Here is a 72,089-nt window from a genome sequence, read left to right as displayed (position 1 = left end):
GTAATTTAAAATGGGATTTTTGCAAACATTTGGCGTTCCAAATTAAGAATTTTAAAAGAATAAATTAAAGCTTTGTATGGCAATAGGATAAATTATTTTATGAATGAATGTTTGGAGTCAGAGCTTTATAGCACTCAGAAGGGATGTAGCTAACTAAGATAGAAGGTTTGGATGTTAGGGCGTGAAATGACCTTAGCCGTAAAAACGCCCTTAAAAATTAATAATAATAATGTGTGGTGATTAGTGACCGTTAATCGATATTTATTTAGAAATCTTTTTTTGCTGAAATGCAGACAACACAAGGCCCTGAAGATGATCTCAATAAAGATCGAAACGTTGGCACGATAAAGAAAATGTTTTTCTGAAACCAACATCACACCAGACCGCATCTCACGATTTCTNTGGTGGAACAAAGCTCAACAAAAAGTAGCTACCCAAACATTAGGCAGCTTACAATAATTAGCAAACATATATATCACAGGGGCGATGAGAAGAACCCCTACAAACGCATTAGAAACCTTGGTAAACCTACCTCCACTAGAAATATTCATACAAGGAGAGGCTAGGAAAAGCTCATTTAGGCTCCAAAAACAATTAAATTGGAAAGGAACCAAACAATTCGGTCATACAACCATAATCAATAAAATCAGACACCCATTATTAGAAATGGGGACTGACTACATGATCCCGGAAACAATCTTCACAACTTCCTATAAAGTCTCAACAGACTATAAAGGAGAGGAAGAATACAGGAGAGTATCAGATACAATGATATGGTATACGTATATCCAAAACAAACGAAGGAACCGGATCAGGCGTTTTCTGTACAAGCCCAAAACATGAGCAATCAAACTCATTAGGGAAGTATACTTCGGTCTTTCAAGCAGAAATGCATGCCATCAACGCTTGTGTCCTGGAAAATCTTAAAAGAGTTTACACTGACAAAAAAATCCTCATAAGATCAGACAGCCAAGCAGCTATTAAAGCGTTGGCATGTAAAAGAATTACATCAAAACTAGTTAGTGGATGTATCCAAAATCTCCAAAACCTGGGAAAACACAACAACCTGATGATATCTTGGGTGCCAGGGCACAGGGGAATTCTGGGTAACGAAGAAGCAGACAAACTGGCCAGAGGTGAATCTGCAAGACCATACATAGGCCCCGAACCTATCCTTGGGATAACAAAAACAAACATAGAATCCTCCATCGCAGAAAGGATCCAAACAAAACAAAGAGAGAAGTGAATAAATTCTAGCGGTGCTAGACATAGTAAACTTATGCTGAAAAAACCCTCACCAAAATTGGCAAAAACACTGCTGCAATTGGAGAGGGCAAAACTCAGAGGAGTGGTGGGACTACTAACCGGTCACTAGTATTTGAGAAAACATCTACACAACATGGGTATATACAATGATGACCCCATTTGCAGATTATGTAATGAGGAGGAGGAAACAGCCACTCATATCATCTTCGAATGCGAAGCAACAGCTCAATGGAGGATTAACCTAGCGTACGAAAAAGACACAGGGAACCAAATTGCAGCAATAACAGTCAATGACTTGATGCTTCTGAGAAGAAGGATTGAGTCTATTGACTAAACTAGGGAACTGGGAAGGTACAATAAGCCAGAAGGCTGCAGTGCCCGGGGCGCTTCCTAGTATCCTTTTCTACCATACCATACCATACCCTTGCTGTCGTACACGGTGTTCCATGTGTGATTGTAAGACCTCGTCGACTGACGAGTCTGGTGTCGTTGATTATTAGTGATGTTTGAGACCTCGTCGACTGACGAGTCTGATGTTGATTATTAGTGATGTTTGAGACCTCGTCGGGCTGACGAGTCTGATGTCGTTGATTATTAGTGATTGGTGAGAACCCATCACTAATCGTGAGGAAAAGAGTTGTACAGGCTTCTCATTCTCTTGACACGGAAGCCATAGCGCTGCGTGCGATGAATCGTTGAGGCGATCGGGGGCGTTTATATTTCAACAGGGTGGACATTTCGAAGTTGAAAAGTTTGAAGTTTGAGTTTTAAGAAATTGAAATTTGAGTTTTTAGTAAATTTTTTACCCAGATAAAACTTGTCCCAGCAAGAGTCTTGAAACGAAAAATAAACATCGTTAGTTCCTACATTCCTTTGATTTGCTATTTAACCTTTTTATTCCCGGATAGCAAACGAGTCTTGGGTAAGATCAGGTATTTGTAGGGGATTAAAAACGATACAAAATACTAAATTTATGGGATTTGGCAGGGAATTTAGTAAGCATTCAGACTTTTCTCTCTACTTTGGCTGATTTTACACTCCTCTTCAAAATATTTGCAGTAGAAGGCAAAATAAAGTTGTTTCGACCTAACGCACTAGAACAGCATTCTGGCTATTTTCAAAAAATCATATCTCCGGTTCTATTGGACCGAACTCAGTGCTCGTTTTCCAACCAAAAAATCTAGTTTCAAAGAAAAATGAGGGTTCTCATTCAAAATTAAGAATTTTAATTCGACTTATGTCGAATCGAGGTCGAAAAGAAACGCACACTGCGTTCAAGTCAAGACAGCGTCCCGACGTCCTAGTACACCGAATTGCCCATGTTCTATTATCTCACCCCGATTTTCTGTACACGTTTAGTTTGTCATCAAGCACAAGGAAAAAATAGATAAGTTTAAAAAAAATAATAAATAAAAAAGTTAGTCCTACATTAAATAAATACAGAGAACAAAAGTAAATTTTAAAAATAAATAAATGAAATTAAAAAGATGAAAATTTTAAAGCATGGGGTACCACGGCTCTTCTTGGTCCTATCTTTTCCTCAGGCATGTAAATTGTTTGGTTTACTCTAAACTGATGTTATTCCAATTTGCACAAGCTTCACCATGCAAAAGAAAAACACCTTAACTACATTCTCTCACAAGGGTTTGAGGAACACCATGGAACGGTTTAGAAGGAATTCTACGCAGGGTTGTTCTATTGTACATGAGTTTTGTGTCCTTAGCGTGTGTTGAGAACGAATGTATTTATCAGTGTGAATATGAAGGGTAAGAGTATAAGGATGCTAAGTATATGGACCCCCTGTACCCATTTTTCAAGGAAATGAGGTTGTTACATAATAAAAAAATAAATTATACATAATAATAGATAAATACATATTCTGAAAGTTTTGTGTCCCTAGTGTGTTGAAAGTGAATGTATTTATTAGCATGAATTAGTAATGTAAGAAGGCTGGTGATGTAATCACCTCATCCACCCTCAATTGGGTTGGTTATATAATAGAGGAAAATGAATTTAGCACATTATCAAACAATGTTCCTTTTCAACAAATTTTCCCGCAGCTCAGATAAATTGTAAAATATTTGGCAGAGTAATTATTTTTATACAGTGCAGCATGGTCAAATAAGTATCGTCTTAATCATGTTACAAATCTATGGAAATAGGTAGTTGTATTGTAAGTTCCCAATCTTCCTAAGTTAACTGTAAGTCTTCTTTTCAAAGGAAGATTTTTTCAGGAGATTCTTCTTCTTTTAGGAATTCTTTCTATGTTCATTTTTTCTAATTATACAGGTTGAAAAGTTGCCTTGATGATCAACATTACTTGCTATAAAAGCATCATAAAATGTCACAACGTTTCTGTTTATTATGTTTGTTATTAATTAAAATTACGTCATATAGAGACATGGGCTAAACGGAATCATAAACAACAAAAAAATATCTTATTTAAATATTTATAACCTGTATCTTACTTTTATGAGGGCATATTGAAATAAGAAAAATGCACATCAAATGTTTATTTTTTTCTATTACAAACTTTACAAAATAAATAAATATCTTAAACATTTGAAATTTCCAAATTTTGGAAAAGGGACAAATCCAGAAATAAAGAATGCATGTTAGTTATGACAGAGTAAAACTAGAGTTTACATAAAAATCTTTGGGTATAAAATGGTATTTAAATTATAACTATACATTTATCACAATAATTGTAATTAGTGTAATCAGGGTTTTATTATTCAAGGCACAATTCTCACCTTGTTGGAAACACACTTTAATAGAAAAGCAAACACACAATCAATGCCAGGCATTGAATACAATTATTGAAAATTGGCATTCTTAAGTTAATTTAAATTCACTTCTCACAACTAGACACATTCAATATTGCAGCTAAAATTTCCAACAATGTGATCAACAAACAGCCTTTAATACCTTGTTATAAAAAAAAAGGTTTTCAAAAGCCATATATTTCATTAATAATGTTATTTGAGATGATTTTACAGTCTTACATGTTTTATGAATCTGTTTTCTTATTTACCTCCAAACGTCCTTTATAAGCTTCGACTCTTTCTCAAGACTGCTGACAATTTGTGTGGCTTCTTCTAATGAAATATCTAGGGGGGAAAAAAGATATGTCATTTTTTTAATATGCAAATCTTATGATTATTACATACTTTTAACATCACTAATCGATTTGATGACCATTTCTTGTACATTCTTAGCCATGTTTAATGCATCGCCACATATGAACATACATGTTTTGTCTCGAAGGAGCAAATCCACAAACTCTTCTTTGTCATTATATATTACATCCTACAGAAAAAATAAATTGTTCCATACATTAAAGAACATATTTAATTTTAATTTGCACTATTATTATTAGTCTGTCAAATTTATGATGACACCTGAAACTATAAATCTCAAAAAGAGCATAAACTAAACTTTATCAAAGTATTGAGTAATAAAAATCTGAAGGTCAGGATTAAAATGACACCAAAAGGCATTATGACTCAGACAGTGCTAAACAAAAAATAATGACAATGGACAGAAAATTAAAATTATGAAGAAATAATTTAAAGTAATCTTCAATCTAATCAATTATAAATAATATAAACCTGTTATTATTACCTGGACATATCGTGGGGAACCGTCCTCATGGCTTTCCCTTGAAAAACATGCCGTGAACTTATTAAGTGTACCATTGTGTACGAAATGTTGAAGATTTCTTCTGGAAAGAGAAATTTCAATTTTAATTATTATTGATCATTCACCTTGTTACATTGGGGCTTGATCATTTCAGCAACAATCATTAGCATGACTGATTCTTTAATAAATATAGTTACTAGAAAAATGATAATGATCAAATAGCAAGAATGTTGAATTATAAAAGACATAAAAGAATAATAAATAACAATAAATCATAAAAAATAAAAATTTTGCAATTTTTATTTCTAAATGCAATACGAAATTTTATTTTCAAATAGTTACTCTCAACTGGTAATTATTTTATTTTATTTTCATTACCTGTAAATGTGGTCTTTGGTTTTGTATCGGCAGCCAAAATAAAGAGAAGTGATGCCTTCTGGCCGTGGTGAGATCTTTTTTTGCCTCTGTCTATGTTCAAGAAAGCCTAGAATTTAAATTTTATTAGCATGTATCAAAGCAGATGACAAAATTGTAAATATTTGACTTGCCGACAAAAGGTGCCAAACCAGTTCCTGGGCCTATCATGATAAGTGATGTGCTTGGATCCTCAGGTATTCTAAAACTGGAACTTTTCCTCAGATAAATTGGTACCTACAGACATTTGCAAAAAGAATTTTATTTTTTTCCCCCCTACAAATAATCTACTTGCAATTTTTACTCACTACAATGTGTTTAGAATGTTCAAATAGGCTAAGATCTTCCAACTGGCCTGTAATATCCAAAAAAGGATGACTTATTTTTTGTAACCAGCTCGAGCATATGCCTTTCCTTCCTCTTAAATCATTCACAACATTGAACACAATACGAATTCTGTTTTTATGCTCCAGTGGTGAAGACGCTATAGAGTATACTCTAGGCTTTAAATACAATATTATCAATTTATTGTCAATTCAAGATATGAAATAAACAAAAATATGTATACCATAAGTCTCGGTAAATGTTCTAAAATTAATGCTAATGGAGGTTTGCAGGAGGGAAACGACATAAGTAAATCAACTAAGCAGATAGAATTGTTTAAAATGTGATCGTTGTACTCCTTGGAGCCTTCTTTGCAGCAAAACTCTTCCAGTCTTCTCTTCTCTTCAGCTACATCCGTGTATTCTAACAAGGCCCTAATAAACAACTTCAAAATAGCAATTAAACACCATTTGTGAAAACATTCGCAATAAACATTTACTTTTTTTGGAATCGATCTCAAATCCAAGCAAGACTCGAACAGGTCGAACAGCGATAGTTCACGAGGTAGATGGGGAGGTAGCTTCTTACGGTTCTGCCCCTCAGCTATCGTAATCTCAACGATGGTCTCGGCCTGATCGGTTAATCCTAAGCAGTCAAGCACCTCAATGACTTCGCTCTTTGGGTTTTTGGGCATAACACCAATTGAGTCACCGGGCAGATATTGGAAATTACCACCCTAAATCAAAAAGGAAAATGCATAAATATAATTTCATTATAGACATAAATTATGTAATGATTATATAACAATTATAAAGTTTAGTTTATTAATTCATTTAATTATTAATTTATAATATATTTTAATATATATTTAATTTTAAATATATTTTATTAATATAAATTAATTGATAATTTACAGTAATTGTAAATTAATATTAATAATTTATTTGAATTAATATTAATGTATTAATTATAATAAATTTAATATTAATTTATTTACTTAATTTTTATTTAAACTTATATAATGTATAACTTATATATTGTTTTTATTTTCAATGTTTTTTTTTGTTTTCAGAAAACCACAAATTATAACAAATAAATATTAGAAAGACTATGTTTTTTTAAAAATCTATTTTATGTAATAAACATTATAAATACATAAATATAATTTTCTCATAATTTCTGATTTCATGAGCATATTTTCTGCTATAATTCTCAATTAAGTGCATGGCTTGCACCAAAGTTATTTCTTTTTGTAATCCACAGCCTAACCCAAACCCTTTTTTTAATTAATTTTCTTCCTTTTTTATAAAATGTATAGTAATTAACACAGCTTTGGTTTTCTGTCGTGATGCCATTCTGACTACTCTTGGTAGTAGACTGAATCGACAATGGACACAGTCTTGAGAATTATCGCGAGAAAATTTATGGAGAGTATCTCATGAGAAACTCTTGAGAGTAGAGGCAGCGAAATTTGACTCCCAAAGGGACATAAGTCTGAGAGTTGCTATCAAGAGTTCTCATGCAATTTACTCTTGGCACCTTTGGAAAATGCATTGTTTTACGCTTTTACAGCTACTAAAATAGAACCGTGTGATGTTATGCTTCGCTCAATTCAAAGTGCGATCTATGAAGTTAATTCATGAATCGATATATGTACTTAGTAGTCAATACGGACTGTATTAATTATTTAAATTAATTATACTCTTTATCATAAGGTCTTGGTTGAGTTGAAAAAGCTAATGTCACGAGTGGGATTCGAACCCACGACCACCAACCGAAGGTCTGTCAAATCTTGGGTATTTATTTCAGCTGGCAGATCGTTCAGACAAGATTACAAAAATGGGAACAGATAAACTAAGCTTGTATGAGGCCTTTTGAACATTGTAAGCAAAAGTAATGCACACTTTCTACCTTTATAACTGTTGGGGGTTGGGGACAAGGGGTCAAACCACTCACCATTAGTCGCCCGAAAAACCTGGCCAAGGCAGTGCCCTACTATACTTCAATGTATAATGTTCGGATTGGAAATTTTATTCGCTTTAAACGATAAGCTCATTTATCAGTTGTTGATAAATGTTTATCATTTGAAATCAAAAGATTTACCTTTATATTCAGAAAAAGCTCAATGGTAGTTTTGACATCAGCACCTTCTGCAAGGTACTTCGCAGAATCGATGGGTGCACCAAAAAGCTCTGATGAAGAGAATGGTAGCGGAATTTCCTTTAGAAAGTTGACTATCTGTAAAATAGATCAAATAAAGAAAAAAAATGTTAGATTGTTGTTGTTTTTCGATTGTGGCTGTATTGAAATACCTGTTGATTCTCCAACCCTTGGACCTCGGTTTTGAAACGGCACCTGATGAGTGTCTGTCCGAGGGGCGGGAGGCTGAGTTTATCCGTTGTCGCGAACTTGAGTCGCTTCAGGTCCATTTTCGGCCTCTGCGCCAGGCCGGGCCGGGGATCCGAAGCGTCAGGTTAGATGATGAGGTTACAGAATGGCGATGAGGGCCGAGGGAAGGTTGCGCGACTTACTTCCAGCTTCTACTACACTAAATTTTACATTGCAGCCTTGGATTTTTTGTGCTTGTTTTTTGTGTAAGTGTGCCATTTTTGCGTCACGCAAGAACACGACACGCAAGAATGGAACACTTAGGCAGAAACGAAAACTGAGTGAGTAGAAATACTTTGATTGAATATAAAAGACACATTTTTGCATTGTATAAATTCACTTTTTTTCCAAATCCTACATGTATTTGTTAAATTTAAACAATGTTTGTAAATCCCAGGTGCTGAAGATGATCTCAACAAAGATCGAAACGTTGGCAAGGTTAAGAAAATGTTTTTCTAAAACCTACATCACACCAGACCGCATCTCACGATTTCTGAATAAAAATGGAGAATGTTGGACAGATTTTGCTTTGGAAGGCAAGGGATTTACGATTTATTTATTTATTTATTTTTTTTTTTGCGATTAGCGGGAACACTATTGGTTTTGTGAGTTTAATTCTTGCGTCAACCGACTCAGCAGAGTCTCTTCCATTGAAAACAAGTGCAAATACGTTGAAAACAAATTTCAATTTTTTCCTTCATTTTGAAAACTATATGATTTTTGAGTTTAATTCTTGCGCCAATCGACTCAGCAGGGTAGTTTCCATTGAAAACTAGTGCAAATACGTTGAAAAACAAATTTCAATTTTTTCCTTCATTTTGAAAACTATATGATTTTTGAGTTTAATTCTTGCGCCAATCGACTCAGCAGGGTCGTTTCCATTGAAAACAAGTGCAAATACGTTGAAAAACCAATTTAAACAAACTCCACTCATCCCAATTCACTAGCACAGCTCATTTCCAACATAATCCATCCCAATAATCCCGTCAGACCACGGGACAACAATGGTTACTCACTCCCCTCATGACGTATTGACAATTACAAAATGTATTGTTTTATACAGATGACAATAAATATTTTATTTGAAAAAATGTTCTTTATAGGTTTTAGGTCGGATTATTTACTTGTCGTTGTTGGGCTATTTGCTTTAAGAGGGATGTCAAGTTTAGCGGTTCTGAGTCCATATTTATGTACTTTTATATTTCCATCAGGTTAAAAATCAGCCGTTGTTTATTGTCTTTTTTATTGTGGTTTTGATATTTATGTTTGAAAATCAAATTGCTAAACGTATAATTCTTTTTCGTGGTTGATTATTAGTACAAAGGGCGATAAATATAATAACAATTAAATCAGTTGCATAGGCTGAATTAGAAAGATCAAAGGACAATCAAACTGCGAACAAATATTTTGTTTTAGCCAAGCAGTACAAGTTAAGCGTAACATTAATGAATTTAAACTCATAGCATAATAAATGACTCTCCCTTGTGAATATAATTTAAATAAAAGTAATAATATAATTTAACTAAGGAGTTTTTGTATGCTAAAGGAGACACAACGGACCACGATTTTATAATGATAAATATTATATATACCTATATAGCTGATATTTTTAATCGGTCCGCCAAGTCTTGCTTTTTTTCTCCCTTTGCAGCTTTGTCGAATAAATGCTTGATTTCTCAGCCAATGAATAATGAAGGCATTTGACAGTTTTTTGTCCAATAAGTTGTCTCTAATTTCAAAAAACTTTCACCAAATCAAATTTGAAAGTTGTCAAATTTACAGTAATTTGTAATTGTAAAAGAATATAAATACTAGGTCTGCCTTTTGGAGACCGGGGAGTGAGGTTTCTTCTTGAGAGGATCCATTTCTTTCCGGGTTTTTATAATACGAGTGATCGTCGTCAATAAAAGCAAAAATTACGGTGCTGCTGTTTTATGCTTGTTTTAAGATGAACTGTGTTTTACTATTAGTTTTCTTCCCTTCAATTTTAATAAAAAATTTACCCCCACTTACTCGTCGACCAACCGTCGGGAATGCAGTTTTAAAAATTTGTAATCCTTGTTCCGTTTCCACGGTGTAAACTTTTAAAATAAAGTACATTTTCCGACGTTGTTGTTATTGTTGTTATTGTTGTTAGCTGTTTTCAGCATTTTTAGAATACATAATATTCTGTTTATGTAGAAAGCTACACTACTATAAAATGCAATTTGCCTTCTTTGCCAAAAAGGATACCACAAATTATATGTAGCCTTCTAATTTAATATCGACATTGAATAAACGCTATTTTCCTCGGTTGGTTCGAGAAAAACCGGAATTCATGATTTGAGCCTGACCAGGATTTCCCCCAATTCCTCGCTTAAAAACGAAGGACGCATTCAGCCAAACTGAGCAACCTTACTCTTTTTAGGTCTTGAAATCCTTCGGTATGTGCATAGACACTCTAAATATGGAAAAGATCATGCTGAGGAGGACTCTGGGCTGTGACGATCGGCGCCAACATGGAAGGACTTCGTTTCAAGCTGGAACCTCTTCCCTCAAGGTGGCTCCAGAAAGCGGGATTCGCTAATGGGGATGGGTGCTCGGTTATTCGCCGAGCAACAATAATAGGTGCTCGCCGCTAATTGTCGGTTTCCTCGTCCGTTCCAAAGGGCACGAATATTCGTGAAGTAGCCGAACTCAAAGTATCCACACATTCGCGAATCAACTGTACTGTAGCTATATCAACTATAATTATCAATCAACACTGCTATTTATTACAATTAATTAAGGTTTTTAGTTGAGATAAAAAAGTCAATGGCACGAGCGGGATTCGAACCCACGATCTTCGGCTAGATACGCCGAAAAATGGCAAAAAGGGGGAAAACTCAAAAGGTGGGGTTGAGATGGGAAGTTGATGTCCGAGTGGATCGAGGTCACGATAGATCAAGTGGTAGAGCAGCGGCGTTGTTTCTGTCGGTTAGGGATGGATTGGCCCAACTTAACAGTCTTGGAGTGTACCAAGTTGACTTAATAATTTGAAACGCTTCTCTTCCGAATCACAAAAATCGGAACGATGTTTACAACTCATGGAAAAGGATTGCAGCACAAAACAGTAACCGCAGCTGCAGCAATGACAGTTTCACTGTTGTCCATCACGATTGGTAGTTAAGTTGAGGACGCGAATGCAAATAAGTATTCGATGTTTCCACACAAACCGGTTGGTTGTACGAACCTCTAAAGTGTGCAAACATAGTCACTTAGTCTGCCAAGACGAGCATCTCGAGACTTGGCAAATGTTCGGCAGCAATCGGCATTCGGCGAATACCTAATGTCTGGAGCCACGTTCAGATGAACAAGGTGATAAACTTGCTTTCCCTGGTTCCGTTCAACAGAAACACCGACGAAAAGGCTCAATAATAGCTAACTATATAACTAGGTAAAACAAAATGATATTCCATAGGAATCAAAATTCTCAATAAACGTACATATTAATTCGTCCACATTTATGTATTTCTAATTTATTTACCGATATATTTGCCCGAGTGCCTATCGTCTCTGGGTTAGGCAGGCCAAGATGATCGTTCACGATCAAATTAGGGTGTGTGAGTGTGAGCGCGTCTTTAGACTTAAAAACCGGAATTGTAAATTTAATGTAATATAAATAATTACAAAAAAAATAAATAAGAAATACAAAGAAAATTAATGATGCTTGCAAAAAATATAATCTTCAAAATTATTGGTAATTCCTGCAATCAATCGGAAAACGTTTTTGTTGAGATGCAGGCAAAACAAGATATTTCCTACTCGCATGAAAAACAACTTTAATTTCACAAATGCCACATTAACACAAACAAACATCAACATTAACGACTTATATAATACAATTCAAAAAATAATCAGTAAATAACGGTCACTAAATATTACACACTTCAAAATTATTATAGTTGATTTGTTCGGTAATCTATTAAATTAATTTATTTCTCAAGATTAATGCAAAAAATCAATACTGGTGCAATACAATTTAATAGCAATAATAGAAAAGGTATTTCGACGAGGTTGGCATAAACGGCCAAAGTTGGCCGACTACCAAACAACCCGGCCAAACTTTACAAAAAGCTCGCGTTCACGCAGTTTTCCGTGCAAATAATGCTCTTGAGGGTAGTGCGGAATTAAAGAATATTCTTCTTTTTTTCTTTTCTGCCAATTGCCATTGGCGGTTTGCCAAATACAAGCCTGAGCAATTTTCAGCTTTGAAATTCTTATTTTTTCCAAGTAAAAATATGTATAGGTATTTTTGTTAACTTTCCTTCATCTATAGATATAGCATAGACATTTATAAATGTATGGGCTTATAGATAATCATAAGTTTAGTCATGCTTAGCGTCTATTTTTACAGTAAGGCAAATAAAGATTTTAAATCTTCAAATTAGCGTTTGTTATTCAACATGTCAAGGAAAACCATTCTACCCATGTTATTGCAAAATTCAATGCCAGATTTTATGTTATTTGCGTTATTACGTTCATTGCAATTTATATGAAAATGTTTTAACCTTTAGAAATTTCAAAGAAGAACAAGAAGTAGTAATGTAAGAGAAAAGAATGCTCAATAACTTAAGAAAAACGTAGACACTCATATAAAAATTCTAAGTCGCGACACAGGCAAAATGTCTACAGATTTTCATGATAAAAACGAGAAATGATAAGAAATCAATATTAATTAAAGTCGTAAGCTAAACGTAATGATACCAGACGGGTGCAGAATTTTGAGGCGTTTGGAACTGAACTTTGTGTGTTGAGTACTGACATTTATTTAGTTTTGACATTATTTAGTTTAAAAAATAAACAAGGTAACATAATGTAATTGTACTGTGGCCATTGGACGCAGTGGTCATATCTAATCTACCGTCAGTTGATTCCGAAGCGTCAACTGTAAAGACCTTTGTTGAATAAACTTTGTATTTGAACTGTGCTTTTCTTGTTTACCTTGAGTAATAATTACTTCAAGTGGCAATAATTATATGTGCGTGTGTCATGTTTTGCGGTATATTGCAAACTATGCCTAATAATAAGACTGATGTTGCTCCGAGGGATCTCAACTAGAAGTCGTTGGTGGGATTGGATCGCTACCAGAGTTCCATCCAACTTAAGAAGTCTGGATTATCTAAAGATGATGAAAATGTTTTTGTTATTAAACAATATTGGAACAAATAGGCAAGGTGGTATTTTCACGGTAGTTGGAGATACGGTTTTTGGAATTCTATGCGATCTTTGTGATCTAGAGAGACGTCACAAGAGTTGTGGATCTTGTTAGATAACCACCCGAAAAGATTTAGCATTTCGGAAAAGGGTAGAACTTTATGCAATTCATCAATTTGTAGGTGAATCTCTGTGTAAATGTGGAAACGTCTTAAAGGAATGCGTTAAAGATCGCTCTGTGGCTGGATTAATTCTGGGCACGTTGTTAGACTGTGTTTGTGAAAAGGAACCATCCAAGATGCTTCAAGTAATTACACATTTAGCACTGAGTAATGAGGCCAGTGTTGAATCATCTTATTCAGCAGTGAGTTTTATGAATAAGAAACACAAACTTACCAAACTTGTCCAAAAACCCAGTTTGTGTTCACTATGGTGGTGCCAATATTCTTTCGATTGGTGCGATTTTTTTTCCTTTTTTTGGGTATTTGGTAACTTCAGCGTTGGTGCAAATTTAAAGAGCCATTTAACATGTAACAGAGCAATAGCGCAAGAATCTGCAAATATAGAGGACAGGAACAATAACTAAAGAACGTGCCTGTATCTTGGGTATAGGTGGAGGGATGGTTTAGAGTGGAAATTGAAGAAGTGTGTTCGGAACAGATCCTTCACGAATGGAATTTTAAAGTCTTTATGGGTTATTTGATTGTTGACGTATAAGAGAGGGTTAGGGATACGGCAGAGAATATTGAATTGAAAGACATTGGATTGTTGGATGTTCGAGGACTTAGCCGAGCCCCGCAGTTCGACTCCGTAAGTCCAAATAAGTCTGATGATTTAGTTAGTAATGATGTAAGCGGTTTGTTAGTCATATGCGTAGTGTTGATTTTGGTCCCATAACCGTCTGAGGTTAAGTTTGGAGAATCTTTGGTTAAGTTCTTTACTTTTTATACCGCTAAACAATAAATACTCGCGTTTGTGATGATAAATCCGCATGGTAATAATAACGGTAAAATGAAATTATCTGGCCATGAAATTTTAATTGAATGCATCATGATACCAATATAATCGACATTTCGTAACGATAATAATTGGTTTTGCGGTTTTGTACACATCCTCGGATCTGTGACATTCAATTGGAATTAATTCAATCACGCTGACAGAAAAGGCTTCGTATATATATATATNTCATCATACAATTAATTAAGGTTTTTAGTTGAGATAAAAAAGTCAATGGCACGAGCGGGATACGAACCCACGATCTTCGGCTAGATACGCCGCTGCTCTACCACGAGCTATCGTGACCTCGATCCACTCAGACACTAACTTTCCATCTCAACCAACATTGAAAAATGGCAAAAAGGAGGGAAAATTCAAAAGGTGGAGTTCCCCCTCCTGAGCACTGCAGCTGAGCTGTACAGCTTATTGTACTTTATCCCTGGCTCTTTGGATTTTTGTGATTCGGAAGAGAAGTGTTCCATGTGTCAAGCGGACCACGAAACTAGTGAATTGTATAAACAGTTGATTCACAGTTAGCGTTAGTTTAGCGTTGTTCTTTGGTCTTCCAGCCGCTTTTAGATTATTGGGAACGACCAAATTAATAATACATCATGGTTTTATATCTGCCCTTATTGAAATTATTGATTTCCCATTTCAGAAGGTATATTTTTATCGATACTCAAGCAAAACCAGGTGCCCGTTGTGCCGAACTGAGAGGCAAGTTTGGGCCGTTGATGTTTTCCAAATCCATCGACTATTACCTGATTGGTACAGTCACCTATGGCTTGGGATGTGCTGTGCCTGGCTATCCCGGGCTCTACACTCGATTGGATTTACACAAATACCTACTCTGATTTAGGGTCCGTTGGGTATTTAATATTCAGCCAACGAACACTGTTGTACTACAATCACGCACGAATACAATTCTCACGAAACAGTTAAAATATCTATCACCAAATTTAGCATATATACAACTATAGGATTACCAGATTTACCCCAGAAATAGGGGACCCAAAGATTCGCTGTCGTACTCGAATACAATTCTTATGTCAGGCGGCATTCCTACTCGCTCCCTATATTGAGCCAAGGAATGACACCATTCAACTATGTAGGACACATTGAGCTACCTTTCTTTACATGACGGGCACATACGCAGGCTTTGCTCAAAAATGTCCAGTGTGAGAAGGACTGTGGTACTCCTCCTCGTGTAGGTTATAGCTTTCTATCTTCTGGTTTTTTATCAACCTCCTTAACCTTGTTAGTGGCTACTTAGTTATATTTTCTAGATTGAGTTCGTATTTGCCACCTTTTCCTTGTTGTCATGTTAATAAAAAAGGTAATGATTCGATTAGAATGATGCTGATCTTTCAAGATCTTTTTATTGCAAACACCCCACTTTTCCCTTATAATATCATTTCTCAGCGTCTCAGCATTTCACCAACTCCAATGGTTTGGTCTAAGTTATTTTGTCATTGGCTTGAAATAAGTAAGGCCATGACGATCAAGCAGACCAACAACCCAGAAGAGCATGGTAAAAAATCATCGTAAAATTTTATTCTACTCTGCTAGGACTGTTATTTTGTATTTGAATTAATTAGTTTTGCACACATCACAATCATCCATCCTCTTATGTTCCCAGTGCATGAAGCATTTTAATTTAATCGTATATGGTCATTTGGGATATCCCAAACCGTTTCTATTTCAACGCACTCCGACAATGCCCGGTTAACCTTACCGGGATGAACGACCCCGCCGAATTCTGTATTTCCCGCGTCCGGGATTTTGTTCCAGACGGGACGGAACCACGCCGATAATCCACGACGCGATGGTACGCCACAAAAGGAGGGCAGACCGAAGGTTTGATCTTTTTTTTGCTTTAATTTAAAACTTGTTTCTTTATATATTTCAATAACCTTTTCTCAGAAAATCGCATGCATACTCAGGTCATAAGATAAAACTGGTGACTTGTACCGCTTCCTCGACCCGAAAAAAAGAAAGACACATGGTCTCGGACAAAGATGGTCGTTATTTATCTGGATGCAAAACTTTCCTCGGATTGAAATACAGCATTAACAATCTTAAGCCGCTTTCAAATCCCATCATTAATTCTGCCAATTAAGTACCAATAATGTATGACTCTTCAAAAATTATGTGACTTCGTTTTCCCTTTTCAACTAAATCACTTGACGTAAATTGTTTTTTTTCTTACTCGATTGGACATAGGGTATATAAATTTTGTTGTTATTTTGTTTTGTCACTTCAGCAAAACAAAAATACTCGCACAAAAAGTTTTGTACTTTACTATAATAAATAAAATTTGAAATTTGAATATAAATTAAGAACAAATCGATAATCGGTCAATTACAAAATAAATTAATTTAAATTAAGTATGAAGACAAACAAACTAAATAGGACTATTTTCTGTGGCATTTTTAAACTGAAAAAGACAGTTTTATTACAGATCCTCAATAACCCCAATAATTCAAATACCCTATCTGTCGCCCTTAGGCCAATTTATGCACGTTGAAACAGTAAAAATTTCTGTTTCAACATTTTTATTTGTATTTATTTAGAAATCGTGAGATGCGGTCTGGTGTGATGTAGGTTTCAGAAAAACATTTTATTTATCGTGCCAACGTTTCGATCTTTATTGAGATCGTCTTCAGGGACTTGTGTTGTCTGCATTTCAGCAAAAAAGTTCTCTGATTGATAGCTGATGCGAGTTTCTTCTAATTGTTGGCGATGTCCTTCAGTATACTTTTAGCTTCGTGTCCATATCCTCGCATCGGCTATCAATCAGAGAACTTTTTTGCTGAAATGCAGACAACACAATGCCCTGAAGACGATCTCAATAAAGATCGAAACGTTGGCACGATAAAGTAAATGTTTTTCTGAAACCTACATCACACCAGACCGCATCTCACGATTTCTAAATAAATATCGATTAACGGTCACTAATCACCACACATTTTTATTTGTTGCATATGTATTTAAAGTGTTACTAATTTAATATTTTAAAAAAGCAGTTTTTATTCTAATTTTTTAATGTAATCTTTAGTAAAACGCAAATTTCGTTTATTATCAGTAGGTAATAGTTTTAATATAAAACCTCCTCTATACACTGAACTTTAGCTGGTGCCCAATGACAGGCCCCACAAAGTTTGTATTGATCGCGTAATAAGAAGTACGTGGCAAAGTAAAGCGAGCATGGACAGACCGCAAGACGTCACGATCATACACAATTTACGTGTGATTCGTAGGAAAGCCTTGGTCCAACGGTCCTGCATGTAGTAATGCCGTTTTTCAAGAACCCGACAGACCAAGGAAGAAACCATTAGTAACAATAATTCTCAGACCGTAATTAAATTAACAAATTACTGATCGTTTATCAGGGTGTAACAACCTAAGATTTTTAGTCTATACTTATCGCAAGCTTTGGACGATTTCTCAGAAGTCTGATCTCAATGGAAATTCCTGTACGGTCTTATCAACATAGAACAATATATGTAATATATAATAAAAAGAGTAAATTAAAAAAATATTTTGTGATCATTCAATCATAATATTGATCAATCACGGTGTTTACAGAGATGAGTATTTTTTTAGGAAATCCAAAGAATTATTATAAAAATAAGTTGAGAAGAGAACACCTAATCTCTTTATTAAATAACCCCGAGGACTTAAATTTAGTAAAGTTTGCGATAGAAGCCTGGAACTACAGGGAAGAACTAGTTTTTTTATTTCAATTATTAAATGTTTATTACATATTTATAAGAGACACCCTGGTTATTTATATGTGCATAAGTGAATGTAAACATACATATGTTGTTATTTTATTTTACTTATATAGCGTTTTTTCTTTTGTTTATTCCTTGAGAACAAATTTTTAGTCCTGTTTTATTTGTTTATTAAAAATTAGAGACGGTTGATAACCATTGCCGTTATGTGCTTTTCAGTCATGTGCAATTTTTTTTCTAGTTTATCTAATAAAGTAGCTTTCTCATTCATTCATTTTTTCATTACGAAAATAGAAATAAACAAGTTTTCAATCTTTCCTCTAGCATAAATCGTATTTTCACTGTCTAGACGAACCCAATAATTTCTTGTAAAATTAGAACGAGTCGAAAATGAAACGGTTGAGGCGCTTTTCGCAGTTTTTGTAATTTACAATAAATTATCGGCAAGCCTCGAGAATCACCCACCCTAGGTGTAGGCAGACGGGGCCATACCTCGGACTTGTCCGTCCAGCATCCATGTACATAAAATTCGCTCAGTTAGTTAGGGTAGTGGAGTGGAGTACTGTACATTATTCCTTCACTATTTACACCTATTAAATAACTAGCCTAATTGAGTGTCGATGGGGTAGTTAATACTCCGCGTATATATTCACGCCAATAAATACATTCACTCTTAACCCACGATAGAGATAATAAAGTATTAATATAAGTAGTAAGTAAGTATTAAGTAGTAATATATAAAATAAAACAACCCCGTTTCCTCCAAGAATCGGAACTGCAGACCCAGTCAAGTCAACTGCTCTATCACAATTATCATATTGGTTGAATTGAAGGAATTGAATCCTCAATTAGGTAGGACATATCGAACAACCTTTCTCTGCATGCCGGACCCATACGCGGGCTTTGGACCAAATTCTGAAGTTCTCCTCGGCTAATTTGGAAATTTTTTAATTCTTTCTCCTCAAGAAGGATTTTTTAAATTATATTCAAGAAATTGACTTCATACTTAAGAAGGCTTTCCCATCTTTCCCATACTTCTCTGCCACTCATATCCCCAGGTTTCTTCCAATCCTAGGCACAAATCACTTCAACTTCACCATCGCAGCTGTGCACAGTCCTTGTAATAAAACCATCTCACAACCATAATACACCTCCTTTTTTAACATTTCAGTTTGCTTTAACCAAATCCCGTGTATTTGGGTGCCTAAAGATACTCGGAGACATAGACAACACTGTATGTCTTTTCACAACTTACATACAAACCTCCGAAATGGAAATTATCACACGAACACCACAAAAGACACACTGCTAACGTACCGTTTCACATCAGAACACTTATAATAGAGAAATAGTGCGCATATGGCAGCGGACCCGATATCCCTCTCGATAACAGGACCCTTAACCGACTCACTAGAAACCGAACTCAAACAACTTAAGGATGAACACTTTCAGTACCATATCATTATATAATCACTGACTGTGACGATAATTATATGCGAAGAAAAAGGTCTTGTACTACAAATTTGTTTCTTCTGCATTCTGTTGCTTTGACGGATTATGAGTATCATCCAATGAAGATAAAGTTTCCCTGTTCGCCTGCTACCTGCCTTCAGTAATTATCCGTCATGGCCGACTCCCAACTTCTCTCTTGAGATCCCCATATTCTGTTCCCTCTACCTGTCCCCCCTATCCTTTTACCCTTTCTCACGTCAAATATACAGAAAGCATCTGGATTCCACGTCATTATCTCTTCAATCATTAGTAAACTCCCCAAAAAACCAGTTTTTCCAACCACCCTTTAAAGAGCGACTCTCTGAACCACTCAATTCCCGACCTCATGGAAGCTTTCCATGATTCCCCCTTTTCCTAAATTCAACTGACGACACCACCTTCCGAATTCCTACCGTTCCATCAGTTTACTGCCAATGCCTTGGTAAACTCCTTGAAAAACTCGTTTGACTATTAAATTGAAATTCTTTAATATAATCCCCGGCCATCACTTTGGATTTCGGCGTCACCAATCCATTACCCAACTGTGTCAAAGTTTTGTAGATATCACCGCATGTTCCCTTAAAGGAATGCGGCAAGGGGTTTTCCTGGTTGTTTGGCTTTCGATAAAGTCGTGCACCAGTGTCGGGGAGGTCAAAAGTACCCTCCCCTGTACACCCTTCCTTATGGGCCGACAGGTATAGTGTGGGTTGTATCCTCTGACTCTCCTTGTACATGACGGATGAGGGTGTCCCTCGATTGCGTCCTTGGCCCGTTACTGTACTCAGTATATACTGCTAATATTCCTTTCCATCCCGACACCAATATCCTAATATACGCTGATGACCCTGTCATTCTACCCTCTAACTCCGATCTCGCTATCGCTCATCAACTACACAAAAGACTACTATAAAACAAACCTAAACTCTTCCTCGATAACAAGGCACTCATGTACAAATCTACAGTGAAACTAACATAGACATACTGTATAGAATTATGGGGTACAAGCCAACCTCCGCAAAATCCAGGACCTACAATCACCAATCCTTGGATCTGTCGTCAACGCCCCGTTCTATGTACCAACCGTAACGAACTAAATGTTCTATTTATTAAAGAAGTTGCAAGATTCAGCTATAAAAAATGTCACATTGACTTTCAATCAAACTCTAATCCTTACGTACAACTTTCTTTACGATCCAATAATACTCCTCGACGTCTAAAATGACATTGGCCTTGTGACCTGCACTCAGAGAATGCGAGTGATTAAAAGGACTAAATGATTTATAAAATTTATTCCCCACTCGGTTTTTTAATCTCTACGTACTATGTTATCAATGTAACTTATCGCGTCTCGTGCAGATTGGTGTTCAATAAAAAATAAATCAATCAGTAAAATAAAAACACTTCAATAGTGACGGTTTAATTGATCATGGTTTATAACCCCAAAAAAGAAAATCATCGTGCAGCGCATAAATTGTAACGGAGGACTCTATAACAACGCAAAACTCTTTGAGCAGTTTTTCAGCAGGAAATTCAACCTTCTTAAACGGAAAAAAGACCAAGGTTCTCATAAATAAGGTAATTAATATAAGACCGTGAGATTTCAATTTTCCTCTGGTTTAGTTTCGGACTTAATAAACAGCGCTGCTTTATTTACTGACTTCTTTTTGTTTAAATTCAATTTGAACTTAATCGACGGAACGTTGTATTTTTCGCGAGTGAAACTTAATAAACATCCATTTTCAAATTTGAACCCGTAGCATAATCCGTAAAATTTAGGAAATGTTCATTTATGAAAAGACAAAACAGGCAATATTACGCATGTACCTTATTCATTATTCATCATTCTAGATGCATCTACACTTTAAAATAGTTTTCCAGGGAAAACTTCCGTTTACAAGAAAAAACAGACTATTAAATGCAAAAAGCACTCTTTAATGGTATTATCCCAGCATAATAGATTTTCAATTTAAAAAAGGTACGGCAAAGAGAGGTATAGTTGCAAATTCGATATAACTAAACATGAAAACACGTAATTGCAAATAAACCTGGTTTAACTGGATAACTGCAGTTTCTTTTGCTGAGTTAAAAAAGCTTAAACTTGACAAAGTTCTCCTTGCTTATGAAATGCACAAAAGCAAAGAAAAACACAAACAACAATTTCAGAGAGTTAAGAAAAAACACTAGCCAAAAAAAAAGTATTTATCGATCGAAAAATGATTCAATTGTTCAGTCTTAAAGTATATGTACTGAAAAATTTCAAAAGTATTTAGAACACTGAACCAGCTATTTTCACAGTTTGTCACTGCTCAGAAAATAGTTCATGAAAAATTATGTTCATATTCCATGCAAGAATAACAGAAATATAAAAAGGGTACCTAAAAAATACCCGATATTTTAAAATTTACGTTAATGAGTTTATCTGACGAACTGCAAATTTTGAAGACAAGTTGACAAGTTTAAATCAAATAGAAGATATATATATATATATATATAATATAATTTAGGACACCTACCGATATGTAAATTTTTATTGAAAAACTATGTTTTTTCCATCAATGGCCAGTTAGAAACTAGTTTTTACACTAATACTTTATATTATTTGATATTAATAATAATTAATGATAATTTATTTGAGGGCGTCAGTGGCCGCAAAGATTTAGGCATTCATACGGTCCTCATCACTGTAAGGTAAAAGCCCCGGGTTCGAATCCAGCGGCCATGCATTCGAATACGACATACTGATAAAAGGAATTTTTTTGCAAAAACACCGGGTTCGAATAACCATAAATTATTATATGTCAATAAAAAATATCGAACAAAAAAACGGTTTTGAAAAATTCTGGAGAGAAAACAAGAGAATGGCTCTATTTAAATAATAAAACGATTATCTTTTTAATTTTCAGATCAAATTAGTCATAATTTCTCGAATAGTAAATTATACACAATTGTAAAATAAAAACACTAGTTAGAACTCTGAATAGATTTTGAACAGATAACAAAATGAACTTGGAAACAATCCCCAGAACGAGGGTGAGCTGCCAATGTTTAGCTTGGTTTTGAAAAAAAAGAAATAAAAAAGTGGAACAAATTTTTTGGGAGAATTGTATATGAAATTTTGGTTAACTTTAAATAATGTATTAAGTAGTTATAAAAATGATTTTAAAAAAGCCACAACCAAAAAAGCTGAATAATTTTTATAAAATCAGGAGAAAAACAAACATTTAACAACAATCCGAAAGGAAATCTCTCTCATAAAAAGGTGAGATGACAATATTTATCTGTTTCGAATTATTAAAAAAAGGAATTACCTAATGAAAAACATCCTTATCGCAATATTTTTTTAAAAAAGTACGTAATGAAAATTTTTGAATTTTAAAAATACAGAAAAAATTAAATTTTCCTCTTAATTTTTTTTAAGTATGTGTATGTAAGTAAGTTATGTATATGTAAGTTTAAGTATGTTTTATTGTAGGTATCGGTATTGTCGGGTTCGAAATTCGAATGCAGGGCCGCTGGATTCGAACCCGGGACCTTTTCCTTACAGTGATGAGCGCCGTGTCAACCCCAAACCGTTGAGGCCACCAACGCCCCTTATTATTGTTATATTGTATAATATAATGACTTATTTATATATTGTTCAAGAAGGTTTTTATGTAATTAATTAATTTTTACATTTTTCAAGAAATTTGTTCTGTGTATTTAATATTTCATTAAAACTTAAAGTTTGCGAATCCCTAATGAGTTGAATGTGGAATGCTCGGCAGTGAAACAATTTTCTTCTGTTCGACCTTCCTTACATTTGTTTTCCCTTATATATTTTATTATTTATGACGTAGTTTATAATAGTTAATGTTACAACATACAAATTGATTCTGAATTTTGCGAATAACACAATAAAAACGTGAATATGATATCAATATAAAAAGTGAATTACAAATGCCAAATTAAAAATCATAATTAACATTACAACTACATATTTAATGAAATCTTAATTCACCATAGAAGAACTACGATTATATGAATGTTTTATACATTAAATATACAAATGTAATGAAAGTAGTTAAAAGAAAGTCTTAATGGTCCTGTGTATGTAAAGAGTAAACAAACATTTCAGCATTTATCATTTTGTAAAGTACTTAATAGATTGAGCAACATAATCAAAGAGACGATTTGCGCTTTGACATGTTTCCTCTTGCCTGAATCATAGGGAAATTCTAGCGGCGGATAGACGCCAAGATAATTTATTTAAAAGGAATTTTTTTTCAAAGTAATTCTTTATTTCAATTGATTCTGAACTTCCTTCTCATTTATTCAAAATGATGTGAAAATAATTGTATTCAGATTAATATAAAGAATGGCAAATTCATGTAAATTCGTCCAATCTTATTATATCAAATAGTGCAGTTAGTGTCCATATTTTTCAAGTTTTTCATTTATTTCATTTTAATATTTCTTTCTTTTTTCATTCCGTTTATTTTGGTTTGGTTTTATTCATTTTAACTTGTTTTATTCACAGAGGTTACACTTTGTTCTATATTTTCAGCCTTAATATTTTTTGTTCGTTTATTTAACCTGTGTTTACATTTTAATCATTTACTTGTCGCTATTATCCACTACCTCCTTATATTAAAAATATTTCTCAAATAATTTTCTAGACTACATTTTGGGTACAGCTTTTCAATACTTGGTGAAACTGCGCTTATGATGCAGGACCGAAGGGGTACCAGATTATGGGCACATGTCCTTTTTCAATTACAAGTTTATCAAGTTATGATTTATCTTAATTTTTTTATTATCTACGTATAGGCCATTTAAATAATGCGTTTTCAATTTTCATCAACAATTTTCATCAATTCTTCCACAGTACGGTTTAATTTTTCCCAATTTTTCTTGTTATTTTGTTTAAGTTTCTAGGGTTGTAAAGACGTTCTTTTAAGAAAAAAATATGTGCTGCATTGAATCTACAACCTGAGAGTATGTAGTAAACTAAGTATGGTTAACCCCTTTTCACCCCTCTATATATCCCTCCATAATTATTTTAATCAACACACTTTTTCTTAATTCCACATATTTTTTTCTTTATCTTGTTGGGTTGGGATACGGCTAAAATCCAATAAAGGCCAGGTTTATGATAATGGACTTCTGGCCTTAAGCCTTAATGAAACGAACGTGTGAAGGCCCTTTCCCATAGTTGGTCACCAGATTTCCACTTATTCCATCAGTCCACATTCCCTTTCATTTTGTCATTCATTGCCACCTTTCCGTTTTTTATTCTCGAGTATGGGCTTTTCCCGCAATCGCTAAACATTGGCGCTATGGTGAAGCTGTTAATTTCTGAGATTACTAACAGTACTGAAAGAATTCCTTCACGCTCTGTTAATTTTTCACTGTACAATTATTCACTAAGCCAACATCTTCTAGAAAAAGTCAATAAGTATTTCTACAGTGGTTTTAAAACTTGAGATCCGTATACATTGACAGGTAAAAAAATTCCACACACTAGTAATATAACTTGATTGGTATATATTTTTATATATTAATCAAAGTTTCACGTTTTTTAACGTTTAATAATTGAGTCTTTGCCTTAAAAAGTAAAAATAAAAATATATATTGCTAAGGGGGAAAAAAATACGGACAGATAAAATTGGTTTATTCGATTTTTAATTAACATTTCAATATCGCGTATTTCCTCCTCTTGCCTTAATTGCATTTCGAAGACGCCTCGGCGTATTTTCCACCATTCTGGAAATGTCTCTTTGCTGGAGGTTAGCCCATTCTTCACAAAGAGTCCTTTCAAGATCGTGGAGTGTATCAGAAAGTGATGGTGCTCTTATTCGCTTTGAGGTTATCCCATAAATGTTCGATGGGTTCAAGTCTGGAGAACGGGCTGGCCAGTCTAAGACCCTGATCTTATGCTGTTGAAGGTACGTTTGTACTATGCGAACGACATGTGACGGGCATTATCGTGCATTAAAATAGGATTATCGATGATTTCATCAAGGATAGGCAACGATTGATGTTCCAAAATTTCATCCACATAGAAAGTGGCCTTCAAAGACCATGAACAACAACCAACCAATGCGAGCCGTGCAACTCTGTGTTTTCTGGTCAATTCTGATCCTCTTACGGGGCAAAAAGCCATCAGCCTATATTGATTTAATCCTCTTCGAACAGTGCCTTCATTAATTTGGACACCTCGAACTTCCTGGAGCTGATGAATCGCTTGAACTACAGTGAGCCGGTGCAAAATTCACAAAGTCAAAAAACGGTCATCATGTCGTTCTGTTACCCTAGGGCGTCCAGAACCAGACCTTCTGTGGTAGGGACCCATTTTCTCGAAAACATCTCGCAGTGTTTCGTAGGGAACTCCGACGGCAATAGCTGATACCTGATGGAACATCCATAATCAATAAGTGCCACATTATGTGCAACATCCTCAGCACTAGGTGGCATTTTTAAATTTAAAAATTGAAATTAAGAAAACAAAGATGAAAACTAAACAGTTTATTGCTTCAGAATTCAAATGAGAATGACTAAACATTTTAAATTCAGTAAAAATTAAAAATCCTTTATCCTTTTTTTTCAATCTCTCTCTAATTGATATTCCCAATTTAAAACATAGCTTAAACAAATATATATTTATGAAAACAATGAGTCAAATTAAGGGCAGAATTTTCTTTTATCGAGAAAATGAAAAAAAATTAATCGGGTGGAATTTTTTGCACCTAAATTTTGTATTTCATATGGGACAGATATAACCATAATACTTTATTTCTGATCTTTTTGCTGCCACTATCTTTCACAACGTACATGTGGCCATCTCGAGGCAGGAATCTATCAATAAAACCGAAATTATACCATAAATCAATTATTTATTGGCACCTTGTGAAAAGAAAAGAATAACATGTGACGGCTGTTTCTAATTAATTTTTATTTTTTGTTTATTATGTCTGTTCTAACCGTTAATGGCATACAGTTGGATTCTTACAGTACTATGCGTAAAATATTATTAATTTACAACAATTAGTCTTACGAATATTTATTACAATAAACACTTCTATATTGTGAAGATTATGTTTTATAATAAATTATTCTTATTAGTTATTTATTGCCTATCTCAGCAAGTTAATGTAATTCATTGAAAGTTGAGGTTAAAAATTAATGACATGAGCGGGACTCGAACACGCGACATCCGGATGATCTCGTGGCACTAATTTTTCATCTCCAACCTTCTTTGCTTTATAATAAATTACAATAATGGCTATATTGGTAATTATAATGATACCAAAAATACCGCTTATAGTGATGATAACAAAAGAGTAATTAGAAGTAATAATTTTGATAACAATAATTAAATTACACTAGTTGACATAAATTTAGTGAAATGAACTAAAGCAATGAATAATTGCAATGGCTAATGGTAAGGAAAATATAGACAAATTACAATATTAATGTCCTATGAAGGTTTAAGAGGAGAAGTAATCATAACTAAATGTACAAATTAATGTAATATAATTTATATACAATAAAGTGAATGATTTAGACAGATATAATTGATTAAACGATATTTTTATATTATTTTTTAATAGATAAGGTTCGGCAAATGTTCCTAAACTACTTGTTAATCTAAAATGATAAATATAGTTTGAGTTTATTGATGTTTCAATGTCAATAGATATACTATGGTTTTCAAATCTTTCAGTTAAAATTTTTATGTCGATTTTTCGGATATTACGACATGGCATCCTATGTAAATACGAATTTTGTGTAGATGAATACACCAATTAAAAGTAACGTTCTTACTATCTTTTAAAGAATACCTAACATAGCAAGCTTTTTTTCAAGGGGCTATCGTGTAGGAACAATAGTTTTCGCCAAAAATTCAGAGCTCTTTTAAGTATTTCAGTTCCCTGTTTTTAAACTGATAAACAACTTGTTTGTTGCTTTGGGAGTTGGAAGTTACAATTTTTACACAACACATGACTATATTTTTATCTACGAACACTTTGGATCAAGGTATGGACTTGAAGATGAAAGCAAATTTAGTTGCTATTACCAAGCTTTCAACCTATTTTAAAATCATCATCAAAGTAAAACAGCCTTAAATATGTCTACAGATCGACATATTTAAGATGTTATAGGCCATCGAAAATTTCCATGAAGACCGACTCAGTCCCAACAGCCAAGGAAGAAAATAATTTGGAGATCGTGAGATGCGGTCTTGTGTGTTGTAGGTTTAGAAAAACATTTTCTTTATTGTACCAAACGTTTCGCTCTTTATTTAAATCATCTTTAGGAAATGGGGTTAAAAAAGTAAACTTCGGATGTTCGCAGCGGAAGCAAGACGTTACTTTCGCTCGGACACATGAGAGCAAGTCTCGGCGGAAGCAAGTTACGGACGCAGTCCCTTATCGATCCGTTTAAGAATTATGGCGCAAGGGAATGTGGCAGCATTTCAACGAAAACATAAATGTTTACACCAATTACTTTGGTGTAAGCAGGTAGTCAACTCCAAACGGTCCTTAATGTAACAATGAACTCAACAATCACCATACCCTCCAGACTCGTCAACCCGGCGAGGTCTCACCTTATCTCCGAATTCGTCTATCCGACAAGCTCTCACTAATTGACAACGACAGCAGACTCGTCAACCCGACGAGTTCTCGCTTATCACTAATGAAGCGTTAGCGACGATGGCAAGGATACTCTCAGCGTTAGCCTCGAACTCGCCTTCTTAATTGCCGACATGGAAACAGGCAAACCGCTGCAGTAAGCCAACCGCTGAAACAGAGTCACTGAAAACGATGTAGAGACGGCTGACTCCGTCCCCAGACCTCAGCCTATCTACCAACAGGCGTACACACACACACACTGTCCCGGCATCGATATATCGTCTCAACGCCACGTTTACAAACAACACCGGCCCCTGACAGGGCCACCAAAAAACTCCCAATCACTAAAGGTTCCCTACTACTGGGGAAGGCGATGATCCCAAATCACCATCTCGCTTGGACGCCTGAACAGTGGGGGCAATTCTCTTCACAGATAAGTGCCGGTTTCGTTTGTGGCAATCAGATGACTCGTACCGTGTTTGGAAAAGCCGTGGAGAACCCTTGGCTTCATGGACCAAAGCCTTTTCAAATACAGTCAGTTATGGTATGGGGTGGAATCAACGTCCATGTCCAATTATGATTAATCTATTATCATACGAAATGGATCTTTGACTGAATATGTAGACTGAGAAAGTTTTTCTGGAAGTTATGGTCCAATTTATTGGGGAAAGCTTCGTGTTAGTGCATGATATTGCTCGACCCACCTATCACGGTCACCTATTTTTTGGAGGATGTAGGGGTGACCAAAATGAATTTGCCAGCACGTGCTTCTAACATGAAGCCACTTATGGGTCATAATAAAGAGACGGGTTAGACTCTGTTCATCGCCTCCAACAACCGTTGAACAGTTTCAAACCACCCTTGTTGAAGAATAGAATTCTGTTTTAAGACAAAATCCGATCGCTTCTTTACCGATGCCTAGGAGACTTAAGGTCCTCCACCATACGCGTTATTAAGAACAAAACTACGTAATAAATTGGTAGTAAAATTGTAATCTTGTAATTTGTAATAATTGTAAGTTTTGGTTATTTTTTTCAACCCAACATAATTAAATCGATGTTATTAAGACTCATGAATTTCTGATCTCGTTTAATTTGGTTAACATTAGCATAAGTATGCTATAATGAATGTAAAGATAAAAATACATATTCTAAATAAACAACAAAATACGAATGTCCTGTTTTTTGTCTTTGAGTGTTTATATATTAATGACGATTTAGTTTTATTTTGATTTCGATAATTCATTTTAATTGGTGTAACATTTTCAATATATCACACTGTAAAATAGGCTATTTTTATTATTAATTACACAATTAAATTATTTATTATATAATTTATCTATCTGCATACATGTGTCCAATTTTCTATCACCATTGTAAAATATGACCATTTATCACAAAACCAGCATTATTTTCTGGATAATCGATATTCTTCAAATAATGCACTACATTTTATTTTCTAAAATGAAAGGTAATTTTAGGTTGATAGCATGTCTGAAAAGATTTCTCTTCTATTGTCGATAGTTTTATTATTACTGCGGTCTTTCCAATTGTTCAGATTATAGGTCTAGTCGTACTTATTTTATTTCATTTTCCTTGAAAACTGCCCAAGTACGTGTAGATAAACCGGCTCGAAATATGTGTGATTCAGAAATGATACTGTGATTCCAGTCGGCCTTGATTTAAAAAAAAATTTTTTTTTAGATATGACTTCGTAGCTAAAAATACTTGATTTTTCTGAACTTCTTTTTTTTTAAACTTACTTTAACTGTTTACCGACTCGTCAAGACACTAAATAGAAAAGATTTGTTGCATGCCAAAAATTAGATTTTTTTTTGTAAATTCAAATATTATATGTTTTGATGGTTTTTAATGTTGTTATTTATAATTTGTCAATAGACATCACCGGGTTTTGTGGAAATGATAAAGCTTTAATCTGATGATCCCTGAACTCAGGCCACAGCTAAGAAATACATTAACAAAAAACTGGCCTTCCGTAGATGATGATCGATACTGTGGCAATATATCTCACGTATTTTTTTTTTAAATTATTATTTAAAATTGTTTGAATATCCAGGAGTGCAAGGCAAAAGCCGGAGATTTTTAGCCATGAGAATTTATTTTTTACAATTCTTGAACCGTCTCATTAATGCAGGCCGTATATGGTATTCTAGTTTCTCCTTTTCCCTAATTCGAACCTTCTTTTGGCTTAATGATTTTTTTCTCAGGACAGACAGAATATACAAAAAAACTTGAAATAAGGGTTCAATATACCAACTGATGACATAAAAAGAACAATATTTTTGAAAGTATGAAAATTGTGTAATTTTGGGCCGCTTGTTCTCGCTTTTATCGTTGATTTTGGTCATTTTCAGATTTTAGGATTTCTTCTAACAAATAACAGACATCGAAAATATACGGATGACTGAAGAAACCTTTGAATTAAAACTCCAATATTCCAAGAGAGTGAATTCAAAGAACAAAATTGGCTAAGGTATTCATTAAGTGCTGTGGAGCGTTGGTCCGCTTACTGTCGCTTTTTGTCGCTGATTTGGACAAGTTTGGTTTCAACTGTATTCTGGAGACTACCAGCTAAAAATTACAGATGAACTTCTTCTAAATCGTCTACCATAGTTTATATATTAATCAAATATAGCTTTTAATAAAAAATAGGTTTTTGCCTTTTTTATTTTTTGCATTTTGACAAATGTCTGGGCGTAAATGATATTAATTTTGTTGTGCAGTATTCTGTTAAAACGTTAGGCTTTCCCATGTGTCTTCTTTTCCTGTACACTAAAAATTTCCATTTTTATCTGAGGCCAGAGAGCCAGGATGACCCTTAAAAACTGGGCTATGCACCAATTTTTCCTCTTACTTTTTATCGGGATAACAAGTTATTATCGACACTAACAAGTTATTTTATTATTTGCGGGTTTCATTAACTTTGTATCATTAACAGAGATATCAAAGTTATAGATTTTTGTCATTTTCTTTAAGTTGTTTTCATTTTATCCAACTTGCTAGTTAATTTAAAACTGCCGGTTAGTATAAAACTCTTTCTATTGGGATTCGAAGATTATTTTTATGATAAATCTTAAAGCTTTTGAACAATCAACTGGAGGGTAGAGCCACCTTCTTATATCACTGTTCAATGGGAATTCGAAAGAAGAATTATATCCCCCAATTCTTTGTGAAAGGTATAAGTTAATATTTTAGTATTGTTTAAGAATGGTATTTTAACATTTAAGTGACAATTATGTAAATTTTATTGATGTCATCCCTCACGGGTGGGTCATTCATTGGTTGAAAATCGTCCACTCGGTTTAATTTGATTAACGTTAAGGAAGGACGAAATCCGGTTCAAGTAAAGAAGATCGACCTTATTTGGGACAAGGCAATGTTAACGAATACAGTTCTACGACGGTTTGGAAATTTCGCGATGGTGACTTGGCCTTGCGACCAAGAAGGTCAAGGACTACTAGACAACGACCCTGCAGGCCTGGTGGAATACGATGTACAACCTGGATTTTCACCGAACAATTGCCAACAATTTAAGTTATATAGGCTAGCAGTTGTTCTATCCTCCAAAACGATCGTCCCATCCGTAAAAAAATATATTTTGCATGATTATTCAGAAATCGTGAGATGCGGTCTGGTGTGATGTAGGTTTCAAAAAAACATTTTCTTTATCGTGCCAACGTTTCGATCTTTATTGAAATCATCTTCAGGGCCAGGGAATTATCAAAATCGTATTATAAATAATGTATAGTTTAAACATTGTTGATAAATCACAGGCCCTGAAGATGATCTCAGTTAAGCTCAAAACGTTGGCACGATAATGAAAATGTTTTGCTAAATCTACGTCACCCCAGACCGCATATCACGATCTCCAAATAAAATAAAGAAAGTTAATTTTTATGTAAAAGGTAATTTCGAAATCTACTAGTCCGATTTTGATCAGATTTTTTTATGTTTTCCTTATGTTCATAGNTTCTTTCGTCTTCAGACCATCCATGAATTCGACCAAGTTGGTCTATTTTGTTCAGCCACCTGTCGACATTGACTTCGGAATCATCCGGGTCAAAGGGATCGATGATGTCGCCACTGGCCGCGAACCGACGCTTACTACCCTCTGTAGACCCGGAAGTCCCTTCACCAGTCGACTTCGATGAATCGGTCATCTCACCCAAAACCAACGCCGTCTGTTGCTGAACTGTCCGCCTTATTTGCTCTGCTAGGCCGCCCTCTAGCAACTGCCTAATGACAGCTCCAGCACAGTCCGGCAGTTCAGCATTTGGTCCAGGGCCGGAACCGACATTTCCTTGAGATTCGCCTGAAGAAGCCGAATCCATCTCACCTTCGCTCGCCTCAAGGTTTAAAATGTCTTCCCGGTCTGAATTTCCACCAACCCACATACTGTAAATCGCCTTAATGTTGCGTGAGCTGAATCCCACTTCTGAAATGTAAGGATTATTAAAAATAAATAGAATTTGATATAAAGTAATTTAATTAAAGTCGCTAGAATACAAAACGCCGTTGTCCCAAACAACCACAACTGCGCAGTTCTCCGTGCGTACTACCGTTAGTCCCGTTTCTTTGTTCTTCCCTCTCGTCAACACCAACCCCTCAGCGTTGCCAACCGTCCCAGTGTTGCCGCCGGTTCTCTTCTAATGTTTCGGAGGGGCGCCTCTTTTCCCTCCTCTTGTCCTCTTCCATAACAATTACTTTGCTTGCAGTAGTTAGAAACAAGAAAAATCTATTTTTTCCTTTAGTCAACTTTTTTGGTAGAATTGGTACATTAAAATTTTATTAATAACGATTATAAAAGTATATAAGCCTAACTGATATAACATTTAATTACTACTACAACGTATGTACTTGTTTAGCTTTATGTAAAACATGATCAAATTGCTCTTTCTTTGCATACTCACATAGTTATATATTTATAATCTGCAATCGACAAATATGATCGGTAAACATTTCTTCAATTAGATATAAAAAATCTTGGAAGATATACGATTAAGGCGGGCGCTGAACTGAACTATATTTCCAAAAAATATTACTTATTATCATTATAAAGTTGATGTTGTTCGGCTGCTTCATGAATTATGTACGCTTATTGAATTAATCAGACTTTTCCATTTTTTTTAATTTATTTTGAATGCATTTCTAGTAACGCCGTGGTTCCTCTTCAGAAAATGAAAAAAAAAAGTTCCCGAGTGTTATAGCCAACTTAGAATTATTAGAGTTAAGACTAGGTACAACACTCGCGAAGTTTTTAAAATGCTCTGAGGAGGAGGCCGATTATTTCAATAAACCCTTAATTACTATTGTATTTTTAATATATTTTAACAATATACATACTTTTTACAACACATAAAATAATTTGGTACTTAGCTGCACCGTATCACTTACAAGCATAGACGCGCACGCACGTGCACAGTCTCAAAATCATTAAATTTAAAATACCCCGTTTCGTTTTAATTGAATGCGAATATAATGACGTAATCGAATCGAATCAATTGATTATTGCTCTGTATTCGACGTAAAAAATTATATAAAAGTGCGTCATTAGATTATCTATAATTTACACAGAAAAAAAAGGCATGTATCTTAAATATAGGTATCCACTGATAAATGATTATAAGTATAATATTTTAAGATTGTTGATCATCATCAACAAACTTTAATTTTAATTAAACTGAAATATATTCTAAAATGCAAAGCCATGCGTGTAAATTTGTAAAACAACTACAACAACACTTACAATCATATAAATGGAAATTTTCTAATATTCTTTCTAGATTTTCTAAATTTCTAAGCATTCATTGTCACGATAGAACTGAAAGATTGCAAACCACATGAATGAAGTACTTTTAGGTATCACGCTCTGTTTGTTCGATCAAATCAAAATGCTCTAGGAGATTTAATAAAGTGCATATTTTAGATCATAGCAAGTGATTTTACTCCTCGTGGACGAAAAAGATTTCTGTTTGCATTTAGTCAGTTCATCATAAAAACTCGCGAGGCTTTAGGAGGGATTTCTTCAATTGGTCTTTCTCGTCGGCCTTGGGATGAGCTAATCGTCTTACCAGCTCCGGGATTCCACGGCTCCATCCATTCGACCTGGATAAATATGCAATCCGAATCTGTAAAAAAAATTATTTTTTGTGAATTCCTCTGTGAATTCAACAGAAAAACGTTGGTCGGTTAAAAAAAATGAATAAATTTACTGCAGTATAGATTGTTTTACAATTGTAAATTTTCAACCATATAAAATTTATCGAAAAGTGTGATATTGAGTTTATGGGTGAAATAGTGTGTATACACGTGTTGCTCGTGCATTTGGATCGTCTATTTTCGCTGGTTTTATCTGTCAGATGCTGGCTGGCATTTTTCCATCATCAATGGTTTGTCAGTGTGTTATTTTGTCAATAGTGACCTTCCATAAGTCTGTAATAGACCAGGATGATCCGCTTCGAGCCCTCTCGCGGACCTCGCCACAATTGCGTGTGTGCAGGATCTCTGTCTGTTTTTCGGTCTGTGTGTGAGTGTGTGTATACAGACATAAATTTATTTATATGTGAATACTGTGCAACAAACATATCCAAATAAAAATTATAATTTACACACAATTACACGAACACATACATGATAAGGTCTATCTCAGAGATGACTATATTTGAAATAGATTTGCTTCTTCTCAAAAACTTTTTTTCAAATTTGAACTAAATTTATTGCTATTTAGTCTTGATGATGGAGCTATAATAGCCAAAAGCACGGCCAAAAATAAGTTATCCAATTCTATTCGTAAGTTCTGTCATTCCTTTTACATTAATTTTCTCTTACTATAATTTATTTTTTAAACAATATTAATATTCAAACGAATGGAAATGAGGATGGTTCAGAAGCCGCATCATGGTGGAACGTGTATAGCTAAATGACAATAAAGTACCAACTTAAACTAAACCTCATCGCACTTTTTTAAGTATAGAGCTAAGTTCTGATCAAATGGTTGTTTGTTTTCTGTACAAAAACGAAATTAGGGCCACAGGTGCTGAATCGAGAAAAATCCGACAATGAACGACCTCTTAAGATTATAGTTTATAACATTGGTTTTAAAACGAGGTATTGTTAATTGTAATAAAAATATATTGAAGGAAGTCGTTGTAATGGACGTACCTACGTCTTTCGATTCGGTCCGTTGGTCCTTGGGCAGGATCATACCAAGGCCGCCTTTTCTGTATGAAATAATTATATTTGTTTTCAACTTCCCTCTGATACGTTACAACAGGTATTCCCGAAATTTTTAATATGTCAATCATGACCAGATTTAATAACTGATTACAACGGCAAAAGCAATAACTGGAAGGATAACGTGATGGATCGAAAATTACAGGCACGGAGAAGAACCCGGATGCAGGATTATTTTGCCCTACCTCGACGCAAAAAAATGGATAAATAAGGCAGCAAACAAGCGCTGAAATATAATAGGTGGCCGAAGGATGATGTCGAAGTAAGACTGCATCATCATCATGACTAAAAAATAAAAACAGCAAAACTGAGATTTTCCTCTTCATTGTAATTGCATAAAGAGACATGGTTGTTGCAACAACTGTATAAATTTTATATAAAAATTACCTCTCCGTCATGAGTATAATGCAATACATGATCCCACGGCACAATTTGTTAAACCTTCCTTCTGGAAAATCGTTTTTACGGCGGGCTTAATGTTTTCATCGTTCTTAAAATAAAGACAGGTCATGTTGTTCTCTTACGTCCAAGCTGATTTGTTTGTTTTCGTCAATTATGTTAATTATGTCGAATTAACTTATTTTAAATGTCTAGTCTAATAATTAAATTTTTTGTGTGGTGTTGTGTGGTGTTTAGTGACCGTTAGTCAATGATTATTCGGAGATCTTGAGATGCGGTCTGGTGTGACGTAGGTTTTAGAAAAACATTTTCTTTATCGTGCCAACGTTTCGATCTTTATTGAGATCATCTTCAGGGCCTGGGAATTACAAACATTGTTTAAATTTAATAAATACATGTAGGGTGTGGAAAAAAGTGAATTTATACAATGCAAAAAATATATATATATTTTATATATTCATTCAAAGTATTCCTACTCACCTTGATTGAATGTAAAAAATATATATTTTTTTTTTGCATTGTATGAATTCACTTTTTTCCATATTCTACATGTATTTGATAAATTTAAACAATGTTTGTAAATCCCAGGCCCTGAAGATGATCTCAATAAAGATCGAAACGTTGGCACGATAAAGAAAATGTTTTTCTGAAACCTACATCGCATCTCACGATTTCTGAATAATCATCGACTAACGGTCACTAATCACCATATATTTTGCATGGTTAACAACAAATACTGCAAACAAAAAGCCGAAGAAAATTCAATCTTGTGAAGAAAAATTGAACAAAGATCGTTACCTTGAATTCAAATGTACTGTGTTAAAAGGGCAAAGAAAGAAAAAAAAAGCTGCCTGCAGAACATTGGTTTATTAATGATTACAATGACCTAACCATTAAAATATGGATTATTCTAGTCCATATAGCCACGATATTTGCCTGGTTTATACTGCACGTTATTTACCCTTTGGGAAAATCCTGGCAAAATTTATTTATTTAATTCTAGATATTAAATTAATAATAATCATATAGATATGATCAGTAGTGATCAAAATGAGATAGCTATGTCCAATTCCCATGGCAAACAGGGGAGCCAACTTTGCTTTTCTGTCAGTTTATTTGTTTTGTTTGTTTTTTAGATGATCGGAAGTCGTGTAGTCATTGCTGTTTTGGGAATTCTGACTTTTCCTCCCGATGGCACTGGGAATCACAGGAGGGGGTCCATCGCGTAGGGGGGAATAAAACGGACGCCCAGCCTCAACCGACCGCGACTATCAGTCCAGTGGCTTCCAGTGTCAAAAGGATATCGCCTGCAGTAGCAAAAGGACTCACGACTGTCAACACTCAACTGAAACGGTGAGCTTTTTTTTCAAAATTACCGACGGGATTCAAGAAAACCCTCGTATTTGGGAAAAAAAACACATCGTAAAATATGCTGAAAAATATTTGAGCATGGTAATAACAGTCATTTTTAACATCACGCCACATGGACTAAAAGTCAACATTTCTCTAAGGATAATTAATATAAACAGTAATAACCAACCGGTCCTGTTTTGGCGAATAGCCAACCATAAAGAGATCAAGAACAACAAGGCTTTAATTAACCATCACTAGTAAACCAAACCATTTATTTAAATTTATACTTTAACAAAATTTCATTACGAATGTGGAAATGGAAAAGACTTTGCCAAACATTTTGCCAGAGAAGATAAACCTAGTTTATTAGAAACATTATGTAAGGATTATTAAAAATAAATAGAATTTGATATAAAGTAATTTAATTAAAGTCGCTAGAATACAAAACGCCGTTGTCCCNTTTAGATTCAAAAAATGAATTTATACAATGCTAGAAAATTTTAAATTCAAAAAATGAATTTATACAATGCTAGAAAATTTTAGATTCAAAAAATGAATTTCTGCGTTGCTAGAACATTTTAGGTTCAAAATTACAGTAGATTAAATTTTATAGTAAAAATTCACTTACTATATCGTCTCCGGAGATTTTGATTGCAATTCACTGTACAAATTTTTTCTTTTCTTTTTGTCCAGGTGAAAAATGAAGGAGACACTTTTTCTTATGACCATAATCGGGCTGATATTTCACAGTGAATGCCAGGTTTCAAATCTGCGGAGACAAGGTACATCCTATTAATGGGACTGCATTTCTTTTCGATCAGAATTTGAGTCAATTTCAAAGAAAAAGTGCCGAAAATAAATGTTGTACGAAGGAAATTTTAAAGTTTCAGACGAGTGCAGGACGCCAAATGGACTCTCTGGGGTTTGTTACAATATCAGACAATGCCAGAGTCTTCTTGACTTGCTGCGAAAATCAAGAAATAATCCAGATACTCGCGATTTTCTTAGGAAGTGAGTTTAACAACTAACCGTAATATTGAAGTTTTAAAATAAAATTAACCATCTCCGGCAGGTCTTTGTGTGGCTATGACAGTTCTGACCCTCGAGTGTGCTGTCCTAACCCTTCAGCCCAGCAGCCGGTGGATTCGTGGATGAATAAGGCAGAAATCAACAACGGGAATCCTCAAAGGTCGAACGATTCTTTCCCGAAACTGCCTTCCCCTCCACAGTGCGGGTTCTCGCCGATTACCCATCCGAGGATCGTTGCAGGTTCTCCAGCCCATTTGGGTAAGTTATTAGACTTAAGATAAAATGTTTTGATGGTTTATAATTTTAAAAAATTTATATTACAATCATAAAAATAATAAACTGCTACCCACTGTGCCATGATGAAAGTTATCATATTTTCTTGGGATTATAAAATTGGGCGGTGACAAATTGAGCGACCCCATGGGATTAACCAAAGTAGGTATGTAAAATGAGCCGGTTATGGTTTTATTACCTTTACCAGGAGATGTAAAATGTACTAATGGCAGAAGGAAGAAGTTGGAGTCATAAGTTCATAATGTTGGTGAAATGCCATCAAAACCACATCCGTCAATTAAACAAATCATGAATTAGATTTAGGTTAGGTGCAATTTCGTCAAAAACACATACAAATAATTAGTTATTAAGGGTGTACTTTACTATACGCAGCGCTGAGGCTGTCAACGAGCTGAGCTGCTTATTTCGTGATTCTCGTATACTGATAACTGTGACCTGATGAAAGCTTGTTTTGTGAGTGCTTGTTGTGAATGTCTACTTCAAATATAAAGTGAATACCTACATTAAAACTTACCCTCATTTGATCTCTCCTATTCCATTGTGGACTGCTTGCGATATTTGAAGTTATTTATAATAAGTTGCAAACACCCACGCTGCCGGTGACCAGATTCACTTCAACGTTCTCTTCGTGCGCTCCCGACATAATTGAATGAATAGATCATCTTAAAAAGGGGCCATCTCCAACTTTTCAAATTTTATAGGAAAAACAAAAAACTTATTATAAAGTTTAAATTTTGTAGAATTGTCACCGATTGTTTTTTCTCTTTTGTTTTGTTTTGGATAATTTTAACCCGTTCTGGTACAAAGGAAAATTAATTTTTCACGATAGATATGACCCATTTTCAAAATGAACTTTGACTTGGGTTTTCAAAAGCACAACACAAGTTTTCTTGTTTTTAAGTGTATTTGCATTCTTTTAAAATCCACAAATATATATTTCGCACTCCCACACCTAATTTTTTTTATCTCTTGTTTTTTCTTATAAATAAAGTTTTATATTTACTGTTGTTGTTTTAATACTAAATATATAAAAGTTAAAATGTAGAACATCGATGGTTGACGTCGTTGTCCCATCCTTAGACTCTGTTTACATGACCATTGCCTGGCTCACTTTTCTTTGACCGGCTCTTTTTACATCAGGGATGAAGTGTGTGGTGTTTAGTGACCGTTAGTTAATGACGGTGCCAGACCGCATCTCACGAGTTCCAGATAATCAGGGATTAAGGTTGGCGGGCATTCCAACCTCAGGTAGATGTAAGATCGTCTCAATTTGCCATCGCCCATAAAATTGAGTCCCTTACTTGAAAAAAAAAAAAGCGCTATACACACCTACATCTCATAAATTTCATTAAATATTGCATTTTTATTGGTTTAAATAATTAAACAAAACTTAAGTTCGAATTTTTTATATTTCGCAATGTCTAGAAAATCTACCAAAAGTTATGTTTTGCTTAAAATTATATCAATAACTGCCTGGGAAGTTAAGGGGCAGTTGCGTTCGGTCCTGGAACCAAATATTTAGAACTAATGGAAAAATACACCAGCATCTTCCATATCTTCCAGGCTCCATGCAATTGAGAGATGTACCCAGTTCAATTTGTACAAAGGGTTCAAAAATAAGAATAAAACTATCATGTCAAATAACCAAGCAGTCATCAAAGCACTAAGTTCAAAAATCGTTAGCTCAAAGATGGTGCTGAAATAGATGAGGTATGCAATATAAAGTCACTCTGCTGGGGTCCAGGACACGGGCAAGAAGAGGCCAAAAAGAGACACCCTTTCACAAACACCCTTACACGGAAAGAGATTGTTATACCACTGTAGGTAGGTGTCCTGAGCCCTACTGAATATACACTATCAATACACCTTAAACAAAAGGACAACATGAAAATGAAGAAAGAGTGGATTCACTCATTAACAATTTAAGAACCTTAGAGTAAATTTGCGAAGTACAAACAAGAATACATCAAAGGAAGCAGGAAAAACTATGAATCCTGACAGGGCACTACAGACTGAATGGCCATCTGAAAAAGATTGGTATTTTAGTGACTGGGAGTTTTGGTGGCCCTGAAAAGGGCCGGTGTTGTTTCGTATCGTCGAGACGACGGATCGAGGCCGAGACTGTGTGCGTGGTGCCGTTGGTGGTGGTCTGTGACAGAGCAAACCGTTGGCTGAGGTCCGAGACCCGTGAGTCAATTGACTCCGCATTGGCTGAAGGGACTTGTGTGCAACAATTAGCCGAGTGCAGCAGTTGGCGTGTTTAGCCAAGTCGGCTGTGTAGAGAAGGCGAGAATCAGGTTAATTCTCCGGGTACCTTTGCTGTCGTCGTGGTCGATGTCGATGACGGTGTTCCATTAGTAATTTGTGAGAACTCGTTGAGGAGACGATTCTTGAGGTATAAGTGAGACCTCGTCGAGTTGAGGAGTCTGATTTCAGTGGAGCAGTGCCCCTGCTTATATTCGGAAGGGCTTTACTCTGGTTGGCTGCAGAGTGGAGGGCAAGAACAACCCATAAGCGATAGTGGCCACGACAGTATAACCCAACAAGACATGTGCAAAGAAGCAAAAGAGATACCAAACACCTACCAACAATGAGCCACATTTGCCCACAGGAGGAAGTGTTTTGGGATGTACAATGTAACCGTAATGAAACTGAGCCTACTAATCAAATTTCTTGATGAACTGGTACTCTCTAGTGTGCTAAAAGTACAAAACGGAGGAATACAAGAGCTCTCAAAGAGGGCAGTACATTACACCCCGAGCATTACATCTTGCATCTTACAGCTGTCTTGCAATTAATAAATTATATTTTTAGTGCCGAAAAAACTGCGTTAGAGTATGATAGAAAGAGGTGTGAGGCCAGATCTTGTTCAACGAAAAAAATATACACAATATAATCACAATTAATATTTTAAAAAAAGGTCCTTCGTATATTTAACAACATATTGTACAAGAAATTCTTATTTCCTTATACAAATAATAATCATTCAACAAGGGATTGTACCTTGATTAATTTTTATTTTTTATTTATTATTATCTGTACAAAATAACTACATTGAGCAAATATTATAGTTAATTATGTACAAATCTGACAGATCTGTCAGACCAGGAGACAGTAACCATCATTGTTTTACACATGGAGGATTATTAGAATGATTATTAGAATGGGACATTGAGGAAAGAGTTTGTGTTAGTGGGTTAGAGTGGAAGGATAGTTTAGAGTGGAAATAGAGGAAGCGTGTTCGAATCAGATCCTTCACAAATGGGATTTTCAGGTCTTTATGGATCATTTGATTAGTGACGTAGAAGGGAACTTGGAGGAAATGGCAGGGAACTTTGGATTGAAAGGATTGGATTCATTGGATGGTGGAGAATGAGACCAGCCCAAGTTCGATTCTGTAAGTCCAAATCAAACTGATGAGAGTTTTGTATGTGGTTTGTTTGTTATGTATGCTTAGTGTTGATTCTGGTCACAGTAGGTGTCTGAGTGGTCTATATCTTTTATGTACTTTTCTTTTTAATCTTGTGTATGGGTTCTATGTAAGTCTGATGTCTATGTGAAGTCCAACATAATGGACTTGGTTGGATGGTGGTCTTATTTTGTTTACATGTAGTTTTATTTATTTATTTATTTTTTATTTTTTTGTTCATTGAACCTGATTCACCACCGATTGCACCAATCAGTAGTGAGGTTACGTGTTGTTGGATTCCTTCTATGGGTAAGTTAGGATTGGTGTATAAATAAGATTGCGGAGTCATCCATGTAGGTTATGAGTTTGAATGTGTCAGAAGTGTAGGCTAGAGGATTGGATCTAGACTACTTCCTGTGAAATGTCAGCTTGATTAGATTGATGGGATGAAAAATCGGATTAGATAAATTAAAAAATGAAAAGAAAAAATATATACCACAAATTTCTCACAATGTCACAAAAGAACAACATATCCTTCTACAAGTGCACTCCTTTTAGGATTAACTCCTTATATCCTTCCTTGAACTTATTTGCAATGATCATCCCCTTTCTTCCACAATATAGGTTTTTATGTATGACCAGTCATCATAGAGGAAAGGGGTTGAGTAAGAGTGAAATTGAAGTGAGAGATAAGGAGAAAGAGCAAAAGATAAAGAGAATGTGGGGTGTGTAAAAAATTGGGGTTTTTAATTAATTTCTAAAAATATTTTATTTCAGGTGCATGGCCCTGGATGGCAGCTTTAGGGTACAAGAAACGGCAAAATTCACCCGTAAACTACCTATGTGGAGGTGCCCTAATAACCAACAAGCACGTCGTTACAGCTGCCCACTGTACTCAACACCCATCTTTAACTCTGTAAGTATGTGCCTCATTTACAGACAAGTTCAGTCCTAATAAAAATTGTTTAGGCATGTTGTCCGACTTGGAGATCTCAATATTGACGACAGAGTGAAAGACAATGCCACACCAATTGACTATGAAATAGAAAAAGCCATGACCCATCCTGGCTACGATGCAAGAAGACATACAAAGGATATTGCCCTAATTTACCTTAAACAAACTGTTCAATTTACTGGTAAAACATTATTCAATTTTTAATTTAATATGAATATTTTTTAAAGTATTAATATTTTTTTAGATTTAATCAAGCCTATCTGCTTGCCCAAAAGTGAACCGCTTATAAGCAGTAATTTTGAAAAGAAAGCACCTTTCGTCACCGGTTGGGGATCAGTTAAATACAGTCAGCACACAATTAATTATTTTATTAATTTAATCAGCAAAAATTCCTTATTTAATTTAAACAAAAAATTTTCAGGAGGACCTTCTTCATCTGAATTGTTGGAGATTCAAATTCCAGTTGTCTCTAATGCAGAATGCCAAGCTGCTTATACTCGCCTCGGAGCAACCATCACTCCAAATGAAATCTGCGCAGGGCTTAAAAACGGTGGAAAAGATGCTTGTCTGGTAAGACGATTTTGAATTGTCAGATCGAATGTATGGGGTGAGTTGTCTAATGTGCTTTCTTCCTCAGGGTGATTCCGGCGGTCCAATGATGATGCCTGAAGAAGGACAACACTATTACCTCATTGGTGTCATCTCATACGGCCACGGATGTGCAGAACCAGGCTACCCTGGCATTTACGCCCGTACGACTGCGTTTATAGACTGGATTCACAGAAACATATAAAAATACTTTGAAACAAATTGTATTTAAACCTTTTTAAGACAAAAAAAAATTTGCATGCTAGTCGAGATATTTGTTCGTTTCGTAAAAATTGTGTTCTGTCAACAGTGTGGTGTATTTTTTATGCTTTCTCTTTAGTAATATCTGTAAGTAATTAGAATTTTTGACCCATTGATTAGTTAAAAACCCATTAGAATATTTTTTTGTCCTGGAATGTTTATATTATTGTACTTATCTTGCTTCTGAAGAAATTGTAATGCTCAGAATGTAAAACCATGTACCTGTCGAAGAATTAAATTAACAATGACGAGTTTTAAATTATACATGTAAATAAATAAAAAATTAAAAAATTGATGATTTCCAATTGGCTTTTGGTGTTTCACCAACCCTAACTACGATACAAATTATTCCTAATTTACCATTAACATGCACTTATAAATTATATTATATTAATTATTTCAATTCTTATTTTTATCGAAGGTCTTCAGCGAGAGGAAAACCAAAATATCGGCAGAACAAGTCGAAAAGGCGATTTTTGTTAATGTATTTTTTTAGTCAATGTTTTTGTCAGTGCCTTCGACTGCCTCGACCAAAGCAGAGGCCGACATTCTTGACGCGGCGGAGAGACTTCGTCTTCTTCGTCCCGACTTCTTGGCCAAGAAGACGTACAACTGCTTCTGGAACGCCTTTTCGACTTGTTCTGCCATTATTTCGGTTTTATAGAAATCTTAGAAATACTGGCTGCAACTTGGCAGATGCATGTGGAAAGAGATTTCTAGTAACACAATCGAGGCGACCTTGACTTCGAGAGATTAACCTAATCAATACCTGCTGAATAGTCGGGGATGAATCAGAAACAAAACAACTTGGACATTTACTTTTCCATTTATTATCAAATAAAATGTTTCAGTAAACATCAACAAAAAACTTAAATATGAAGCTGCAGAATAATGAATTAGCGTGACAAAATATTTTCCAAACTGGAAAGTCGTATTGCACATCTTCAAAAAAAGTTGCCGTTACTATCCACCAGTCACCACCAAAACTTAAAAATACCAAAATAAAGAATGTACAAGTTTTAAGAAGAAATCAAGTAATACCTCAAATTTTTATAGTATAAATAATTAAATATAATATATAATTAATCACCAAAAAATAACTAGTATATATGACGCATATAATAAAGATGAGCCAAATGAATCTTTAGGATTTCGTTGCTTGCTATACATTGGTGAGCTATCAGGAAAAGTAAGAAAAATAATTAAACGAGAAAAGTTTGGAGTAGCTTTTAGAGGTACATACACACTTAGAAACATCTTCTTAAAACCTAAAGACAAGGTTGACAACTTGTCAAAACGCGGCATTTATAAACCATATTCCTAAATTTAAGGACCATCAAAATTAAACAAAACACAATTTCAATTTAAAAACAACAGTGTTTTTTCTTTTAGAGAGCTGCCCCTTACACGTTTTTCAACTAGCCTTTCGAGTGTTTTGAGTAGAACTGATTGTTCTATATGATTTTACAACTGTGTAGTTATTCGTGCAACTTTAGAAATGAAAACTGCTTTTACTTTCTCCATGTGCTTGGGATCCCATTGCCAGGTAGCTTCCGTATATTTTTACAAGCAGGGGATTAAGGTTATTTTTCCCTTTTGTAGGAGTACTGGGTATATCCCGTCTGTTCCTGAAGATTTGAATGTGCTGAAGTTCTTGAGACTTGAGAACATGGAAATAAAAATTTATTTATTTCATTGACAGAAATTAATACTTTATTCGTCAACGAGTCGGGAAAAGTATACAGTTTTACATGAAATATTTTAATATCACCAGCAAATAATTTGTTGGATTCGTGAGGAGTGGTCAAGAATGAGGTAGTTTAGAGAAACGCCTTTTTTATCTTTTGCCAACGTTTTGACTTATCCAAGTCATCTTCAGGGCCTGGGTGGATTACAGAACATATGTTGATTGAAAAAATACAATGAAGATGTAAATATAAACTTTGAACCAAGTATTTCATACCCACATAAATTGTGGTGCTATTCTTGTGTGACATCAATTTGTATAAACTAAAAAACACACATGCCAGTAAAGTTAAAACTTAAAAGGAATACTTGTTATATCTGTAGAATACAATACACACACACACACACACACACACACACCCACAGACAGAGGAAAAGTGACAAGTTGAATAATTATAGAAATGGGATTACTAATTTTTGTTTTGTTTTTTTAAGAATTTGGGTGTGTGATGGTACAGGAAAAATGGCAGGAGGACTCTATGTGGCTATGTAACAATATGTGTCACTTTTAAATTGGTGGGAATGTACTGTCAACATTCACAAGAAGTGGCATATTTTACTTCTGTGTTGAGCTTTAAAGCGTAGGTGTGACTATTCTGTTGTGTCATAGCATAGAAGCTGTAAAAAAAAAAAAATTGTACTATTATAATTGCCTAAAATATTTATAAAAATCAATAGTTGGGGCATCACTGAACGAAACAGTTTACTTATAATTTTTTTAACACCAGAACTCTGGTGATTAATATGGCCTCAAGCTTGAAACACCCCTATTGAAAAATAAAATGTCATAAATAAAAATGTCAAGTTAATTTGGCTCCAGTTAATAGAAAAAGGTTTACAATTGAGAAATAGATATAGTTCCATAGTTGAAAACATATTTGATCTTTTAACTGCGCGCGTGCGTGTTTGTGTGTTAATATAAATAATATATTATAATCAAATAAATGATATAATCAAAGGTAAATATTCTTTGTACTCCTACAACTAATTGATCAAGAATTCTTATGTTTACATACGTTTATATGTTTGCTAGTAAACTGTTATCTATTGTATTCATGATAACTTTACTTGCAATGTGTGTTGTTTTAGTTTTTACAAATTCACATTTCACAACAATTTTTCACAACACTAACATAGCATCGCAAGAATAGCACCACAATTAACTTAATGTGAGTAGGAACCATCTTTTTTAAAAAGGATTGAACTCCACGCTCACCCCATCATTTATAATTTCTAGCACCACAATTTATGTGAGTATGAAATACTTGGTTCAAAGTTTATAGTATTTATATTACTATCCACCCAGGCCGTGAAGATGACCCTGATAATGGTCAAAATGCTGGCAAAAGATGAAAAAGGCGTTTTTCTAAACTACCTCATTCTTGACCGCTCCTCACGAATCCAGCAAATTATTTGCTGGTGATATTAAAATATTTCATGTAAAACTATATACTTTTCCTGACTCCTTGATGAATAAAGTATTAATTTCTTTCAATGAAATAAATAAATTTTTATTTCCACGTTCTCAAGACTCAAGAACTTCAGCCCATTCAAATCTTCAGGAACAGATGGGATATACCCAGTACTCAAAGGGAAAAATAACCTTAATCCCCCTGCTTGTAAAAATATACGGAACCTGCCTGGCAACGGGATCCCATGCATGGAGAACTGTAGAAGTAGTTTTCATTCCTAAGGTTGCACATATAACTAAACAGTTGCGAAATCATGTAGTCCAATCAGTTCTACTCAAAACACTCGAAATGCTATGGTTTTGAGATGTTTCTAAGTGAATATGTACCTCTAAAAGCTACTCTAATCTTTCTCGTTTAAGAATTTTTTCTGTTTTCTGATAGTTCACCAATGTATGGCAAGCAACGAAATCCTAAAGATTCATTTGGCTCATATCTTTATTATATGCGTAATGTATACTAGTTACTCTTTCTGGTGATTAATTATATATTATATTTAATTATTTATACTATAAAAATTTGAGGAATTATTTGATTTCTTCTTAAAACTTGTACAAAACTTTATTTTTGGTATTTTCAAATTTTGGCGGTGGTAGTAACGACATCTTTCTTTGAAGATGTGCAATGACTTTCCAGTTTAAAAATGTTTTGTCAAGCTAATTCATTTATTTGCAGCTTCCGATTTGTTTTTTGTTGATGTTTAATACAACATTTTATTTTATAATAAATGAAAAGGAAAAGTTGAAGTTGTCTGTTTCGTCCCCTACTATTCAGTAGGTATTGATTAGGTTAACCTTTCGAAATCGAGGTCGTGTCGATTGTAGAAACTAGAAATCTGTTTCCACGTGCGTCGGCCGAGTTGCAGCCAGTCTTTCTAAGATTTCTATAAAACCGAAATAATGGCAGAACAAGTAGAACGTGCGTTCCAGAAGCAGCCGTACATCTTCTTGGCCAAGAAAGTCGGGACGAAGAAGACAAAGTCGCTCCGCCGCGTCAAGAACGTCGGCCTCGGCTTCAAGACCCCGAGGGAGGCGGTCGAAGGCACTTACATAGACAAAAAGTGCCCGTTTACCGGCAACATTTCCATCCGAGGCCGTATCCTCACAGGGACCGTGCAGAAGATGAAGATGCAGAGGACGATAGTCATCCGTCGAGATTATCTCCATTACGTCCGCAAGTACAATAGGTTCGAGAAAAGGCACAAGAATCTATCTGTCCACCTGTCTCCTTGCTTCCGGGACGTCGAAATCGGCGACATCGTCACCGTCGGTGAGTGCAGGCCCCTCAGCAAAACCGTCAGGTTCAACGTGTTGAAAGTCTCTAAAGGAACCAGCTCGAAAAAAGCATTCAAAAAGTTCTAATCCCAACTCTTTTTCAATGCCTTTTTTTTTTTTTTTTTCAAAAGTTTAGCTAAGACAATTTTACCTTTTGAGTTCAGTTTCTTCTTCAGTAATAAAAAATTTATGTTATACTTTATTTCAGTTTAATAATAAAAGCTATAACTTTTTACAGTTTTTTTTTTCCCAAAGATTACCTTAATCCAAAAAAACTAATCAGATGTAGATACAAACACACCCGTGAAGACAACGAAATTTTTAATAGAATGAGCCTAGGATATAGGCCGACCAGAACAGGTTCAATACATCTGAAATTCATGAGAGTGTGAGGCTTCTTTTTGGCGAGGTGGTTAATTGATTCATCTAGTTGAACAGAACGGTGACAAGAAAGTCCTGTAGCATATGATTGGGTACTGCGTGAATTGCTGACGCAGTTCTCGTCGTGAGTGGCCAGTAGGTTCATGTTTTGCTCATGTTCTCATTCTGACTGGTTGATTCAAAAGATCCAACTCGACCTCACAAGTTGCGTGGTTGATTCAACTCAGTAAAGCATTGAAATTGGAAAAAACGCAAAATTAGTACTGAGATGTGGTACATGGAGTGTGAGGAGTAAAGCGAGTGAAAGTTGGAGCGATGTGGCACGACAGTTGCAGAAGAGCAAGTGCAAGGTGTTCCTACTTCCTCGTGTTCTAATAGTACTGAATTGGACGAGAAGTAGATTCCGCAAGTTTTGCCTGGTGTAAATTGTCTCATGGCTGTCCAGCAGGCAACTTTGTTAAATCGATCAGCCCTAAAAGAAGTCTAGCTGTTCTAATTCCAACGAAAAGGACATGCATGCTGGTCATAACGTTATTGACATATTGCTGCAAAGTGGGTGGGGGCGATGGTGAAAATTGAAATTACTGCCTGCATTGAATATGTTACGTGCATAATAAAGACAAAAAGTGAAATGTATATTCTCATAATAAAATTTAAATTAATAGGTCCTGGTACAATGAAAAAATTCCAGTTAAAAAGTTCAAATATTTTTCCAGCTATGGAACTACATATTTCTCATTTGTAAACCTTGTTTTATTAACTGGAGCCAAATTTACTTAACATTTTTATTTATTTGACATTTTATTTTTTTAATAGGGGTATTTCAACCAGGATTAATCCCTAGGGCCCTGCGTTCCGGTGTTAAAAACAATGTTATTACGCTGGGTAAACTGTTCCAGTCACTGTTGCCCTAGCCATTGGTTCTTATATTTTGTTCGGCATTTATAATAGTACAAATGTGTGGTTTTAGTATAGAACTACTACTCTAACTCTAAAACCTATGTCACACCAGACCGCATCTTACGATCTCCTAATAATAATACAATCCCCCCCCCCAGCCTCTACACAATGAAACACTCACACCTATGCTTTAAAGCTTGACACAGCGCTAAGATATGCCACTTTTCATGGTGGTGACAACAGTGCTGCATAGCAGCAAGGACTCCATCTACAATTGTGTCATTTTTCCTGTATCATCATACACCCGAATACTTAAACAAAAGTAAATAATCTGGCTTTTATAATTTTTAAACTTGTGTGTGTGCAATATAATCAAAACTAAATATTCTTTGTACTCCTGCAACTCAGGGATCAAGTATTCTTATGTTTATATACATTGATATGTTATGCTGCTAAACTATTATCTATTGTATTCATTGTACATTAAGTGTTCCTTTTAAGTTTTAACTTTACTGGCAATGTGGATTTTTTTAGTTTTTACAAATTCACTTTTCACAACAATTTCACACAGCACCAATATGGCACCGCAAAAATAGCGCCACAATTTATGTGAGTATGATATTCTTCGTTCAAAACATCTGCATTGCATTTTTCCAATTGGCATGTTTTATAATTCAACCAGGCCCTGAAGATGACCTAAATTAAGGTTGAAACGTCGGCAAAAGATGAAAAGTTTTTCTAACCTACCTTGATCTTGACTGTTCCAGATTCTCGAAGTTGGCTGGTTTGGTCACCAGGCAACTTAGTTAAATCGATCAAACCTGTATATATGGACATGTACATTACAGTAAACATGGAATCTGGTCACATTCTCTCCCCCAAAGAACTCGATATTCATTGGGGTGGGGTTGTACCCACTCCCATCTTTCTAATAACTTAATTGTACTCACAAGACATTACACACTCAAATCTGTCTTTCATGTAAAATTTTATCCCTATAAAATAAAATAAAAGAAAACAAAACACATGAAAAAAAAGAAAAAGAACAAAAGGTACAATTATGAAGATATTGCTAGCCTTGTAATTTTATAATAATAAAAAATGTAAAATTAAAAATAGAGATAAATGCATAAATAATATAACCTATTTTGATTTATATTCTATTTTAAACATGAACCTAAATAACATTTGACACTCAAATTAATCACTAATTTAAAATTATTTTCTTATAGTGAAAAATTAGACTATGTGAAAAATGTTTGATGTGTGGAATGTAATGTGATGATACAGGTATAATATCTCTATTGAATTTGATTAATGATATTGGCGTAGCTGCGACTGAGTTTACATGTATCTGTTCTGTAATTGATGCTGTGTTTATCTCTGTTGATGATCACAATAAAGATCGAAACGTTGGCACGATAAAGAAAATGTTTTTCTGAAACCTACATCACGCCAGACCGCATTTCACGATTTCTGAATAATTTATTTGTTATGTTGAACACATTGTACGTTATTATATGATGTAGCAAGTGGCTCTGGCAACCAGCTAATGCCGAAAAAAAAAAAAAAAAATGTTGAAAACTAGCTTCTCTCATTGGAATGTCGCGATGACGGATTCCTACTTATAATTCATCTCGAGAGATGTAGGTGTAACTCCTTTTAACCTGATAATGAGCGTTTAATGCTTGAAATCCTATCTGTGCCTCAATTTTTTTTTTAATTATTATAAAAGGTGATCAATTGCTTTGGGTCATTTTCTGCCTTAAAAGCTTTCAAGCCGCCACTCATCAGTGGGCCACAGCCCAGGATAGCAGAAACCAGGGCCCCGGGCATATCAAGCGCCCTGGATACCCTTTCACAACCACCACCCGACAGGCACCCCAAGACACCTCCCAACATTGAGTGAAATATAAATTATTGCATAAAATGAATATTCTTTTGTATTAAATTATTATATCATTTTATCTACATATTTACGAAATTAGTTTAGTTTTTTTAAAGGAAAGTTAGTAATTTGTCTATTTGGTCAGAGTCATCACCAAGCGAGTCTTTGATGTTGGTTGGAATTTTCAGCCGATGTCTTTCTCCTTCATATTTTTTTTTTTTTTTTTTTTTTTTCAATTTGTCAAAATGTGTTTAACTGTTATTCTTTCTGTGCAAACATCACAAAGCGGAGTATCTTTTTTTGCCATGAGATAAGAATGAGTAAGCCTACAATGACCAATTTTGAGCCTAGTAAGGACAACTTCTTCGTGCCTGGAACCTCTATGAGATGAGGCCCACGGTTTTACACCATTTCTGACCTCCCTAAGTTTAACATTAGAAGTTGTTTCCCATTCTCTTTGCCATAACTGCCAAGACTTTCTTTTATGCCAAGCTGTCACATTGGATTTTGGTGTTTTTTGTAATTTTAAAACCATTAAGGATGGCCTGCTTTGCCAAATATTCTGCAGTGTCCAGGAATCCACATGAATACTACTCTATTTCCCTGATTTTGCAGAGATTCAATGGTAAATAGGATGTCTCGTATCAATGGATGTACAGAAAAGTTGTTTTTAAGTGCTAATAGCGTTATACATGTTGTTTTTTTTTCGAGTTTCGAGTTTATTTATTAGTTACTTTTACATACATTTTGTACAAAGTGACTACAAGGGGAAATGTATGTCTAGGACATTACACATCCTTGTGGCAGAGGGCTTAAGTATATTTACAATATTTGTTGATTTGGCCTAGAGAAATAAGAACAGTGGTGAAAATTATACTAAAAACCACTAGCAGAAAGAATACATTAAAGTGGTTTTTAAGTGATGATTTAATGATTACATATATTATAAATTATAAATCATAAGTCATTGACTACATATGTACAATAGATAAGTTTGATAAACAACACATTTCTTTAATATTAGCTAATTTCATAAATAAGTTAATAAATAAGCAAGTTTATAAATAATTACTAATTATTATAAGTTAAAATCATTCAATAGACTTGTACAATACATAGTCTGACATTTACTAATTTGGTAAATAAATATATAAACAGTAAAATTAACAATTTAATAAATAATATCACAGTGAATAAATATACAAAGCAGTCATACTAGAATGTCTTTGATCCTCCTGTTTCCAATTTTTGTTGAGGTTATAGATTCCTACATTCTTTACTATTTGTACTCTCAGCGCTACGTTTATAAAAGGATCTAGTGATCCTTTTGATATCATCCTTAATGTATGGGAAGTTTAAAATTTCGTGCATATAATTTATACGAACACCTCTTTTAGAGGATGTAATTAACCTTAAAAATTTATTTTGAACTGTTTGTAGGCACTTTATATTGGTGTTACTTGTGTAGCTCCATACCTGACAGGCGTATAACAGCATTGGTCTGACTATGGTTTTATATATAATGAGTTTATTTTGGAGGCTCATCCCAGATTCTCTAGACATTAAAGGGAACAGAGTCTTGATAGCACACTTCCCTTTATCAACCATTTTACAAGTGTTGGTACCAAAGTTAAGCTTGCTATCTAGGTGTACACCAAGGTATTGAACACTATTGCGCCAAGGAACATTTGAGTCACCGATTCTTATAAATTCCCTATGTAGAGGATGTCGTTTTGTGAATAGAATTGCCTCAGTTTTTGTTGTGTTTAACCTGAGTTTCCATCTGTGGCAAAACCTAACGATCCTATGGAGGTTTCGGTTCAATTTGTTAGTAATAGCACTTACCCTCCACGATGAACCGTTTATTGCTATGTCATCAGCATACATAGCTATTTCACAGTCTAGCCTAGGGAGTGCATTCATAAATATATTGAACAAGGTTGGCCCTAGAACCGAACCTTGTGGGAGGCATGTATATATGACAATCGTTTCGCTGGATGGGGCTAATGTAGTTAAGCACTTTGCTATTGCTATAATCTCAGCAGTGTAGCTGCTACATATAGGTGGTAGGGTAAACATACATTGTGCATTATTATTATAAGTAACCACCCCAACCGACTCAATTCTGTAAGAAGAATCATCTTTTACAAAACATGTTATCCCACATCTGTAAGTTTGTTTCATTACCGCTAGGACGAAGCAGCATCATAACCTTACATTTCTGTTTTGCATTTTATCAATTTTTGATAAAATTTGGAAGATATTTTAAATCGAATGTTTTTTTATTATTATGAAACGCGTCAAAAACTGGAATTTTGTCGATTCGAATTCTACGCTTGCTCGAGTTCTCGTCGAATTTCTGTCTTTCCAAATCCGCCCGCCTGGTAGCGGTCTCGCCGTCTCGCCTTCCAGCCCCCCCGTGTAATATGGCGTAATGGATCCGCTCTGATATCGAATTTGTTTGTGTTCAAGTGGCCCACAGCTCCCCTTTGACATCCGCTCTACTCATGGTACTCAGCTCAAGGTACGTCCCGAGACATTTACGAAACCGGCCGAGATCGGACAGAGACGACGGCCGGACCCGTTCACCTCTCGGAAATCACTTTTTCTCACCCAATGTCAACTACCTTGACAAGCAGCGATATTAAATTAATGCTCGTTTTTCTTCTCAGAAACTCACCTTAATTTGATGAGATGCGGCCTTTTTCATCTCATTGACCCCTCTTCCCGGCGCATTTTCACTCTGCGGGCCTTTCTGAGCTCTTTTTTCCGTTCGATCCGACCAGAGATTTTGACAGATAAAAGGCTACGTTTTAACCTAAAAGCTTATTCACTTATGCATCGGGATCTTTACAATTCAGTTACGTTTCGTAGAAAAGCTCTCGTCTTCCTTTCTACACGAGCAAAAGAGAAAAAGAACCTAATTTTAACAATTAACAGCTGTAAAAACCTAATTGCTCAATAATTAAAATATTCGAAACCGCTTTGTTTTTCTCGGCCAGTGATAAAAAAATCCCCTTTTACACTGAAGCCTTATCTTTTACTTTTTAAATAAATAATATGCTTAAGAGAAATATTGTCTTGTTATTTTTCGTAACAGATAAGGGACGACGTTTCGTAATTGATCAAAACTAATGACACGACCTTGGGCGTATTCAGTGTTAACAGCTAATTTCCCCGATCTTATTTGCCCAATCCCGTCGGTTTGAGCAATGTTGACATAATTTCGGATCCAGTCTATGGACTTGTAAAAAAAAAAAATCTGTTTCGACAAATCAACACATTTGCAATTGCATTTTATATCCTGTTGGTCATGAAAATAGTTTGAAAACTTTTGGCACTCTGAATGTCATTCACTCCCTCTCCAAGGAGAAATGGAAATCAAAGTGATTGTTCAATACTTTTTAAAAGGGTTACAATCACTCTATCATTTATCATTTCTATTAAGTGATTGTTCTGTCGGTTGACAGGTGATCGTTTTCGGTATTATTTGAATGAATATCCCGACTGGAAATGTTTTTGAGCCATATCATTTCAGAACACGATTTGAAAAGTTTGCACATATCATGAATTGGAAGCCGTTCGTCCACAGGCCTTACATAACAACCTGTGATTATTTCAAATAAGCCGACAATTTTAAACGATTGAATTCCTGGCTAATAAACGAAGCATTGAACAATACTTAAAAAACAACAGCAAAAAATTTACTGGATTTGTTCTAATTGACTCGATTGTTACAAGATGCACATTCTTACGATTAATCCGTATATGTCTAATAATTATTTTAATTAATTATACATTTTATCTAAGACCTTCAGCTCAATATGATGCTTCTCTAACCACTCGAGCTATCTTGACTTAGATCCACTCGGACACCGGCTTCTCAAACCGAACTGAAGGCCGTGGGTCCGAATCCTTCTCATGACACTAGCTTTTTCATCTCAACCAAGACCTTAGATCAAAAATATAATTAATTAATTAAGGTTTTCAGTTAAGATAAAAAAGTCAATGGCACGAGCGGGATTCGAACCCACGATTAATTAATTGTTATTTAATTGTAAGATATTAATTGATCAAGTGGACCACGAAACTAGTGAATTTAATATAATTAATTAAAATTCTTTCCAAAATTATTGCTGGGACAATTTTCTAGAAATGTTGGCATTGCCTTTTATTTTTTAACCTTGGGTCAAGATTTCATTTGAATTTCCCTTTTAACCTGACAGGATTATGATATATATATATTATTTTTTTTTTTTACTGCAATATGACTGAGTTTGGCTTATATAAATTAGACGTTTGTCTCAAGTTAGTTTGAATAGAAACCTTTAATATATACATATTGTTTGTAATGACCCAGCTGTTTTAGCTGAGTCAATTCCAGACTAATAAATAAAGATTTCAACAATTCAGATAGACTCGATACTAAAAATATATATATTTTTTTTCAAAGCTGTCTGACTTAGGATTTATCCTCAATTTACACTATTTCATTAGGTTGTTCTTAGATGTACTTTCTTAAATGTGAGATTGTTGATGAGATAATTCTGTAGAAATTTTGAGTTTCATTTGTAACTGCAATATGATTGTGTTAGGGTTAAATAAATTTGACGTTTGTCTCACAAGTTGTAATCAACAGCTGGTCATTATTCAAAATAAGTCTAATTGAGTTAATTACACATTACATACAAGCCTTCATTATATACTTTTTGTTTGCAATGAGCCAACAGTTTTAATTGAGACAATTCCAGTCTAATAAATAAGGTTTTGAACAATTCAGATTTTCTTGATATCAAAATTTTTTAAACTTTGATTTACACTATTTGAACTTGCCTACTTATAGTACATTTAACTTTTACGCTGTTTATCTGAGAACATTTAAAAATAAATAGTTAATTCTACATTGGTTACAAGCCCTAAATGTACCCATTTGTTTGTAATGACCCAACAGTTTAATTGAGTCCATTCCAGATTAATAAATAAGGACTTTGCCTTTTCCTTTTTGGAAAGGATAGTTCTGCCCACTGGTCTTAACAGCTGGCCGGATTCGAGCATTAAATGCTCATCGACAGGCTGAAATGTATGTACATTTTAGTACTTACATTTATGTACAGTTCAGCCTGTTGATGAGCATTTAATTCTTGGAATCCAAATAGCTGTGAAAACCAGTTTGTGAGTAGAACTATCCATGTCCATATTCTTAGATGGACTTTCTTTAAGAGAGGTTGTTGATGAGATAATTCTGCAGAAATGTTGGCATTGCCTTTTCTTTTTTAATCTTGTCTCAAGATTTCAAGATTGAACCGTATTTCTGCATAACTTTGTAGGATTTGCAGCTGAAAATAATTTTTGGTGGCAATATTATTGAATTAAATAAAGGGTTAAAGAAATTAGTTGTTTGCATGTTGGTTGTAATTTACAGCTGGTAGTTAGTTCAAATAAGGCAAATTGAATTGGGATAATTGTAGACTTAAATGAGAGATTCAGATTGAATAGGCCTACTTACTAAATTTTTTGACTTTTAAGCTATTATTTGAACAAATTTGACTGTTTTTCCCCCTACCTGATATAATTGTTTCAGAAGTATGTTTTAGACATATTGACAATGTTCCTTTCATTTTCACATTACATTTTTTAAGATCTTTCTCTAAACTGGCCAATCCTGGTTTTTTGCTCTTTGTTTTTAATTTAAAATCAAGTTTTTACACCATAAAATTCAATGTTAAATATGTTGAATTGTAGTGAAATTGTGGTTATAGTAATAGTAAATGCAAATCAGCTGTTTGCCTATAAACCTTTAATTTATACTCATTTGTTTGTAATGACCCAACAATTTTAATCGAATGAATTCCAAACTAATAAACAACGATTTAAATAATTCTGATACAAAAATAGTCATATAAAAGACTCCTTATAGTGCATTTTAGGCCATAATATCTAGCTGATATTACTTGCATTGAACAGAGGCTTTTGTTGGTTGGGATCATTCTATTCATGTTTGAACAGATTGTGTTAATACACACTTAATTGCAAATATGGTTATAACAGTTCCTTTTCTCTGAAGGATTTTATTCAGATTTAAGCCCTTTTTTTAAAATTAGTCCTCACAAACTGCCAGGATTTGTCCCTTTTTGTTCCAACATTTTTTCTGCGGGGCTGGGTGTGACAGCCAGTTAGAAATGAACAGCACGATTACGGGGATTTTTGGACTCAGCTACCTTCCACACAGCACCTTATGCACCGCATTAACCAGTCCGATGCCCAACAGAAGGAATGGGCTTCAGTAGCTAAGACCTGACAACATATGTTGAAGACCAATGTTTGTTTCCACCGCAAATGTGGGCTGCACCACGTCTGGACGACTCTCTTTGAATGACAAACAGGCCGGAAGCTTTCCATCTAGATTTCAACGGCCAGTTCTATGGTTAACATTTACATTGTGATAAGTGGTTTGCAAGAGGTCCAGTCCGTCCAGTCAATCAAGAAAGGCATCTGCAACATTTTAAGAAAAGAGACCCATAACAGTATACAATTTCTACAGCAGTGTTGGCAATCATACCAGGACAATGGTGTTGTGACGAAGTATCAGTCAAAAGTAGGTGAAACAGTGCAAGAGTGAAAAAGTGAAATAATTTGGCACAGTTGTTTGTACAGAGAAACATTTATTATTTATGTTATACTATTTTCATGTTGTTATTTGAAAATTTATCTCCAGTGTGGAATTTATTAATTTAACTATCGAGTATGGAAAATTTATCTGAGATTGAAATAAATTGTAAATGTCCGCAATCATGTTCATTTGCTCTGATTAACGTATCGCAGTCGTGCTGCGTTTTTCTCCCGCAATTCTCTCCCGATTCCTGCCTTTTTTCTGCAATTGTATTGTGCCTTAACTAATTTGAACCTTATTTTGAAGTGCATTCAAAAAGTCTGTTCGGAAAGGAGTTGTTTGCAAAGGTTATAATTAATTATGGGTAAATTATTTCCAACAAGCCAATTCTAATTTAATTAATTGCAGTCTTACAAACAAGTAATGGAATAATTTAAATAAAAATGCACGTATATTTTGCCTTACAAACTAAATAATATTCGGTTGGCATGGTTTCTCTCTCTTTATAGTAATGCTCATAATAGTAATTAAAAGAAAATATGTTGAACTATGTTCACATTGGCGATGTAGGCTTTTAATTACAGTGTATGATTTTTTTTTCATTTTGTCAACAAAGGTGGTTAGGGTTTGTTGTATACAGACTATAAATGATAATTTCGTATTATTTTCAGTACGCTATCGTTTTTGTTTCTCTTAAAGAATGATTCGATTGTTTAAATACAATTTATATAGAATTTTTTTACATACTTGTAAAATATAAGTATTTTAAACCATTATGTAATTTAAAATTTTACAGTGTATTATATTTGAATAGATTCCACAATTGAGGCTAAGAAAAGTGCATCAAACTATATCGAAATTGTGGTAGTAAGAAATCTCAATGTTCTATATAACTACTTGTGCCATTAAATGAAAGAAATACTCGCCACGAAGGAAGAAAATACTTCTCTACTCTACTTATATTTTTTAAATTTGTTAAAGGAAAAGTAGATAATTATTCTTATTATTGTTTCAGACAAAAATTTTAAAACTGTCCTTTTTTTTAGAAAACTTCTTCCAAATTCACTTGATTTCCCTTTTATTGAAATTTGTGCAAATCTTGTAATTAGCTGTTTGTGATGACTTTTAATGGTAATTTATTATTATTTTTATATAAACTATTTTGTTCAATCAAATTAAGCAAAAATTCCAATCAAATAAACCTTTGGATTGAACAGTTGGTATAAATGCAGATGTAAATTACTTGGTAAAAATCTGCATATATTTTATTTTAAGCCGATATTCTTAATGGGAAATTGATATGGTTTTGTTCTTTTTAATCAGATTGCATAGGTGCACATTTTCTTGAAAGTATGATTGTATCAGAGATAAATCTTTTGTAAACTGTTGACAGTGCTGGTTTTTTTTTCTTTTTAACAGCCTCGTGTCAGGATAGCACTTATACAATCTTTCTTCTAAGCAGGTACAATTTTTACATTTTGAGAAGTTGATAATGAAAGATTATCCAAATTTTGAAAGTACTACATTTAAAACGAACTATTTGATCACTGGCCTTTAAAGATAACAGCGATTTATTTAAGATTTTAAATATGTTAATTTAACTTTAGAAACCATTTATAATTCATGGAAAAATCTGAATGCTGTTTTAGCTATACGTCTGATTTATATTGTATATACTATGATTATTTTGAATAAGCTCATTTTTTGTGTAAAAGTGTTGATGCCAATTTTGTAACATACTTAATTAATTATTTTAAACTGTTTATTGAATAGAAAAATTGATTAGATTGATTCAGTTGATACCATAGTTGTTATATCACTTTTTCAGAATGATTGTGTCAAAGGCATATTTATAGAATTGTATGACAATTTGTTTAACCCTGTATCCTTGCTTCTCGATACAGATGACAAAACGTTTCTAGTGAACCCTTCTAAACTGGATTTAGGTTTTCAAGTCAATTTGCAATATAAATGATATGAATTGGAGAATAGTGTTGAATTGGTAAGCAATGTGCTGTTTGCTTTTTCTTGCTATAATAAATATTCAGGATAGAAATACTGATTGTTAATTAATGAGACAGATTCTTGACAGGCGTTTAATAAACTACTTGCTGGATTTGTGCTCCTGTAATAGGTTTTGATATCCCTCTTCACAATATATTGAGTCAGTATCAAATATATTGAACTGTATACAAATTGAGGAAGTTGTAAATGTTAATTAGTTGTCCACAGGATGACTTGATAATTTCAAATTGTAATAAAATTAATTCTAATTTTATTAGCAATGATCGATTCAAGTGGGAAAATAAATGTTTTTTAAATATGGTAACAACGTAGAGTTCAAATCTTCTTTAAGGTGTTTACTAGGTGAAAGAAAAACAAAAGTGTTGGGATCACCAAGCTTTCGGCAACATTATGTTGCCATCATCAGAGCCTATTTATTAAGAAAATATTTATTTGTATATTTTATATTAATTCATATTAATTATGTATATTTTTCTTAATAAATAGGCCCTGATGATGGCAACATAATGTTGCCGAAAGCTTGGTGATCCCAACATTTTTGTCTTTCTTTCACCTAGTAAAGACCTTAAAGAAGATTTGAACTCTACATTGATTATCTGCAGGTCGATCTACAAACATCATTTCTTATGGTAACAACTTTAATCAGGAGTTTAACAATTACAATTGTTTGATGCATTTTTCTTCTTTGTACACCAGTGTTAGAGGTCAATTACTTTTTTTTTTTTTTAAACCAGTTTTTGTAGAATATGATTGTTCAGAAGATAAATTTGTAGAGTTGTTGACTGCCTTTTCCTCTTGGAGAGCTTATCAACATCAATATTTGAGCTGATCAACCCTCTTTTTTCTATTGTAGTGTATCGTATTTGTCCTTCTTGATCAAATTTTTAGTCATTATATATCCAAATTATTGAAGTAATTGAATTAGTTCAATGTTTTGTGCAGATTTTGTCTTCTAATAACCCATGTTAATAGTTTTAATTTTTTTAAAATTACTCCCTCAGGCGCTGACCTTATTAATCTAGGCTCAGTTCCCCCATTATGTGGCCGGGCCACTAGGACTCCCCTTGAGCGCAATGCTCAAGGTGCCTTCACTACTCGACCAACATAGTTAGGCTCCAGGGGCTTTCTACAGCTAGGCAATTCCCACCCCGAACGTATGCAAAATATAATCTAGCGTAAACTTACACATTACAATCACACAAATAAATACATTCATCCCGATGTCCTGTGTAAGTTGCACTCATTTTCGCTGTCGGTGGAGTACTTGAAATTACTTCACACTGTAGTAATAAGGTAACTTAAATTAAGGTCTAAGCAAATTACTGGCTACTGGAGGGGTGATGGTGACTGTATTTCACCAGCCCCTCACCATTCACATCAACAAATTCACACAAATCAAGAACAACCCAAAAAAAAAAAAAAAAACTTTTGTGCTCGAGAACCCCTCTCATATCCGGCGGCATGCCTACATTCTCTCTACATGGAGCCAAGGCATGGCAAGTTTCTATTATATGGGAGTTGAATAGTTTTAATTCCTATTTGACATGGCCTTAATTGAAGTTTCATATAGACAAATATTTGTTGTTCTTTAAGAGTTGATTCTTCTTTGTTTGTCATTTTGAAATGGAGTTCTAAAAATGTCTCTTAGATAAATCTTAAAAAAAAATTAAATGAAAGATGAAGTAATTATTTGTCATACCGACAATTTTAATTAAAATAAACGTAAACAATTAAAAAACAAAATAGAAATAAATCATTTGCAAACTAGATATTTTAAATATATAATAATATATTTTAAGTTGTAAATCTGGCTGATGGAAACTACTTGATAAAAAAATATTAAACTATTTTCCCCGTTTGATAAGACAGTAGTAATGTTTGTGCTTCTTTAGCAAATATCTGTATCAATGTTGTCCAGATAGTTCAACATGCCATGGGCATTTTCCTCAGTACCTTCGTACTGAATTAATATTTCACTTTTGGAAATAGTTCTAAACTTTTTCCATTCTTTCAGATCAGGTGTTTTAGTCCGATGTGACCTCTTTCTTGGTCCATTTGGTCAGCTTCACTTTCAGCACACTCCGCTTTGGTTAAATCATGGCTCTGATTGAATGAGTGTGAGTATTAAACCTTTTACATTTATCCTCTATTTGTATCTTATATTAATACGTCTTATATTAATATTAATTTGTAAATAATGTAAATGTATTTTCAACCTGGTAAATAAAAAATATGACTGAATCTGCACCATTTTTCCAGATCATATTCCTTTTACTTAAAAATATGATTGTATTCGAGATAAATCATATCTCTTCCCTTATCGATAAGTTTTTGAGTCATATCTCTTCAAAAATGTAATCTAGTGGGAGATAAATATGTCGAACCTTATTCAAATGTTGCCAGTGAAAGGCAGTTAGCCGTTTGTTCACAGGCTTAAAATGAGGACTTATTTCAATTGCAGGGGCATTTTTTCTCGTACAGCGTAGCATCAAGATAACGTATTTGGTCTTTTTTGGACAATCAGACAGGTTTCACCCTATTGGAATACAGTTTTGTCTTGCTTTTCTTCATACTTAAGTTGAGACCAAGATACATTTTTATGGTACTAAAATAGTTAATTATACATATAGTACATAAATATTGATTTGTGTTCAATTCTATAAATAAGTAGTAATAAATTTTATCTTATACATATTAATTGATAGAATTTTAAGTTTTAATTTAATTTTTGAAAATTTTAGGAAATCTTTGTTGCTTTTGTCTACATAATAAAAAAACACGAATTTAATAAAATTTTCTATTTTAAAAGGATATATTTGATGATTAAGAAATCTTTTATCAACTTCCTTTCTTGTACCTCTTTACACTTGCTGTTTTTCAATAATTTCGAAAGGGACATCTCTCCAAAAATTATTTCAATATTGCTGATTGAACTTCTCCAATTTGTCATTATTCTGCATGATGGTTTTATCTCAACCAATACTTTACATACAGATTAATTAATTGAAAGAAATTATTTGGTCAATCGGACCACACTAATGGATTCTGCTTGATATTTTTCCTTTTCCATTTTGTAAACTATGAACTTTGCTCACCGATAAATTAACTTTGCTTTTTTGTGCCTTTAATTTTATTAGAGTTTGCCACTTACTACAAGGTCCAATGTTAGATTTTGCTCTTATTTGACTTGAGTTTACCTCCTTATTGAAAACTAGTTCATTTTAGCACACAGCAATGCTCAACTCAAAATGTGATAAATTGAAATATTAGATAGCAATTCTACTACGCGCTTTTGGTAAAGAGCAAAGTCTTGAAATTTCAATTTTGTAATAAGGTACATTTTTCTTTACATGCTGAATAATATATAGGCTTTGGTCCAAAAATGGTTTAACACATATGGGCTGTTTATTGACAAAAATTAAAAGCAGCCTAAGCTTCCCTCCCCTAAAGGCATAAAACCACTAAGGGTCATAGCTGCCTTAAAACATCCACCAATGCAGCCTCCCCACTGCGCGAACCGGAGGGGCCATGGCCCCAGAGAGGAAGATGCCCAGAGGGCCAGCTGCATTGCAGAGGGATTGAGCACTATAAACAGCGTGATGTTATCGCTCAAGTAATATTGTTTCTCGGCTCTCCTAAAAGGATGCGCATGGGCTGTGAACATACACATCCCTCAAGAGCTGTGGTATTCTTTTTTACCCATATGCAAAGCGCTGACCCTCTGTCCACACAAACGGCAAAGGTCACACTAATTTATATCCTGTGCATCAAATCAGCAGTCTTAAGATATTGAAAAAGTTGGTCTATATTATTTGGATTGTCTTTTAGTATGTTATAGAGGGTCTGATAAGAGATATGGTGTCTGTAGGCTGAGTAGATTGGACAGTGCAGAAGAATCTGTTTTGTTGTAATAATCTCATTGCAACAAGCACAGACAGGGGGTGGTTCTCTAGCCATTAGATGACCCTAGTGATCCTACAGTGGCAAATTCGTAATCTTGTGAGAATCACCTCCTCCCTATGGTTAGTCTTGATTGAACTCGGCCAAGGTTTAACCGTTAGCTTTATTTCTCTAAGCTTATTTTCCCCAACATCATGCCAATCTTTTTCCCATCTAGACCAAATTTCTGATTTTATATTTGAAATATAATTGTCGCCTGGAACTTCTCTTACTAACTGCCCTGAAATAGCCCTCTCTGGCTGCTCTATCCGCAATCTCATTTCCAGCAATGCCGCTGTGACCGGAAAACAACCTCTCTGAGAAAGGCATTTTAATGCTATGAATATTTCCTGGTTGAGATGGTTATGTGTGAACGGACCATTCAGTGCTGACAAGGCAGAGAGCAAGTCAGAACATATTAATAACATTTTACTTCTTGGGCAGATTATATTTATACATGTATGTATTGTCACTAGCTCAGCACTAAAATTGCTGCACATTGGAGAAAGAGAGAAAAGATATTTCCTATCATTGGATGTAAAAGCAGCTCCTACTCCATTTGAGCTTTTCGACCCATCAGTAAATGCTAAGGTAGCATGTGGAAGGTTCAATAGAATTTCTAAAAATTTTTAAATTTTTTTTCTTTTTTGAGCTTAGCCGAGTTGTAGCTGACAATTAGCTTTTGGTGAGAGCCAGGGAGGAGATGTAGAGATAGAGATAGTTTGTAATGCTGCAATGGTGTTGGTTTGACAGTGTAAAAATAAAGAAGTGCATACAGCAAAATGTTTCTTTTTGCTATTATCACAGTTTTCAAGGGAGATGTTTCTATTTAGAAATAAATCATTCAAAGGATGTAGTGTGACTAAGCTAATTAAAATAATGAATATATTATTTATTGCCTGTAAAATATCCTTACATAAGGTTTTCTTCCCCTAGAATAATTGTTTGGCCTTTGATAATTCAACAATAACTCAAAAACAATTTTAGATCTTACTTGTGAATAATTAATTATTAATGACTATATTTTCTGTATTGAGAACAATTCGTAAAAAGCTGTATTTGCAACCTTGGAGTTGTTCAGTGTCCCCCATTGTGTTTACATAATCGCTGGTCCGTCTTGTGTTCCATCTCGTCATAATTTATTTATACATTATGTAATGTTGGGGCTAACCTGTCATTTCTATTTAGTCTATTAAGGCTAGGCGCACATGTGCAACTCTGTCCCGGGAGTGTCTGTAAAGGGTTTGTATGTAAGCATGCACACTTGCAGCTAACACGCAGCTGTAAATCTGACCAATTAACCAAACCAAACAGTTGTGCAACTGAAGCAACTCGCTTGTATCACACAAAGTTAAAGACGTAACTAAACAATTCCACAATTCCTTCATGCACTAAGAAACGTATACTTGTTTGGCAGATGGTAAGAAAATCTACTTAGTATCTTGGTAAGTGATGTTAGGCTGTATCAAAACCAGAAGAACATCAAATCGCCCGAAACACTCATTTGATAATAAAATTTTTTTTTGGGTGGTCTCATAAATATGTAAAAATTGCCTTTTTTTTTTTTTTTTTTTTTTTTTTTCAAATGGTGGCTGATAAGAGGATGCACCCAATATTGTTTTTATTTCTTCATTTTTGCCTTTTACTTACTCAACAGCACACACAGTAGCCAACTCAACGAACACCATGAAATATTGAAATGTATTAGTTGCTTGTGTGCTCCCAGGAGTAGACTATGTAACAGCTCAAATGTGCGATTTTTAGAAGATAATGAACTAACCAATTTCAAAACTGTTGCCCAACTGAAAATTGCATGTGTTTGCCTAGCCTTAGTTTGCAGATTGTGTTCCACTCGGTGTTTTCAGAAAGGTGACAGTTGCTCCCTTAAACTTTTCATTTATTAACTGTGCTATTATTGAGCTATATGAACAAATGTATTAATGTCCTGTAATAAGAACACTTTTTTACCTTCTTCTCAGTGAAAATTGATAAATTGTTTATTTTCATTACATAAGTAATAATAATTTGTTGGATTCGTCAGGAGCGGTCAGGAGAAGCAGTTCTTGACCACTCCTTATGAGTCGAACTATTTTTTAAACAACCGGTCACTTAAAAAACATTAGTAATAATTATTCTGAAATCGTGAGATGCGGTCTGGTGTGATGTAGGTTTTAGAAAAACATTTTCTTTATCGTGCCAACGGTTCGATCTTTATTGAGATCATCTTCAGGGCCTGGGATTTACAAACATTGTTTAAATTTAACAAAAACATGTAGGATGTGGAAAAAGTGAATTTGTACAATGCAAAAAATATTTTTTTATATTCAAAGTATTTCCTTCTCCAACACTTCTTTCTTTTTTCCACATCCTACATGTTTTTGTTAAATTTAAACAAGGTTTGTAAATCCCAGGCCCTGAAGATGATCTCATAAAGATAGAAATGTTGGCACGATAAAGAAAATGTTTTTCTGAAACCTACACCACACCAGACCGCATCTCACGATTTCTGAATAATCATCGACTAACGGTCACTAATCACCACACATTAGTAATAATTTTCTTTTATAAGATTAAATATAGGTTTTATATTTGGATACAGTTTTTCTTATGACTTAATTCTGAATTGGTTCATTTTAGCCAGGGATTCTATTCAAGATGAGCAGATCTGTTTCTACCTGTTTGTCTCTTTTCTTCTTTTTGTTGCTTTGAAAGGACAATGCACTATTTCTTACCTGCCTGGTGCAGGTATGTCCTTATACTACATTGCACCATATCCTTTACATGTAAATATGCTTTCAGTCTTGACCAGTTTGTTGATATCACAAATATCACAAGGCTTTTCTGCCCTTTTTTTTTATAGCCTGTTCTTGTTAGGGGGAAAAAGAGTGAAAGGAAACAGACTTGAAAATATAGACTATTACAATCTGCTTCTTAAGAAGTTTCTGTGATTTTTGCTGAATATAGGCGGGTGAGAATGGTGTTCTCAGTGCTTTTTTTATACTTTGTACAGGCAGTACGTTTGTCTATATTGTAAATTTTATGAACGTACAGTGAAGTCTCATTAATCCGAATGCAGCTAATCTGAGTGTCTGTCTAATCCAAACGTGCTTCGGTAGTGGAGAGGCAATTTTTTTTTTAAGCATTAATGGCCGGCAATTTTGGCTTTGCCCAAACCAAACTCTACTGCTGAGCTTTGCTGCACTTTCATCATCATTGTTTTGGTATGTCTGAAGTGTTTTGACTTGTAGTTGTTAGTAATCAAAATTATTATTAAAATCTGAAGATGGTGAGAAGCTAGAAGCTACAATACACTTAACAAGCCAAAATTTCGAAGATTGGTAGATCAAAACCGAAACGACTTATTTAGCCATCACACTTGTCCTACTTTTCAAAACTTCCAGCCTATTTTTTAAAATATAGATGTATTTATAACACAACCAGTGTGTCTACCAGAACTGTTTTACTGCTTGCTTCTGCATTCTTCGGCAGATCTGAATTTGCACTAATTCAAAAAGAGTTTAATTCGAACGGGGGGCTCTAATGTACATAGACCCATTTTATATAGCTACAAGTGTTGTAACCAAGTATTTAAAGCACTATAAAAGTTAGTAAATTTAGTTTGCAAGTTATTAACACAACGTATTTTTTTAAACTAATTCCTTGTGCAGTTGTAGTAAACTTAGTTAGTTTTTACATTATTAGAAATTAGGTCTGTAAGGTAGATTCGTATGAGTTTGACAAGAGTAGCTCCAAAAGTCATCAGAAATTGTACAAACCCTTTAAAACGAAAGTTCAACCAATGTTGAAATTGGACGACTAAGATGATCGACAGATGGATTGACTGACTTGAAATATTATTGAACTGATTGTTTTGAATTTTAGCGTGGGGAGATCTAATGTCGAGGATGAAGCCATGAAGACTGAAAAAGACTACTGATACGAAAGGACGCTCATATTCAAGAGACATGAGTTGAAATAGTGAGTGACGCTTCGCCAAATGTTGCAAGGGTGTGGATTTCTAGTTTAATAAAATGACAAACATATAAAAAGAATCTAAATATACTATTTATAATAAAAAGTACTTTTTTACTATTTATTAGATGTTATTATTATTTATTAGTAATTTATGTTAAAGTATGTTTATCATGGACTCTGGGAACTGCTTTTATCATTTTTTTGTTATTAAATTCTTTCAAAATGGCAATATTTTACTAAATAAATATTTCAAATTTCAACATTTATGGAGTGTTTAAAATGAAAATAATTCCATAATAAAATGCATGCCCTGCTTTTTGCTTAAATCGATAATTGTTTACTAATTAGTTAAAAGGAACCCCTATGCACCCCATGGTGCTTTATTTTGTTTGTTTTATGACCAGCAGATTATTAGTATAAGTGATGCTGGCAATCTTCTTTAAAAAAAAGGAAAAACAAGGAATGAACATTATGTTTATTTTTATAAACGGTAAGATTTCTCAAAGGTTTTGTGGGAATTGCAAACTGTATGGGATGATGTAAATTGCTATTTGTTTCAGATATGGTGGCTTACATTTCATATTTCATAAGTTGAACATTGGCCAATTTGGCAGAATGTTTACATGGTTTGGTTTCACTTTTAATATAAAAATGTCATATACATTAGTGCCACATTTGGGCTGTTCCTTGAAGCGTTTAGCATTTCTTCAGTGATCCAAAAAAAAAAAATTTTTTTTAAAAATAAGCCAGGAAATTCAGTTTTGACAACTGACTAAAAATTTATCCGAGTAAATAAAATACGGATTGAAACACATTGTTAAAAAAATATTGTTAAAAAAAAGTATAACTTAAACATAACTGAAATAAAATGATCAACACAGCTATGACAAAAGTTTTTTTTCTGTAATTTTACACTTATGGTATCTGAAATGCACATATTGTTATTCCACCATCTGTTCAAATTAATATTACTTTTAAGTTTAGTCCCTTTTTATGTTCCAATCAATCAATCCTCCTCCTGACAAGAAAAAATTTCACAAACCGAACTTTCCATTGTGTGCGTTTCCAGCTGTGTCACCTATTCGTTTTTGAAGACATGGACATTAACTCTGACTACTTTCTTTCATTTATTGTAACATGAGCCAAGCTGACACCTCCTATGCAACGGAGTAAGTCAAATCTGTTTTGACAATGAGAATTTTAGTTGTTAATACTTTTTAGACTTTATTTAATACTCTTACCTAATATGAATAAATTGACACTGTCGTATGCTTGTGCTCGGCTCAGTGGTTCGTTGTGGAGTCAGTATGCACCTTGGGAAATATTCTTGAATCTCAGCTGTCCACGAAATTTTGTCATTAACATTCATATGATTTTATGTTCATTAAGGAAAAAATGGTAAAAAACAAAAATAAGAAGTTTTTATTTTCAATCAGTATTAAAAATGTGGGGCCAAAATAGAAAAACATTCTTGAGAATGTTGGTATCGGACTATATATATTATTCTAGTCTATGTATATTAAACAAATTAAATTAACCTTATAATAGTGATAAAATCTAATAGAATAATTAATGATATGAACAACCCCTGAATTAAGGTCACATTTAACAAAACCAGATCTTTCCTTAATATAAGGCCAATTAATGAAAATTCAATGTTCTCGTTATCCGTTGAATCATGTTTTGCATCAAGTCAACATTTACACTATTCCAAGTCCATAAGGGTTGAAGATAACTTTCAAAAAAGTATTTTAAAAAACAGAAGAATTCTAGAGAGCAGTGCACAATTTTATTTGTAGAAAGATTTACACGTTAAATATTATGAGAAATAAATAACGAATATGATTTTTACAAACTTCTTAAACATTAGAATCTCGACGTCTTCTCACCAATTCTGGAAAGAAATGTTATACATGATGTCAAGACAAAGAATTAAGGTGATAGTGAACTTGTCTATTTAATTTGGGTCATATAAAAGTAAAACCTAATTACTGTTTTACAAATTTTATAATATTGTCTTGTACTTCTAATTAAATTTTCTGTACAAAGTCAAACTAGTGCTTAATGAAGTCCAGTGATTGTAAGTTTTGCGTGCCATATTAATTTATTATTATTAGTGTTTTGTTGGTTTATTAGTAATGCTTACCTGATATTTATATGAGTTTATTGCCAGGCATTGATAGAAATTTATTTTACTTTAAAACATTGGAGTAAACTTTGTTAAGTTGCTTTAAGTTTTAATCAAACTCCATACTGAACCTCTCCTTTTGAGGTGCCTAATTTATATTAATATGTGCCATTTTTTTTTTTTTTGCCTTTCACTTATTCTGTAAAGTGCTGAGGAAGCGGCATGGAATGGCAAAATAATGACAATATTCCCTCAGGAGCGTATTTTTGTGACTCGTATCTGCATTAAGTTAATAAAAAACAATATAATAAAAAAGGATAAATATTTTGTATGCAATAATGCAATATGGTTTTATTGAAATTGATATTTTAATCACCTCCTATTTTAATCCAAATCAAATGGATGAGAAGTAAAATAATTTATAAACAAGGGAATGTTACTTTTAATGATTTTTCAGTTTAATTTAAATCTATATACATTTTTATTTCATCAGATAAATTCTACTGGTCATGCTTTGTTTCCTACCTGTTGGCAGACTTAAATGTGCATTTCTCAGTTCTTTTGTTGTGAAGTCTCAGGCATAATCTGAAATGTTAAATGTTTTTGACAATTCAAAAATCATAGAGATAATCAAAATAGTTTTTTGTTTAATTGTTATTACAATTACATAATTTTCATGCTCATCTACCCAACCAAATTTTGAAAAATGTAAAATTTTAAAGACCTAAATTTTTGTTGACTACTCTTTTCACTTGAAATTGTTAACTTTACGAGCTCAATGCTGGGGTTGGTAATTAAATTTGCTGTTTATCATTATCATTTATCAGCAGTAAGTTACAATAAACATTGACTGCTAATCGTGTAAACGAAATAAATATTTGAAGAGACAGGAAAAGTATGATAATTTGAACAGATCAGTGATAAAACAGGTTCGATGGTTATAAATTGTTTCCTGTTTGTTTTGTCTCCACTTTCATCGAGTACAAACAGCTTTGTGTAGGCCTTATTGCATTTTTTGTTGTTAAATAAATTGTACATCTCGTAAAACAACTTACCTACGAATTGTATGACTAATTCTACTCATCACTAAATGTGTGTATGTTAATTTTTTCTAATCTTTAATCATAACTTAAAAGACAACTAATTATAAAATCTAAAGGAAAAGGAAATTTAGAATTGATCAAGATCAAAATATCTAATAAACCAAAGATCAAATTTCATAAGACCTATTATATATCGTTGACACCATGTTAAAGTGACGAATATGGATTTCTCCACTTTTCAGGAGAGCCAAAAAACCGATTTACCCATAATCTAATGAAGCTAGAGATTCGTAAAAATGACATTACAGATTTCGGTCTACCGGTCACCGTATAGATTCAATATTTTACCACAAGGTGGGCCTCATAGAATGCAACGGTAAACGAACGAAAAAAAAAAAAAAAAGCGATTTTTTACATTCGTCACTTTAACATGGTGTCAACGATATATTCAAAGATATTCAATTCAAAGACTTGTTTTTATGTTTTGTTTGAGTGACAACTTAAAAAAGATAACTTTATACAATTCATGAGATAGTTCAACTTTGTTATGTTTTCACACATGATTCTGTCTCCTCAACAACCTGTTGAACTGGTAGTTAGTCAAATTCATAAAATGCTTAAACATTACTATTATTGTAAACATCATATTCTGCAGATATATGTTCTATACATTCCTTTATGTTATTAAAGAAAATAAAAACTAAAATAAATACAGAATGTATAAGTAATAATAGTAGCCCTTAATATTTACTATATAATTTAATATCTAGCCCTAATCATCCCTAGTCATTATAAATAAATAAAATAAAAACCTTGAAAGAGTTTAGAAAAGTGTGTCAGATCTGTTGTACATTCCTGAAAAAATATTTTTTTTTTATCAGATGCTACATTTAGAAAAAGTAAAGTTGATTTTTTTAAAAACAAAATTATCTTCTGAATATATTTTTATACACCCCAATTTATCTTGTCATCTCGTATCTACTTGTTTTTGCATTGGAAACATTTGATTATTACTCATGTGCTATTTGTGCTGTTTAATTGTTGCCCTGGAAACATCCAGAACCGCCCTAAACTAAAATTGAAAATTGCTTGAAATTTATTCTTAAAAATACTACATAAATTCTT

The 72,089-nt window shown here is 34.0% G+C and overlaps 4 protein-coding genes and 1 long non-coding RNA gene across 13 annotated transcripts in view; 3 read left to right on the top strand and 2 right to left on the bottom strand.

The window, feature by feature from the left end:
- Nucleotides 1–3,834: 3,834 nt before the first annotated feature.
- LOC106670593 (methionine synthase reductase-like) lies at nucleotides 3,835–8,181 on the bottom strand. The gene is made up of 10 exons (XM_014401077.2): nucleotides 7,959–8,181; nucleotides 7,750–7,884; nucleotides 6,146–6,382; nucleotides 5,891–6,091; nucleotides 5,631–5,825; nucleotides 5,457–5,559; nucleotides 5,287–5,392; nucleotides 4,891–4,990; nucleotides 4,437–4,575; nucleotides 3,835–4,376 (listed from the first exon to the last, which is right to left on the bottom strand). Exons 1-10 carry the CDS (start codon nucleotides 8,073–8,075, stop codon nucleotides 4,297–4,299), a joined length of 1,413 nt encoding a protein of 470 aa, XP_014256563.1. The 5' UTR covers nucleotides 8,076–8,181; the 3' UTR covers nucleotides 3,835–4,296.
- Nucleotides 8,182–20,864: 12,683 nt separating this feature from the next.
- Nucleotides 20,865–43,691, top strand: LOC106670544 (venom protease-like). Of its 2 annotated transcripts, XM_014400995.2 has the most exons (10): nucleotides 20,865–21,008; nucleotides 36,834–37,050; nucleotides 37,744–37,832; nucleotides 37,935–38,061; nucleotides 38,123–38,337; nucleotides 42,560–42,698; nucleotides 42,752–42,918; nucleotides 42,982–43,083; nucleotides 43,159–43,307; nucleotides 43,375–43,691. In XM_014400995.2, exons 3-10 carry the CDS (start codon nucleotides 37,751–37,753, stop codon nucleotides 43,528–43,530), a joined length of 1,137 nt encoding a protein of 378 aa, XP_014256481.1. In that variant the 5' UTR covers nucleotides 20,865–21,008; nucleotides 36,834–37,050; nucleotides 37,744–37,750; the 3' UTR covers nucleotides 43,531–43,691. The 2 variants fall into 2 exon arrangements, with proteins under 2 accessions (XP_014256481.1, XP_024084327.1); XM_024228559.1 differs by lacking the exon at nucleotides 37,744–37,832 and having other exon boundaries at nucleotides 20,867–21,008.
- Nucleotides 43,692–47,592: 3,901 nt separating this feature from the next.
- On the top strand, nucleotides 47,593–48,215 carry LOC106670545 (40S ribosomal protein S11). The gene has a single exon (XM_014400997.2). It carries the CDS (start codon nucleotides 47,701–47,703, stop codon nucleotides 48,160–48,162), a length of 462 nt encoding a protein of 153 aa, XP_014256483.1. The 5' UTR covers nucleotides 47,593–47,700; the 3' UTR covers nucleotides 48,163–48,215.
- Nucleotides 48,216–53,605: 5,390 nt separating this feature from the next.
- The window catches only part of LOC106670542 (E3 ubiquitin-protein ligase arkadia-B), a 24,766-nt gene continuing 6,282 nt past the window's right edge, over nucleotides 53,606–72,089 (top strand). Inside the window, exons 1-3 of one of the 6 annotated variants that reach the window (XM_014400992.2) lie at nucleotides 53,606–53,768; nucleotides 61,894–61,996; nucleotides 67,701–67,796. Coding sequence is in view for 1 of the 6 variants with exons in the window: in XM_014400991.2 (XP_014256477.1) it covers nucleotides 68,953–68,962 (10 nt within the window). In the remaining 5 variants the exon portion in view is untranslated. Of the gene's footprint in view, nucleotides 53,769–61,893; nucleotides 61,997–62,308; nucleotides 62,482–67,700; nucleotides 67,827–68,725; nucleotides 68,963–72,089 lie in introns of those variants that run through there. The other 5 variants (XM_014400993.2, XM_014400994.2, XM_024228557.1 and 2 more) reach the window with 5 other exon arrangements.
- The window catches only part of LOC106670546, a 3,435-nt gene continuing 21 nt past the window's right edge, over nucleotides 68,676–72,089 (bottom strand). The window contains exons 1-5 of one of the 3 annotated variants that reach the window (XR_001341090.2): nucleotides 71,777–72,089; nucleotides 70,447–70,506; nucleotides 69,940–70,200; nucleotides 69,035–69,131; nucleotides 68,676–68,973 (exon numbers count right to left, since the gene is read on the bottom strand). The exon at nucleotides 71,777–72,089 is cut by the window's right edge and continues 21 nt beyond it. This is a non-coding gene — a long non-coding RNA (uncharacterized LOC106670546). Of the gene's footprint in view, nucleotides 68,974–69,034; nucleotides 70,201–70,446; nucleotides 70,507–71,776 lie in introns of all 3 variants that reach the window. The other 2 variants (XR_002910595.1, XR_001341089.2) reach the window with 2 other exon arrangements.

This window comes from Cimex lectularius, unplaced genomic scaffold (assembly GCF_000648675.2).
Source record: "Cimex lectularius strain Harlan isolate CLEC.00 unplaced genomic scaffold, Clec_2.1 scaffold153, whole genome shotgun sequence".
NCBI classification, from domain to species: domain Eukaryota; kingdom Metazoa; phylum Arthropoda; class Insecta; order Hemiptera; family Cimicidae; genus Cimex; species Cimex lectularius.
This window is presented reverse-complemented; position numbering and strand designations above follow the sequence as displayed.

Excerpts from the sequence above, each read along its gene's own strand:
- LOC106670593 (XM_014401077.2), bottom strand. The coding sequence starts at position 8,075 with ATGGACCTGAAGCGACTCAAGTTCGCGACAACGGATAAACTCAGCCTC. Across the intron at positions 5,560-5,630 it reads AACATTCTAAACACATTGTA|GTACCAATTTATCTGAGGAA; the intron begins GTGAGTAAAAAT and ends AAATGTCTGTAG. Across the intron at positions 4,991-5,286 it reads ACCAAAGACCACATTTACAG|AAGAAATCTTCAACATTTCG; the intron begins GTAATGAAAATA and ends TTCTCTTTCCAG.
- LOC106670544 (XM_014400995.2), top strand. The coding sequence starts at position 37,751 with ATGAAGGAGACACTTTTTCTTATGACCATAATCGGGCTGATATTTCAC. Across the intron at positions 38,062-38,122 it reads ACTCGCGATTTTCTTAGGAA|GTCTTTGTGTGGCTATGACA; the intron begins GTGAGTTTAACA and ends CATCTCCGGCAG. Across the intron at positions 43,084-43,158 it reads TTGGGGATCAGTTAAATACA|GAGGACCTTCTTCATCTGAA; the intron begins GTCAGCACACAA and ends AAAAATTTTCAG.
- LOC106670545 (XM_014400997.2), top strand. The coding sequence starts at position 47,701 with ATGGCAGAACAAGTAGAACGTGCGTTCCAGAAGCAGCCGTACATCTTC.